Here is a 72,089-nt window from a genome sequence, read left to right as displayed (position 1 = left end):
GAAACTGCTAAATTGATTTTAGTTGCATTTTCTCCAAGGGTTAAAAAAACTAATCTGTATAAAACTGTGCCCCTCAAAGGTCAGTACTGTGCCCCTCTGAGGTCTGCACCCTAGGCGGCTGCCTAGTTGGCCTAATGATAGCACCGGCCCTGCCCCTGCCTCCCACTATGTCTCTACTCAAGATTGTGCTTACTGGAGCGTCCCTGCACACTTTTAATTTAATTTTTTATTTGCAAATTTAAGAAAAGGGGGAAATAGGAGGAAGTAAAAGAGAAGGAATAAAAATAAAAATCAAGAAATAAAAAATATGTATAATCTGGAGATCTTATATTAATTTATATGTTTAATTTAAGATGGATGTACTAATGGTTATTGTATCCTTAATGTGAGTCTAGAGTGTTTTATATTTATTATATATTGTTGCACATTCTTGAGTGTAGAGTTTGCCCCTCTGTTACTCTTTGAGTGCTGGGGAGAAATGAGGGGGCTATTTCTCTCAAGTTTTCTGTTTATTTCTGACACATGACTTGGATTGTGACTCTCTCTTACCACAATATGATGTGTTGTCTTGTAGGGCAGACATGTGGCCTTCCAGAAGTTTGCTGGTTTTAATATTTTTTTCATTTCTGGACCACTCTCCATCTCCCTAGATCTCTGTACAAAATGATCACATAAAATACAATATACAATTAAAAGCCTAAAACCATCACTAAAACACTATGGCCTTATCCCAGTCTGCATCTGTCTTGGAACTGCTTTTGTTTTGTTTTTAAAATGTTTTTAAGATGTTCTTGGTGCTTTATCATTTGTTTGCCACTCTGGGCTCCCTTTGGGAGAAAAGGTAGGATATAAATTTAATAAAGAATAAGAATACTTTATGTAATTCAGAAATAACTCTAATATTCATACATGGCCTTTCACTCTCATGATTTCCTTGAATGATAAATACATCGTAAGCTGGTGTTCAAAGATCGCCACTGAGGAGAGCAATCTGAATTCCAATGGAAAGAAGTTCCACAATTGGGGTGCCACCACAGAGAAGGCCCTGCCGAGTATCACCAAACAGTGATCAACACACTTGCCAAGACCACTAGCAAGGCCTCCCCAGGCAATATCAAGGGCTCCTTTGGAACAAAGGGTGGGGTATACATTTAATATATAAAGTTTCAAGAAGTATGTGGGCACATATTGGGAGAAGCACTCCTTGAAACATTTGGATCAACACCTTATATCAGGCTGGGTAGCATATAGGCAGCTAATGTACTTTTGGGGAATCAGTGTTTCCCCATGGGCACCATACATCACTCTTGCTCCTGTATTCTGCTATAGCTACAGCAGGGGTTGCCAACCTTTTTGGACCTAAGGGGACATTTCAAATTTTATGAGCACTGGGGCCGCCTACCATGGGTGCATGGCATAACACAATATTAGAGAACAGTCATGGTGAAGCTTTGCCCATAACTATATTTCCATACTACAAAAAGGCTTGCCCTGGTGAATTTCTGCCTGCTGTAAAGCTATAAAAGAACAAGAATTCTGGTTTTCCCCAATGCCAACCCTAAATCAACATTTAGCCTGCCATCCTGTACCCACTCACCTGGAAGTAAGCCCTATTAAACACAAAAAGAATTTCATCTTAGTAGACATGTATACCATTGTACTGTAAATTAACTATACGGTTAATTTCCTGTCTTTAGTGATGAGTCCCTGGTCTTTAGCTCTTGCAAAGAAAGAGACATGCCTAAGTCTCTTTGCAGAGTTTTCACATTTGCCTTTGGGGTGGGATTCTTTAACATTCACCCACAGTTATTATATAGTAGTATTTGCAGAAAATAACTTCTAGGCAAACCTAGCACAGGAAAGTTTCATTCTGATTGCCAGGGGAAAAGGAAGAGGAAACTATGGAGATTCGAAGGACTAGAAGCATGAAAAATGCAGCTCTTTAGGACCCCAGGGATTCCTGCTGCCTGGTGTACAAACAACTCGCTTATGAAGCACAGCTCTGACTTCACTCATTGCTAATAATTCAGGCAGGCAGGAGCAGCCAGGTTGGCTCATATCACAGAAATTGCTCAGAAGGATACCTGTAAATTGTGTTCTATAACTTCCTTCCTAGGACGGTTAGAGCCTTGCTTTTTTTATTTTTTTTTAAAGAAAGCTCAGATTTTGGATTACCTGTTGGAGGTGCTACTGAATCCTTCAAGGTTGCCATGGCACCGGTGGGCAACAGCTTGGTGACCCCTGAGCTACAGCTTCTAGACTGTCTTTAAGGGTATCCCCATATTGATGACGATGGACTTTAACCCCCATTATGCCTAGACAGTATGACCAATGAAGATGATGAGAGTTGTAGTCCAGCAATTTCAGGAGCGCAACAGGTTCCTCATTCCTGCTGTACTCTGTGTGCATCTCTATGTATGTATGGAGACAGAAAGAGAGAGTTTTGGCTCGGAAGTCTTTTCAGTGTTATAAACTACAAACTGTTTTTTAAACTATTATTTTCCCCCTCCCTTTTAGCCAACACCACCTTTCTACAACATAAAACAGATGACTCTACCAACAGCTCTCTGGACTGGCAGTCAAGACTGGCTTGCAGACCCAAAGGACGTTGCCCTGTTGCTGCCTCAGGTCCCGAACTTAGTTTACCACAAGAATATTCCTGAATGGGCACATCTGGATTTCATCTGGGGCCTCGATGCCCCACAGCACATGTACATAGAAATAATTGAGCTCATGCAGAATTATCATTGAGTCTATGCCATTCTTGGAGCTGTGATCCTGACATTTCTTCAAGAAACCAGCACCATCAGTCTATAGCTTCTTTTTTTTTTAAAAAAAGTTATTCCTACCTTCTTAAATACATACAGTATTATTAACCTGTCTATGTGCAGCTTAGTTATAGCTCAGGAAATTAAATTCTTGCATTGCTCATAAGTATTTAAATCCATGGATCTTGGAGGTGTTGAGTAACAACTTAAGTGGTCTGCTCATCACATTAGTTCTAAGGAAAAGAAGACAAGCCTGGAGCCTCCGCACGGGGCGCTGATTGTGGGGTGGAGCCAGTGGTGTGCTGGTAAATGTTTAACAACCGGCTCTCTGGAAAAGAAAAAATCCAAGCTGGATTTAGAAATGGAAGTGGCACCAGGGATCATATTGCAAGCATACGCTGGATAATGGAATGGACCAAGGTATTTCAGAAGAAAATCACCCCATGTTTTATAGATTACAGCAAAGTCTTTGATTCTGTAGGTCACAAAACACTATGGAACGGTTTTAAAAGAAATGGGGGTACCACAGTATCTGATTGTCCTGATGCACAACCTATACTCTGGACAAGAGGCTACTGTAAGGACAGAATATGGAGAAACCGATTGGTTCCCAATTGGAAAGGGTGTGAGACAGGGGTGTATTTTATCACCCTATTTGTTTAATCTATATGCAGAACACATCATATGGAAAGCAGAATTGGCCCAAGATGAAGGAGGTGTGAAAATTGAGGGAGAAATATCAGTAATTTAAGATATGTAGATGATACCATACTGTTAGCAGAAACCAGTAATGATCTGAAACGAATGCTGATGAAAAAGAGGAAAGCACATAAGCAGGATTACAACTGAACATCAAAAAGACTAACGTAATAACAAGATTTATGTAACTTCAAAGTTGATAATGAGGACATTGAACTTGTCAAGGATTTTCAATACCTTGGCACAGTCATTAACCAAAATGGAGACAATTGTCAGGAAATCAGAAGAAGGCTAGGACTGGGGAGGGCAGTTATGAGAGAACTAGAAAAGGTCCTCAAATGTAAAGATATATCACTGAACACTAAAGTCAGGATCATTCAGACCATGGTATTCCCAATCTCTATGTGTGGATGTGAAAGTTGGACAGTGAAAAAAGAAGATAAGAGAAAAATCAGCTCATTTGAAATGTGATGTTGGAGGAGAGCTTTGTGCATACCATGGACTGTGAAAAAGACAAATAATTGGGTGTTAGAACAAATTAAACCAGAACTGTCACTAGAAGCTAAAATGATGAAACTGAGGTTGTCATACTTTGGACACATCATGAGAAGTCATGATTCACTAGAAAAGACTATAATGCTGGGAAAAACAGAAAAAGAGGAAGGCCAAACAAGAGATGGATTGATTCCATAAAGGAAGCCACAGGCCTGAATTTACAAGATACGAACAAGGTGGTTCACGACAGATGCTCTTGGAGGTTACTGATTCAGAGGGCGCCATAAGTCGTAATCTTTTCCAACAGTTTGGAAAAGATGGGCTTATTAGCGCCCATTATTCTCCGATGCTTCCTTTTCTGAACCAGGTAAGTTGCAGATAAATTCCAGCAATATAAAAATTAGCACAGAAACTTTTATATAGGATAAAAGATCTGTTTAAAGATGGATGTTCCCTCTCTGATGAACAAATTAGGGCACAGCTAGGTGAGAGATCTCCTGCTTGGTTTCAGTTGGCTCAAGTTCGGTACTTCAGTGCTCCTATTAATCGTCTACTTCACACAGAAGCCTGACTTTCTTTGAAAACTATTCTGTTAATTTGGACAAAAAATTTAAAGGTATAATTTCCTTCTTAAATAACATACTACTGGCAGATTCATTCTCAGCTCTGATGGGATTAAAGGCTAAATGGGAAGATGACTTAAACACACAAATTGAAGAGGTACAATGTCTGCTAATGTGGACTAAGCTTCCCCTGAAAACTGTTTCAGCTGCTGTTACAGAAACCATGCTGAAAGTCATAGATAGGTGGCATTGTATTCCTGTCAAACTAAAACAAATATATCATGGTTTATCAGATGTATGTTGGAGGCGCTGCAATATGTGTGGTAGTTACTTTTGTAATTCCCAGAATTCAAAGGATAGAATTCAAAGAGGAGAACTCTTTAAGAACTCTCAGGATCCTTGGAGTCCCCTTGCTGGTTCTGATCCATTCACATTCCGTCAAATTGAAATGAACCTCTCCTTTTGGAGCTCAAGAAGCAGCTGCTGCTGCCAACAGACACACAGAGGTGTTGTGCAAACACACAGCAGAGGGAGAGAGGCGGCTTGACAAGCGGGGCGAGGGGGGATGGGAGGGAGGCGAAAGAGCGGGGGTGGGGGGCAGTAGGGCGAGTACAAAGTTCACACCTGCAACCCGGAAAGGGTAGCACACACACACACACCATCGTCACTCACCTCCACAGCTCTTCACCTCCATTCTGCAGCTGCCTTCTCCTCCGGCTTTCTCTCTCCACTGTGGTAGCATTTTTCTCCTCTCTCTCTCTACTTCCTTCCTCGTGCCTCCTAACACAGAGCACGACACTGCCCAGAAGCCCATGCTTCTGGCACATGTCTTTCGTCCACCAATCAGAGGAGCAGACAGTGGCGTACCTAGCGTATTTGACACCTGGAGCAGATCATTTTTTAACACCCCCTATTCCCTCCTCTCCATGGGAAGCTCAGTGGTGCCCGTTCTGACTGAGCAGCTCGCTTTGGAGGCTGAACCCAGCACTTTGCCACTGAGCTACAGATGCTCTTCCCCACAAAACGCCTGCCTGCAAAACCTCTCCATGAGGAAGATGCCTTCTGCCAGGTTAGACCACTGGTCCCATCCAGCCCTGTAGTGCCTACTTTGACCGGCAGCAGCTGTCCCCGGGATTTCAGACAGGAGTGTAAGATGCCTAGAATTGACCCTCTGCAAGCGAAGCTTGCTCCTGACCACTCAGCTGGGATAGCAGCAGGAGCAGCAGCAACAATCATGAAACAAATTACAGGGCGCTGTGCAGAAGAACGGCATCATAACATGCCCCGAGAGACATACAGTCATGGGGGGGCGGCATAGAAAGTAACGGAAGGGAGGGAGGGAAGAGTAACAGGAAGGCTCATCCACACATAAACAGTTCAGCTTCCTCCTTGAGGAAGAGCCGTAGCTCAGCGGGCAGAGCATCTGCTCTGCAGGCAGAAGGTCCCAGATCCAAATCCCCAACGGCATCTCCAGGTGGGGCTGGGAATGTTCCCTGCCTGAAACCCTGGAGAGCCGCTACCAGTCAGTGTAGACAGTCAGGGCCGGTTCTAAAGGGCGGCCAGGTGGGGCACTGGCCCGAGGGCCCCAGAGCTACAGGAGCCCCTGAGCGGCCCTCTGCTCCCCTTCCGCGATCCGCAGCACCATCCATGGATTGCAGGGAAGGAGCTTCTGCCTGCCCGCCATTCCCTTGCCCCACCTACCTATCTGCTGCCTTTTAGCATAGCCCTTAATTAAGATGGCAGCCGCGGTTCCCTAAGGTACTGAAGCCGTGGCCGCCATCTTAGTTGATGGTGGAGATGTGCGCACGTAGCACGCACGTGTGCCATCAACAAACGTGGTGGCAGTGGCTGCATTCACTTAGGGAAACCGCGGTCGCCATCTTCATTAAGGGCAATGGTAAAAGACAGGAGACAGGTAGGTGGGGGTGGGGGGGCTGCACATGTGTGCATGCGCGCACACGCCGGGGCCCAGGGCAAGCTAATGTCCAAGGGCCCTGGCATGGCTGGAGCCGGGCCTGTGACAATACTGATGTAGACGGACATGGTCTGACTCAGTACAAGGTGGCTTCCTACATAGTTAGGGGGCAAGCAGGAAAAGGTGTACACCAAACAGGGGTGTCCTTCTGATTTCAAGCACAACTGACTGGGGAAGCATTTAATAAGGGGGCCACCACCAGGCAGCAGCCTCAGTATTGTCTACACTGATGGCCAATGCCTCTCGAGTCTTATCTGGAGATGCTGGGACTGAACCTGGGACCTTCTGCCCACAAAGCAGATGCTCTGCCACTGAGCTTTGGCTTCCTCCCATACAAGCTGCCTACCCACTGAATTCATTCATCATCAGAGGCTTTGCTATGCATTCCACCACACTGAGTAGTGGTTGGACTACTGTAATAGTTTGATGCATTTTAGTCATTTAGTAAGCAGCTTTGAACTTATTTATAAAGAAAAGTAAGTGGATAAAAAGCTTTAAATAAAAACATCACTTTTCCTTTAGTGTGTTTTTTGGAAACAAAAGGTGGCAGCTTTTTACATAGGCAATGACTTGTTTCTGGGGAATGTTCTTACCACAAATATTTTAGGAAGCACTTGTCTTTCTGTCCACCATCCAGGCTCAGTCTTCAATAGACGGCTGTGTCAGGGGATTGTAGTAGTGGCAGGCTGGGGAAAATGGAGCCAATATGTGAAAGGAGGCTGAGGCTGTGAAGACTAGTGCTAGATTGGCTTGGGTAACTAGTATTAGGGGTTTCTTCAGAACCCTTTCTCACAAGGGAGAGCCAAGGAAATAAATTAGTTGGGTCAGACTGTTGCTCATCTTCTTTTTTTCAATAATTTTATTCAAATTTTCATAAAACATACAAAACAAAATCATAAAACATTCAAAGACAAAAAACAAAATCAAAAATAGTTAAACAAAAAGAAAAAAAGAAAAAAAAAACAAAAATAAAAAATAAAGAGTAAAATATTGACTTCCCATTTGTCAAAGATCAAATCAGTTATAAGTCTATAATATATAGCAATCCTGTCTCTTAAGTCATATTATAAAATCACTTTCCTCCAGTAGTTATCTTACTTAATCATCAAATCTCATAAACATTACTTTATTCTTTCCACAAAAAGTCAAAGAGAGATTTCAATTCTTTAAGAAATATATCTATCAATTTTTTTTTTTTCAGATAAGCATATCGATTAATCCATCTCATTACTAATTATGATAATCTTATTGTCATAACCATAGTCAAAATAAACATTTCAATTAATCCATCACATCAGAATCTGTTAGGTTCAGTAATTTCAGTAGCCATTGTTCTATTATCTCTATTAGTTCCATTTTCCATCTTCCATCTTCAGTAGTCTTGTTAAGTCCAGTAATTTCAATATCCAATCTTCCATTATCAGTATTCCATAATAATCTTGCTGTCAAAGCCATAGTCATATAGTAAGAGTCTGATGGGAATTACCTCTATCCCAAATATTTTCTTGCCATCCATTCTGAATAGGTTGCTGAAATACTGCTGTAAAATCATATCTCTGTTCTTTTTTTCAAAACACACTGGGTCATCTCTTAAAAGTTTTTCCATTGTCACATGGCTGCAGTTAATTCCATAGATTTTCTCTATATTGGGCTCCATCACATCATTCCAGTCCAGAAGATAATCCATGCCATTGATAACTTTATCTCTAGAATCTTCATTAATTTCTTCAGAGATAACATTGAGTTCCAAACAATAGATTTTATTTCTAAAGTCCATAGACTCCAAATCTTGTTCCTGTTCCACGTTTGTTCCAATCTCCGGGATCTCCTCTCTCACAGGGACCCCTATTCCAGTCTCCAGGGTCTCCTCTCTCACAGGGACCCCTGTTCCAATCTCCGGGGTCTCCTCTCTCACAGGGACCCCTTCCAGGGTCACCTCTCTCACAGGGACCCTTATATCTTTAATCTCCTGCTTCATTTTACTCAATTCAATTTTCGTTATCTCAATCTCATCCATTATTTTCTGAAACATAGTTATTTCCAGATTCTCAGCCACTTTCTTAATTGCCATTTTAAAAGAAAAATATAGGAAAACCACTTCTTATTTCAGCAACAATTGGGTTAATACTCCAAACTTGGTGACATCACAGTATAAACAGAGCAGACAGCCTTATCTCTCCAATAGTTAAGTAAACAAAATGCAGTTCCCAGGATCGAAACAATTAATGGCAATCGTCAAGAAACAGATTCGTCAAAATAAAATAGACCAAAAAGAGAGTAGTCTCAAAACAGTATAATATTTTTCAAAATAAAAATCTGGAATAGAAATCCCTCTTCTGTGTGTATCTTTAGAATGCAAATCCAGGACAGCTTTTTGCAACAAAAACAGAGATAAGCTATTAATTAGTGCGTAGCAGAGAGAAGTTACGGCTCCCCAGTGAAATGTCAAAAACCGATCAATCTGGCAAATCTCTTTTAAACAGCAACAATTTAAGTCAAGTAAAAGAAAAATATAGAAAGAAGGGTGCTTGCCTGTTAATGCGTTCTCTCTTAGAAGATAAGATGAACGTTCGCTTTAACAGATAGAGCTTGCTGTTAAAAATCCGTCCCACCTTCGTCGGCTGGACCTCGTCCCATAAATTAATGAGATCTGGTCGTCCCAACAAAAATAGGCTTTGAGGTTAATCTCTTCGTTTCTCCCTACCCGGGAGAAGTTTAATCAGTCAAAAAAAAAGAAAAAACTGACTGATATATCTGAATAAGCTTCTTTTGAGGCAGGAGCCCGTCTCAAAAGCAGGCACAGGCTAAGTCACCCTTCCCGGAAGTCAGACTGTTGCTCATCTTCTGAACTACTCTGTGAGGTAGGTCATCTAATTCCCATGTTAAAGATGGTACACTGAGGCTTGGATAGCATTATTTCTAAAAAGATTCTAAAAAGAAACGGATTGAAAATAACACTGCCAAAACCATAATGCTGTTATGTAAATCTACTGTGTCTGGTCACCTCGTCTGCAAAAGGACATTGTAGAGCTGGAAAAGGTTCAGAAAAAGACAACCAAAATGATCAAGGGGATGGAGGAAATCCCCTATGAGGAAAGGTTACAATATTGGGGACTAGTACTTTTTTGTTGTTAAAAAATGAGGTGCTGGAACTCATATCTTGATAAAAGTGCTATAGGTGCCAGCACAAAATGGCAGCCAGCAACAGCAAAAAACAAGGTGACCGTACTCTATACTGGTGAATTCTGAAACATACAAAAAAGCTGTTTGGGATTTTCTAGTTTAGTAAAAAGGCAAATAAGAGGAGACATGACATGGTGTGGAGAAAATGGAAAGGAATTTGCTCCCGCAGGAAGTAGTAATGACCACCGACTTAGATGGCTTTAAAAGAAGATTAGACAATTAATGGAGCAGAAGGCAATCAATGGCTACTAGTCAGGAGTACTATGTTCTACCTCCACTGTTAGAGGTACTATACCACTGAATACCAGTTGCTGGGAATCACAGGTGGTGAGAGTTCTGTTGCACTCAGTTTCTGCTGGCAGACTTCCCACGGGCCTCTTGTTGGCCGCTGTGAGAAGAGGATATTGGACTAGATGGGCCTCATCTTTCTCTAAGCATGGCAAATCCTCTTGTTGTACAGAATGGATTCTGCAGTACCTAGAAATAGCCAATAGGTTCTGATAGTACTATAAAGTGGTACCTTTATCACTTTTGTGTAATCTTGATTCAGAGGAAGACCTTTCTGCATTTCTAAGTTGGGGGTGGTAAGGATGGTGTGTGTGTTTGGAAGGACTCTGGGTGCTGCTGTAGCTGTTGCCACTTACCTACCCTGCCTTCATTTTGTGTCTTCTGCTCCAGGTGTATGAAGGAGAAGAGCTGCCTGAGGCAGCACCTCGGCGCCAGGGCAAATGCAATGCTAAGTGCGCACTTAGCGTCACACTTGGCGTCATCTTGGGGTTGCTTTGGAGAAAGAAGGCAATGGAAGAAATGTTTATAGTGCTATATTGGTTATGGAAGATGGGGTTGGGGGGGAGAAGCACAATGGGACATTGGAGAATATGTTGTAGATATTGCTATAATTGCTATGTTTGTTTTGTTTTATTTCTTCTGTTATTATGTTATGTATATTGTTGAGATTTATTGTTTACTTATGTTTATTTAAAATGTGATGTATTGTTTTTCCTTTTAATTGTACCAATATGAATTGTATATTATATATTGTATATTGATTTTTATGTTGTAAACCACCCAGAGAGCTTTGGCTATGCGGCGGTATAGAAATTAAATCAATCAATTAATTAATTATTATTAATGATGATGATGATGATAATAATAAATTTGAATCTGTTCACATTTCAAGCTAAATCTATCAAATGTGCACTTTCCGAAACGATATGAGAGCCAAAACACAGCCATCCTTCAAAAGTTGCACTTACTTGAATTTTGCAATGCAGTATGCTAACCAAACAATGTTTACAATAATGAATCATTGTGCATAAATGAGTGGAAATAACATACAAAAATGTATTATGATGAGAAATTGCTTGCAAAATGTGCACATTAGTCAAAACTACCTGCAAAACTGTCTTTATTAGGAGAATTTGCACTAAAATGCTGGAGAATTTTCATGAGGATTTAAAAAAAAAAAATCAGAAATTGCTGCAGAAATGCAGAGAACCGAATTTCAGATTGGAAAAACCAGGAACTGAAACAACCACAATTGATAGATTTTCCCATCCCTCAGGGATGCTGTTTCTCAGTACCCTTGTCCACCATTGCTGCTTAGGACGGCGTGTACAGTGGATGAATGTCACTTCTCTGTATTGTGTTACATGGGTGGGGAGCCTCCAGATCAATGTCCCAAAAGTGGACCACAATGCCATTTTATCTGAACCTTCTTTAAGTCTTCTCCTAGGCCTTGCCTCCTCTAGCAGCCTCTCCAGTGATGCAACAGGAGAATGGCACCAAAAGACATAGGGTGGCAGCTAGGTGTGCTTGCAAAAGGGGGAAAATGTCTCATGAGCAGTTTTCATTGTAACTGGATATGAAAATCTGCCATTTAGAAAATCCTAGAGAAAGGAGTTCCTTTTGATTTTTGAATCTTACAGTGCTGCCACCTTCTGCTTTAAATTTGGATGCATTTCTGGAACAAGCTACCACTTAAAGCAATATCACTTTCTATCATAAGATGGTGCTGTGGCACTTCTAAGGGATGCTTTGTAACTGTTCTGTAACATTTTTAACTGGGAGACATTACTTTTGCTTTTGCAACATGTATCAAAAAGAACGGGGAAAATCCATCCCACCCCTTTTCTAATGTCTAATGTAAAGGAAGATTCCAAATATCTAGCTAGCCCCCCCCCATTTCTTCTTTTGGAGAAAACAAACCTATTAAGAGCTTGTGGGTTCATGTGTGAAGATGCAAAAACATGCAACAATCTCCACCAGTGCAACCATAGGAGACATCTTAAAAAGAAAGATACATGGCTGTATAGTACATCATTTAGGGTACACTTGATAGGTGGCACCTGAGTGTGTAAACTGAGTCCATTGAAAAACATTGAGGTGATATGTATTGCCCCCCACAGCTAGAACGTCTATGTGTGATTGTAATACAGGCATACCCTGCTTAAAGTCGCTTCACTTAAAGTCACCTCGCTATAAAGTGCATGCTCCATACTCCACCATACCCCACTTTAACGTATGCGCTTCTCAATAATGGACACTTAATGGCATGACACCGCTGCCATCTAGTGAGGATTGCTGTGCAGTACATGCATAGATAATTGCTTCACTTTAAGTACGTTTTCACTTTACATACACGCTCCTGTCCCATTGCGTATGTTAAAGCGGGGTATGCCTGTATAGGGTTGAAGATGGCAATGAGGGATGTTACCTTGCTCTGAGCTCTGCAGTTTGTTTTATAGTTGCTAGGTTTTATTGATATTTTAAATCGCTCCAAATTGTTTTAGAATGCTGCAGCTTGCTTGGCGGCAGTGCCTGTTGCAAACAGATATTGAGAATATCTGCCTTATCTCTTTCTCATGGATTTGAAAGGTCTTAACTTCATTCCTGCAAACTACTGGGGGTATAGGCTCACAGCTGTGCTGTGTAAAAAATGTAAATGTACTGCCTTCAAGTAGATTCCGACTTATGGTGACCCTATGAATAGGATTTTCATGGTAAGTGGTATTCAGAGGGAGTTCACCATTGTCATATATTTTTCTCCTCCTTCAACTAGGCTCACTACAAATTTGGATGGCTGTGAGGACCCAATTTGGAGGGATGGTTCAATTACTATCCCTACCGGAGACATAACAGCAATGGAAGACAATCTTGAGGTTCCCATGCAAGTGACATCAGATTTAAGCAAACCAGCCCATAAGGTCTTAGTCTCAGACCAGCAGGATTGGACTGATCCAGCAGAGGAGGATCTGATCATTGCTTTTCGTAAACTCCCTGATGAGAAACAATACAAGATTATGAATAAGCTAGAAATGTTACAGGACAAGTTAAGCCAAATACAGAGGGGCAATCAACAAAATACAGGAAGCAGAGCTGAAAACCAGTCTCCTCATTTTAAAGTGTTGTTACCTAGATTTGTAGGCAAAAGAAAAGATGGAACAGGAATAGTCAAATCTGCAGATGGAGAACGGCCCAATGAAGGTGTCCCCCCTCGAGCATAAGATACAAAGGACTTCCTGGAGACAAATGGTGAGACAGAGACTAGAGACCCTCCTGAGAGCCATAGAGTAGACTTCAGGTCAATATCCACAAGTGAGTGATTTATGTCCTATAGATACTTGGAATCACATGAACTGAGTAGTCCCACCCCAAACCAGCAACAAACACTGGATGGGGGTGGGCACAGGTATATAGCTCCAGTCCAGATACATAACAGTAGCACTTTTTTAGACATTGCAGGTCTCTTAACCAAGATTTATTATTATTTATTATTATTATTAATTAAACTTATATACCGCCCGACTAGCAATAGCTCTCTGGGCGGTGAACATCAAGATAGATTAATAGCAAAACATTCAGAACATTTATTATGTATTCTTTCATGGAACATGGCAAGCTGATTAAATAAGTTTATGGACTCTGAATGTATCTCTTATATGAAAACATTTGATTTGTTGTGCCTTCAAGAAACTTGGCTCATGGGTGTTACTGATATCCACCTCCAAGGTTTTAAAATAGTGGCTCTTCCAGCCCTAAAAACATCTAAGTATGGGCGTGTAAGTGGAGGTCTGGCTGTACTCCTTTCCACAGATGCACATTTGGATATATGGGACTTAAAATTAACAAATAATGGATATATTCAGACTATATTAGTAAATATTTCGAGAGTTAATCTGGTCATTTGCATGAACGTATATATGCCTCCCAAACCCATGAATCAACACGACAAAGAAGTCTGGCAGGAGTTAGAGCAAGTGTTACAACGTACTGAGGAAGTATTCTCTAGAGCAGATGTTATGCTGTGTGGGGATTTTAATGCCCAAATTGGTAGAAATAATGAACAAATTCATAAAATCCTTGCCTTAGAGGAGGATAAAGAGGATAATGTATCTCAGACAGACATCCACAGGATAGCTTCATTAATAGAAATGGACAAATACTTTATAATATTGTATACAAGCATCAGCTACAATGCTTAAATGGTGGGCCATTGGATAGGTTATTTGGCCATTATACTTACTTAACCCAGAAAGGAGGTAGTGTAGTTGATTATATCTTTACGTCATGGAACATCTGTTTAAAGATACAATCGTTTCATTTAGAGGAACAGGTGGAGAGTGATAATTTTTTCATTGGTTATAGAGATAGGTAATACTAAGAGCAGTAAACAACCCACCATTTTTCACCCTATTCAGGGTATTAGGGAAAGATGAATTAGATGGTCATTAACTGTGGCAGATGAAATAAGGCAAACTTTGGGGAATCAGACCATGATGAAGCTGAGAGGAGAACTCATAAATAAGGAAAGCAATGCTATTAGCATGTATCAGGCCTTGATGGAAAACCTAAGGCCCTTTTTGATAAAATCTGGGCACCATAAGTAGAAACTTTATACACTATCTTGGTTTGATACAGAATGCAGAAATAGCAAACAGATTTTTGTAAAAGCAGCCAGATCTCTAAGGACAAATAAATCTGATGAGCAAATTGGGAGGTTTTTAATACAGAGACGTGCTTACAAGAACCTCTTAAGAGGGAAAAAGAAGGATTATGTTATCAAATTTTGGAAAGATCTTGGGCAAGCTATTATTAGTAAGAATGAAAAATACTTCTGGGATCTCATAGCATATGGTCTCAGACAAATTAAACCAGCAGTGTAGGGTCAACTCCCAATGGCAAAATGGGTCTTGTATTTTGGAAATTATACAGCCACAGGAATGGCTGTATACTATAGCTAGTGTGGATTTTTCACATTCCGCAATGTTAAATTAAAAATACCCCATGTCATCCTGATGCTTCCCATAAAATTTCAAAACAAAACCTTACAAAACTTATAGTCCTGAACTCAGAAACACTTGCTTAACAACCCTGTAAATTTTCATGGCGATAAACAAAACAGTCAGAAAGAATCAAAAGCGCAGTCTAAAAAGAGAGGGAGAAAACCCAGAGCCCTTTTGGACTTTTTTCTGTCAGAGTTCTCTTAATCTGTTGAAATTCATTAAAAATCAGCCATGTTCACAGAGTACCTGTAATCCTGTTACTCACCTTGCCCCATACTCTGACCTTCATCTTCTGCAGTTAAAAAAATGCCTGGCTGATTTTTAATTAATTTATGAAATTTAGCATTAAAGTCTATTATAACATCAGGCATGCTCAGTAAGAACCAACTGTCAGTGTTCTAAAAGCCAGACTCACAGCTGCTGGGCTTGGCTAATCAGGGGGCCACATCCACACCAGACTTTGATTTCATGTGAGACAGTTATGGCTTCCCCAGATAATCCTGGGAATTGCAGTTTGTGGAGGGTGCTGAGAGAAGACTCCTATTCCCCTGAGAAAGCTCCAGTGGCCAGAGTGGTTTAACAGTCAACCACTCTGATTGCAGCTCTGTGAGGGGAACAGCGCATCTCCTAGCAACTCTCAGCACCCTTCACTAACTACACTTCGCAGGATTTTTTGAGAGAAGCCATGACTGTCCAAAGTGAAATAAAAGTCTGGTGTGGATGTGGCCAGGAACAGCTTTGGTTTAAATTTGGATGGGAGGCTACATGTGCCTGCTGTAGAATAAAAAGGTAGGGGAAACGCTGAAAAGCAAAGATACTGTTCACAATATTTTCCTTTTGGAAATGAAAGGGGCTTCCCCTCTGCCCAGTGCCCACCCACCCAATCACCTCACCTCCCCCTCCTCCTCACCTCCCTGTCCCTCCCCCTGGTCAGCGTTGGACTACAACCTGGGAGACGAGGGTTCAAATCCCCACACAACCATGAAGCTTACTGGGTGACCTTGGGCCAGTCACTGTCTCTCAGCCTCAGAGGAAGGCAATGGTAAAACCACCTCTGAATACCGTTTACCATGAAAACCCTCTTCATAGGGTCGCCATAAGTTGGGATCAACTTGAAGGCAGTCCATTTCCATTTTCAAACATGATTGCACAGAAATAAATCCCATTGAACTCAAAAAGTATGCAACTGATCAAATCCACCCTCCCTTCTCCTTCCTGTCTTCTCCCTATTGCCCCTCCCATCCCCCTCCAATGCCATCCTTCCCCCTCCCCTCCCCCTCCTCTTCCCCATGGTCAGTTTTACCTATCTTGAGCATGATTGCATGGGAATAAATACCATTGAACTCAATAAGCATGTAAATGATCAAACCTGCCCTCCCCTACTGCTTCCTTTGCCCCCTCCAATCTCCTCCTTCCCCTCCCCTCCTTCCTGCCCCCTCTCCCCTCCTTTTCTCCTTCCCTCTCCTCTCCCCTCCCCTACTCCACCCTCATGGTCAGTTTTACCTATCCTAACCATGATTACATAGGAGTAAATCCCATTGAAATCAATAAGCATGCAAATGATCAGACCTGGCTTCCTCCTCCTTCCCCTCTCCTCTCCTTTCCTCCTCCCTTCCCTTCTTCCGTCTTCCTCCTTCCCTGCCCACTCCAGCTGTCCCTCCCTCCCCCCCAGACAGTTTTGCTTATCCTAACCATGATTGCATGGCAGTAAATCCCAGTGAACTCAATGAACATGCAACATATCAAACCTGTCCTTCTCCACCCCTCCCCCTCCTTCCTGTACCCATCCCCCTCCACCCCTCCACCCTCCGTCCCCTCCCTCCTCCTCCTCCCCTCCCCACCCCTGTGGTCAGTTTCACCTATCCTAAGCATGATTGCAGTGGCATAAATCACACTGAACTCAATAAGCATGCAAATGATCAATCCTTTCTCAGCAAGCTTGCACAGAATCCCATTTCTTTCCTACTGGATTAAAAAGCAGAGAAATTTGCTAATAGGCAATAAACCTTGCGGTTTAAGAACATACCTATAGCCCACAGATATTTCTATCAAACTTTAAAAAGCAGGGAAATTGGGCAGCTCTAGTGAATGCACCAGGGGAGCAGGAGACCTGACCTCCTCTCTAAGATGTTGTACTGCCCTACAAATTTGTCAAAATGCAAACACAATTTGGGTTGGTCTTTCACAGTCCAATCCACTTATTTATTTATTTATTGCATTTGTATACCAATACCCCATAGCTGAAGCTATACTTCCTGTGTAGCTTGGAAGAATTTGGTAACATGTGCCTCTGAGCATATCGTGAGTGGTGACAACACCTGCAATCAGCCCAAATAATAGGAACAAGATATGTGCTGTGCTGATCTTGTTTTAGCAGGGAGGAAACTACATTATTAAGACAGTTGACATAGTTCAGATAGTTACTTTAAATATACCTGATTTACTTTGAAATTTTAGTGAAGTTTCCTATAGGAAATCATTTTCTTTTGCCTTTATTTCTGTGAATATGTGAGGTACAGCAACACTTTGCAAAATTTACACTAAAAAAGTCCAAAATTAATTGTGGAATAATGGCACTGACTATTCTGCAAAATAGTCTCCAGTGGACATCAGGAGTTTCTCAGTTTGCACAAAATAAAATAGCGGGTGGTGAAATATATTCTAGCAACATTCTAGGTGTGATCTATGTTTTTAATTGACTGTGCCCACCTTGTCCTAAATGAATAGATTTAAACATAGCAGGCTGAAAATATGCATCTTGGGCAGGCTAGGTTTGTTTTTTCCAACAGCTAGAGTCATTGCTTAAGTAGCAACATATTGTAATCAGTCTGATTTTACATCAAACTGCAGTTTCAGATTCAACTGTTAATGCACCCAAAATAGAAATAGAACATAACCTCCCATTTGAAACATAAAAGGCTGTCTTCACCATCATATGACATTGACGAATAAAAAGGCGTTGAAATTAATAAAAATAAATTTGACACAGGTTTCTAGGGTGAATAATGAGGGAAATAAAATTTTCTAGATTAGATTCTCTGTAGAAACATTAGTAACAAGAATGAACCAAAGTAAGAACACGAACAAACATACAAAAATGTAATTCTCCATCTTTGGAGATGGCAGGTGTTGCCACCACTCACCATTATCAGAGGCACTCGTTACCATATTCTTCCAAGCTACACAGCAAGTGGATTGGACTGTGAAAGACCAACCCAAATTGTGTTTGCATTTTGACAAATGTGTAGGGCAGTCCAATATCTCAGAGAGGAGGTCAGGTCTCCTGCTCCCCTGATGCATTCACTATAGCTGCCCAATCTCCCTGCTTTTTAAAGTTTGATAGAAATATCTGTGGGCTATAGGTACGTTCTTAAACTGCAAGGGATTTTTGTCTGTTAGTGAATACGTATAAACGTAATGTTGAAGGCAATCAAGCAGAGAGATACGAAATAATGGATAACTCATTCCTAGAGATGTCCCCTGCGTGGCACCCTGTTAGCATAGCAGAAATAAAAAGTCTTATTGCGAAGCTCCCTCTGGGCAAAGCCCCAGGTTGGGATATGTTACCAGCTGAAATTTTTCGTATAGATCCAGTGTGGTGGGTGCCAATCTTGGCAACATTATACACAACAATTAACACAACTGGAATATTGCTAGCGAGCTGAATGTCTAGCATTGTAATTCCAATTTACAAGAAAGGTGATTAGGGGGAACTCCAAAATTATCGCCCAGTAAGTTTACTGGATGTCCCTGCTAAAATATATGTATGACACTTTCTAGATAAACTAGAACTTTCGGTAGATGAACAACATATTTTATCCCCAATGCAGGCTGGTTTTCGCAAGTGTTTTAGCACAATTGATCAGTGCTTTGTTTTGAACTATCTTATTTTAAAAAATGTACATAGTTCATCAAAGAAACTATGTTGCATTTGTAGATTTATCATCTGCTTTTGACTCCATAGATAGACAGCATTTATGGGGGAAATTAGAGGCCAGTTCATAAGACAGACGCCTGTTCTTTCTTATGTAAAAAAATGTAAATGTTCTGCCTTCAAGTTGATTCCGACTTATGGAGACCTTATGACTGGGGTTTTCATGAGGCTGAGAGGCAGTGACTGGCCAAGGTCACCCAGTGAGCTTCATGGCTATGTGGGGATTCGAACCCTGGTCTCCCAGGTCGTAGTACAACACCTTAACCACTACTCCACACTGGCTCTTTCTTATACAACAGCCTTATTCTAACACCGATATTAAGATCTGAGTTGATAGGGCAGACCCAATCCCCACTTCAAGGGGAGTCAAACAAGGTTGTATTTTGGCTCCACTCCTATTCAATCTTTATATAAATGATATTACGCAGGAAATTCTTGACCCTTCTTTTTTCCCTCCTGCCTTTGGGAAATAGAAGATCCCACCTCTGCTTTATGCAGATGACATGGCCCTCATCTCTTTAACACGTGTGGGTCTGAGAAGATTGCTTACCAAATTTGAAACTTATTGTAAGCATGAAGGGCTATCTATCAGTTATAATAAGACCAAAGTTGTGGTTTTTGCTAAGAAACATGAACAGCATAAATGGACTCTGGATGGGCACAGTATAGAACAATGTCAGTCATTTAAATACCTGGGGCTCCATTTCTCTGAAAACACCTTGCGGTGTACTCACTTTAAGGCAATTACATCCTCAGCTGCTTGTTTATTGGGGCCTATAAAGAAACTTTATTGTACCGAGGGTTATCAATTAGTAGAACCAACATTACAAGTCTTTGTGGCCAAGGTTGTGACTCATCTTTTATATGGAGCAGCAATTTGGGGTGAGCATTGCAGACAGCAACTGGATATAATCCAAAACAAGTTCCTGTGCCTGCTTCTGGCCGTAGGACATAGTACACCTGGCACATTGTTAAGGAATGAAGTAGGTCTCCCTTCTTTAAAGGCATGCATACATAAATCCATTATATTGTATTGGAAAAAGTTACCAGCCATGCCAGAACACCATTTAGCAAAATCATGCTTCTTGGAACTACATAACCAAGATGGTTGGGTACAATCCTGCAGATGCCTGATGTGGAGTTATACGATCTCCTCAGCTATGACAATGCAGGATGCATCCAAACGTAAGATCCGGGACTTAGTTTTTGGCAAAGATGCTCGAAAAGATCTTGAATATATAAAGAATTGTAAGTCTGCCATTTGGTATGTTAAAATCAAATCAGACCACGAAAGGGCTACTTATTTGCAGGAGTTAACTTTTTTCCATGTAAGGTGTGCTTTCACTCAGCTCAGATTTCAGCTCATGCCCACTGAATATCTGGCTGGCAGATACACAAAACAACTATCCAAAGATTGCCTGTGTATATGTGGATCAGGGCAAATTGAAGGTATGGAGCACTATATCCTATACTGCCCTTTATATAACTCACCGAGGGCCAAGTTCATTCTTCCTTTTCAGACTTCTTTGGAAAGCCAACCAGATGAGCTTAAGATCAGATGGCTGCTGGCAGATACAGATAAATCTGTCACTTATAAGGTAGCCTTGTTTGCATTAGCCGCAGCAAAGATCAAAATGGCCTCCCTGAAACACACAAGCGTTAAAAGCTAAGGGGAGCTCAGCTGAGTGCACTCCTGATCTAAACAAATGTAGAAAATTCTTATTACTCTCTTTTGTAGTTTCAGGGTTTTATCCATGTTTAATGGATTGAAATTTAATGTTTTATAAATGTTTTACAAATACGTTCTTTTGTATTTTTTAATATTTGTAATGGCCATTGGCTAAAAACAATAACAATAACGTTGAGATATGTGATGGTTCATTTTTGGTGGGGCCTCAATAGGGACACATTTGCACCATTTGCTCCCAGTTCAGGAGCTGTTGTCTACATTTTGGTACATGATCAATACATTTCATATCTCACACCATTTTTTCCTATGGTGGATCTTGAGATGCGTACATAGTTCTCCCATCCTGGTGCTGACCAGGCTTAGACTGACTTAGCTTCAGCATGGTTGCAGCAACATGCACCTTCACACCATGCCCTGTGATGGCAGGCTGAGCAACATTATTTGCAAGAGGGGTCTCCTCTTCCCAGTATTTTTCATTCATATACTTGCATAAGGGTTCTACTGGATCAAATCAAAGGCCCATCTAGTCCTGTATTCTGTTTCCAGTGTGGGCAAGCCAGATACTTCTGGTGACCTTGCAATCAGGACATGAAGAAAACATGTGTCATCTAGGACTGGAGTGTAGAACCTGTGGTCTTCCAGATGGTGGATTTCTACTCTCATCAGCCCCAAGCTAATAAGGCCAATGAAAAAAGATGATGGGACTAAGGCTGTGTATACACTTAGCCATTTGTAACACACATAAGTAGTTGTTGTTTTTTCCAAAACAGGACCATGCATGCTTGTCTTCAACATGCTGCTTTCAGACTGATTCTGGATCCTGCCATTCACAAGGATGGGTGTGGTTACCTGATACACAATTGAAAACCGTCCTGTTGATGAGATTATCCATGCCTTTTCCTCCCTGCACATGCCCCAGGTGAATTAAGAAGGAAGTGATCATTGTGATCTTGGTATATGCCCTCCCACAACCTCATTAGGCATTGCTGGGACTGTCTCCATCCATTTTCAAATGGACTCCCGGTGTGTGTGTGTGTGCAGGTTCGGTCTGCATTGAGCTTCTGTTTTTTGAGGGGGGGTTGAATGAAACTAATATGTGAAAAAGCACTTTTTCCAAGGGTATTAAATATGCAATAGGTCCTGATTTAGTGTGGACTAGGTAGAAAAAACACTGAATGTAGAATACAATGTCCTATTTATGCAGCCTTGGAGTTCCACAACTTCTGGAAGCTCACAGGTTCCCCCTATCTAATCTAGGATTTAGGGATACAGGCTTTGAACGTGTACATTCCAAGTTAGCTAGCATGACTGGTAATTACATGAAATTGCTGAATCTTTTAAAAACATCTATAGAAGTAAGCTTCCTTGTGGTCCTGGAGCATCCTTCCTTCATCCATTCCTCCTGCTGTTGCTGATCCATTCCTTTCTGTAGCATCCATGTTATTTTATCATGTTTTATTGTACGCCGCCTAGAGTGGCCACTGGCTAGATAGGCGGCCTATAAATTAAAGTTTATTATTATTATTATTATTATTATTATTACTATTATTATTATCCAGGTACTTTCCTTTGCTCTCCCTAGATCCTGAGCAGCAACACCAGTGCCAGACTTTAGATATTTTCATGGCTGAGGTGAAATGACAGAATCACATCCACTCTAGAAAGGCGCTGTAATGGAACATTATAGAAATGAAATGCCGAAATGAAGGTCGGTTGGGCAAGAAAATGGTGCACACTTTGGAATTTTCTCTATGAGAATGGAAATAGACTGCCTTCAAGTCGATCCCAACTTATGGCGACTCTATGAATAGGGTTTTCATGGTAAGCGGTATTCAGAGGGGGTTTACCATTGCCTTCCTCTGACGCTGAGAGGCAGTGACTGGCCTAAGGTCACCCAGTGAGCTTCTCATGGCTGTGTGGGGATTTGAACCCTGGTCTCCCAGGCAGTGGCATCACTAGGGTTGGTGTCACCCGGTGCGGTAACTCATGGTGTCACCCCCATGGACCTCCTCCTGTACCAGACCATACAGAATCCTTAGTAATGTTTTTTGTACTAATGTTACTCATAAATCGTAATTCCCATATATCACTGAATGTAATGGCAATAGTAGTGACATAAACAACTAGCAAAATTAAAGTTACACCTTTACATTACAATATCATATGCAGAGCCTAAATGTATTGTCACACAAACAACCTAGAATATTTTTTCCCTTTCACAAGGACATGTACTGTTCTGCTGGTTCTAGTGCTTCTCCACCACTTTCTTCTGCAAATAAGAACATAAGAACATAAGAAGAGCCTGCTGGATCAGGCCAGTGGCCCATCTAGTCCAGCATCCTGTTCTCACAGTGGCCAACCAGGTGCCTGGGGGAAGCCCGCAAGTAGGATCTGAGTGCAAGAACACTCTCCCCTCCTGAAGCTTCCGGCAACTGCCCACACCCCCTTAGTGACACCACTGGATACACAATATAATTGTAATAAATAAATAAGTCAAAAGCCCAAACCATGTCCTTCTTACCACCTGGTCATTCACTCTACTTAAGTCTCATAGTTTCTCAGTTCTAGAAGACTGGCTATTGCAAACTTTGGAAAGATAAAATAACATTCTCTTTCTAAGCATAGAGGTAGTGATGCAGGTCAGATCAACCTGGATTGCTGGTCATAAAAACATTACTGGTGATAGCTACTGTAAATGCCTTTCTTGTTTCTTCAAAAAGATTCTTTTCTGCTTTCCTGTTTTTTTTCTATTTCTATTAATTTATGGTATCTCTTCTTTAAAAAAAGCTCTACTTCTTCCCTTAACAAATAACTTCCATTTCCTTAAAAAAAAAAAAGTAAGAAAAAAGCATGGTGATACTTAGGAAATTACAATCCTTACTTCTGCCTCCAAAATTCTCAAAGGCAGAATAGTTTTCAGGGGGGGAAAGGTGTTCATAAGGAACATATCCAGACTATAATACTTAGGCTGTTCCTATTATTATTTACAGTCAGAAATTATCCTCCGGTTACTCATTGCTATGAACACTAAAAAAATAAACATAATTTTGAATAAACTTTAAAAAGCTGTTATGATGGGTATCTATTTCGTCAGGCTACCATTAAAATCTGTTCTAATTATTGTCACAAATCAAATCACATATTACCAGTGACATTGCTCTGAATCACTGATTATTATCTATCAGGTCAAAGACCCATCAAGTCAAGCATTCTGTTTGCAACAATGGCTTAGCTGATATTTGTGGAATGCTTACAAACAGCAAGGCAAATTTGGATTGGGATATACTGTGAAATCATTTCCAGACAGGTACCATTCTAGTAAATTGCAACAACAAAAAAAGAGTCTTCTGGCACCTTAAAGACCTAACCCCATTTACTTAGGGGTAAGCCTTATTGATTCAACATGAATTATTATTTAGACTTGTTAGTTGCTTGTTACCCAAACATCTCCAAGCAATTACAACACATTTAAAAACATAAACATAGACAATTTTTTCCATTTTTTAAAAAAACATACAAAACAACTACCATTCATTAAAATAAAAGTGGGTAGACCTTGTTAGGATTGTACTGCAGGTTAGCCTTTAAGGTGTCACTTGACTTTAGTGAAATCAGCACTTTTTCATATTTTTATTCTTTTTTATGAAATTATTATTACCCCACAACCACTTTGTGAAATGATTTAACATTTCCATTTCTCTTAGGAAATGACTGGAGATCATAACATGATACTTGAAAAGTTTGGCCCCGCTCACTAAAATTTTAGAATTACAGAAAGGAAAAGCAGTTAGACTTTTCCTCTCCAATTCCTGCCCCCCCACACACCTGTTTTTTAAATCAACAGCAGTTCTAGACCTGGCTAGGAGATAAACAATATTGGTAGTGTTGCATGACTAATCTAAAATGTTCAGCGACAATCAGTTAGTTGTACCTCAACTTGAGTTTTAATCGGAACCAAACAGATGAAAGTGTAGCTGTTATAGTATTCAAGTAGCTGAGTAGGAGAGGGAAAGGGAAACGACCGGCCGGCTCAGAAACTCGCCTTTCCCTTCCACGTGGTGTGCAAAACAGTCACCCCTGGTGGTGGTGGTGGGTGGTGCAGCAGCTTCAGGCTCTAGCCTACCCTACCTGGTAACGGCTGTAACGCCGCTCGAGGCCCCACCGCATGGGAGATCCAGCTGGCGCGGCGGCGCCCTTCCCTGCTCTTCCCCCACGCCTCCATGTTAGCGTGGGCAGGGCAGTTCTCTGCCTGCCATGCTTCCTGGTGTCACCCCCTCTCATGGTGTCACCCAGGTGCAGCCCGCACCTGCCGCACCCCCGTAGTGACGCCACTGTTTCTAGTGAATCATGTCTTCTCAATTTGTGTCCAAAGTATGACAACCTCAGTTTCATCATTTTAGCTTCTACTGATAGTTCTGGTTTTATTTGTTTAACACCCAATTATTTGTCTTTTTTGCCATCCATGGTATGCACAAAGCTCTCCTCCAACACCGCATTTCAAATGAGTTGATTTTTCTCTTATCTGCTTTTTTCACTGTTCAACTTTCACATCCATAGATAGCTTTGCATTTAAGGACCTTTTCTAGTTCTATCAGATTTCCTCACAACAATCCTCCAAGGTAGGCTATGCTGAGAGTTGGTAGCTAGGTCAAGAACACCCTGTACAAGTTGCATCATCTGTGTGCACATCCCAAAATGGAGGCTCCAGTTTTCTCCATATATCTGGGTGGTGGTGAAGCCTGGCAGCTGTCCCCAAGCACTTCTGGGGTGCAGACCTGTTTGAAGACCAGGAAACCACACTCCCCCTCCCAATATAATTAGTGTCAAATTGCCCTGAGATTTGCTTACAAGTAGCTGTGGTCTAACATATGCTCCAACTGTACTGTTTTCAGGTACCCTTTCCTCTGCAAATCTATTCCTAGTTCCATTATAAGAATATAACTCTATTTTATAAAAAGGAAAATTGGAGCATGCACCTACGCACTGGCTTGCAGGTTTTTTTCCATAGCGAGTGGAATCTGCAATGGAAAGTTGCAACAGGGATCTTTGTGTGCCAGGCTGCCATGCCATCTTCCTAGATTCTCCATTCCATTTTAACTCCTCTCCCTCACTTTTTCACCCTTTCCCAACAAACGATTAGCATTCTGTGACCACTATCCATATTCTTTCCTCATTGGCTTGTATTTTTTGGTGGGGGAGGGGCTTGTCCACTTGGGTCTACTCCCCCCCAAAATTTTGTGTATTTTTGTAAGCCATAGCGTTGGGTTTCTCTAATCATTTCAGAAGAGGAACATGGCTTCATATTCTGGCTTGTTTTCAAAACATTAATTATAGTTTCTGGGTGTGCACAAAATGGAAAGCTATTTTTTAATTGCTGAATCCTGGCTTGCTACTTTCCAGAAAAGGAACAGGAAATAGCCTGAATGTGGATGCATGCTGAATCTGTGTGTCTTGGCATAGCATTATCTGTGATCATGAACAATTATAAAGAGATTGTTTGATTTGAAAATAAGGTGTGTTAAGATGACACAAGTGTCCCTATTTGCATCTGTGAAAGGTTGGAGGTAGGTACATTAGGGGACAGAATGGGTCCTACACATCTAGTGCTCCCATAAATAGGCCTGGAATGAGAGGTGTAACTCCTTCTTCTACAATATTAATCACAACTATGTTTTTTAAAACAATAATTACAATTACAATATTTATTGTGCGGTCAATGACCCGTTATACATAAAGTTACATAGAGGCGTTTAAAAGAACAGACAAATAAAATTTCAATAAAAGTTTACAAATAAAAGCTATCATTGCAGAGAGTTAGTGATTTTGCCACGTATGGATTGGGCCAAATGGAGAAATTTGGCAACCCCAAACGAAATGGGTTTGTTCTTACCACTTAGTAGGAAATATAATTGGTCTGTAGATGTGCAATGAGGTGGAAGATATTTAAATAAGGGATTTAGGAGCTTGTCTCGTGGAATGGTATAGAAGGGGCAGATAAAAAGGACATGTGTAAGGGATTCGATTTCGTTACAGGGACAGGAGCAAATACGTTGTTCTTGTGGGATGCCCCGATAGCGGCCTTCTAGAAGGGCTGATGTTAGACAGTTAATCCTGGCCCTAGTGAAAGCTATTCTATAGCAAGGGCGGTGTAGGAACTCTAAATATGGGGCAGGGAAAGGGGTAAAGAATCTCAAGCCAGAGTATAATGGGGAACAGGTTTTAGCAGCGTTAGCTATGTCCCGCTGGAGGTCTATGTCTCTTAATCTCCTGTGTATGGTGGCTTTAATTATGTTTGGGTCTAAGGTTGTTAGTGATTCCCATGACATACCGAGGGAGGGAAATTTATGTAGGATCGATTTGGCCCAGGAGGAATTAAAGAGATCTAGTTGAATAGCAAAGGAATGTCCCTGCGTATGGTTGGAGGAGGCCATTTTGGCCCAGAAACACAGTGTACGTGACCAAGCAAGGGATTCTAAGGAGGGCATTCCTGTTTCAAGTCTCAGTACAGTGTTGGGAACGCAGCGAGGTACACCTAGGATGGCACGAAGGAAATTAGTTTGAATCGCTTCTATTTTGGGACGTATATTAGGGATCCAGATTGGGCTACCATACAAAAGTTGGGAAGTAATCTTGGCGGCAAATACTTTAATAGTTGCAGGGACGTATTGAGCGCCTTTATGAAAGTGATAGCGTAGTAGCACTTTGGCTGTAGTCCTAGGCACGGTGACAGAGGCTCGAATATGAGGGGTCCATGATAGTGAGGAATTAAACGTGATCCCCAAGTATTTGTAATCTCGAACCTGAGTGATCCTCTGACCATTAATTCTCCATTCTGGCATTGCTAATCGTGGGGAAAAAATCATAATTTTTGTTTTAGAAAAATTAATAGACAGATGATTAGTAGTACAATAGGCCATGTATGCACGTAATAGCCTTCTGAGGCCAATTTTAGATAGAGATAATAAGGCCGTGTCATCAGCGTATAATAATAAGGGGCAGGCTTGATTGGCTATTTTGGGGGAATGGAAGTTGACTGATTGACAATGAGAACTGAGATCGTTTAAAAAAAGATTAAAAAGTGTGGGGGCCAGTATGCATCCTTGTCTGACTCCCCTGTTAGCCAAAATGGAATTAGTCATTGAGCCGTCGGTACTACATCGAACCCAGAAAGTGGAGGAAACTTTATATCTGTTGTAGGGCTCAGCCCCCACATCTATTCTTGGTGCTGGCGCTCAGTTCTGTTCTAAGTACAAAGTGACTGTTGTGTAGGGTTGCCAGGCTCAGGGCCTGAGACTGATCCTGTATCTTTAGGGGAAGAGAAAGTCAGTCAAGTGCAGGTGTTCTTGCAACACTGTAATGGCAAAAACCACAAGGTGGAATTCTCCCTCCCCCCTGCACAACTTTTAAAGATACAGAAGACCTCTTGGTTGCCAGGCCCAGTCTCCAAGATACAGGATCAGTCTCAGGCCCTGAACCTGGCAACCTTATTCTTCAACCTCCTGATAGAGTAAGCCAGTATAATCTCCGTATTGCTGAGGGAGAGACATATACTCTTAACAAGTGTTAGGGATGGAAAGATCTGTTCATTTCGGTTCTTTCAGTTTCTCATTTTTCCAATCTTAAATTCAGTTCTCCACATTTCTGCAGCAATTTGCTATTTTCTTTTTTAAAAAATCCTCATGAAAATTCTCCAGCATTTCAATGCAAATTTTTCCTAATACACACATTTATGTAGGCAGCTTTGACTAATGTACACATTTTTCAAGCAATTTCTCATATATTTTTGTATATTATTCTCACATATATTCATTTTTATGCGCACTTTCCTTTAACATAAGGATTTTATAAACATTGTTTGGTTAGCAAACTGCATTGCAAAATTTGAATAAGTGCAAATTTAGAAGAATGGCTGTGTTCAGGTTTCATATTGTTTCAGTCAGAATATTGATATTTTCAGCTTGAAATGCAAAATGAATCAGATTTCTTGCCAATCCTAATCAGTATATTTAACCATTTTTCACACTTTAGCTAATATTTTGTTAAACTGAGTCAGCAATCCTGTAACCACTTATCTGGAAGTATGCACCATTAAACTGAGTGGAAATGAGACCTGAATAGATGTGCGTAGGATTATACTGGGAGCTGAGCAAGTCCCAAACCAAACATATCAATTACAGAGGTGTTTTCGTTCCAGGAAAACACTGTCTGTTATTGAGAAACAGTGTTATTATAAGCTACTTGAACCACTTTATCTGCAGAACATAATACAGCTATAAGTACGTATTCTTCACAGTTGCCTTTAATCTAACTTTGTGGAGGAGCAGTCTTCGACATCAATGCCGAAAGATGAATCTGTTTGCATGCAAATCAAGGATGTGGCTCCTCACAATTGTGGCAAGTTTGGTCCAAGGCCTTGTAACTTCAGAAGCACATCTGAGAAGGAGAAGACACGTGGATCCAGAAACTACTATGAATATTGTAAACCATTCAACTTTTGGTCACATCTGCTTTAGTTTAAGGCATATTTGGTAATTGGTGCTGCTTAGTGGTGCAATCCTGCATAGTTTTGAAGCTGGGTTTTCACTGAATGTTGGGATTGCAGGGGGCACAAAAATCTTCTTTTTATTGTTGTTGTTGTTACTGCTAAATAATAATATATTTATCATTCTAACATACCCTTCCCTTCCCTCCCAATACATTTGCAGGGCAGCTTATAATTAAAATACAGAGCAGGAGCAACAGCAGAAAAAGATAAATTCTGAAATAAAGGTGTACTAGCTACAACAGAAGGATTCTTTCAAGCTTAATTTCGGCAGAGGGAGGCTAAAAATCCTTTAGGTGCCAGGAAAGGCCAATGAGCACCACCTTGGCAACCCCTGTTCTTAACTGGGGACACTGTCCTGTTTTGGTTCAAAGTAGGCAGGGGTGTAGTCGTCCAGGGTCATGGGGGGTTGTAGACCCCTTACTCTTAGGGGGGCAGGATCCCAGCAGGGTCCCTATGTACAAACCAATCAACATGGTATTGTGTGGAAAAGAAGTGTCTTAGGCATTTCACAGTCACTTGTGAACCTTCCCAACCAAACCCTGTCCTTTCTCTCCTTTTCCCCTCAGAGTGAAATTATTTCCTTCAGAGGATATCCCAGTGAGGAATATGAAGTGGTGACAGATGATGGGTATATTCTGAATATTAACCGAATCCCTCATGGGAAAAGAAATCAGTGGAATAAGGGTGAGTGTGTGCTTTGAGGTATATATTGTGTGTACACATCTATACACATGTTTAAAACTGTGGGGAAATATGTAGAAAAGTAATAATTTCTTGGTTTGGACAAGTTTGGCTTATATAAAGTTTGGCCAATAGAAAAACAGGCAATTTGTTTGGCAATGTTAGATTATTATAGCTCTTAATTAATCGATGAGGTCAAGTGCATGTTAGTCCTGTGCTATTCAAAGAAGTGGGGAAGTGTGGTGGCAGGGAGAAGGGGAAGCTAGAATAAGTAGTTCATAGTCCACGTTGACTCGAGCCATTAACAGTCCTGACGTAGCTGTCAGCTGCATGCCTTCGTGACTCAAGTCATTGGAAAATGCATGTGATCTTTTTTGTGAGGAGGGAGATCTCTTTTGTTGCAAAGAGTCTTTTTCATTCATCACGGATATATGTGTTGTAGCCATTCAGAGACAATTGCATGCATTAAATAGCTAGACTCACTGCCTGATTAAAAGAGGAGATACGAGAGCAGGGTGGAGGTGGAGAGACTGCCAGCTCAGTTGCCTTTGTGTGGTCCCTGTATGCAGCTTTTTCTTGAGTGAGGAGTTCATTCCAAGGAAAGGGGGTGGGATATCATGAGGCTGCTGGTTTTGTGAAGCCTGAATAGAGCATAATCTGATTCTGGGACCTGAGACAAAAGTGGTACCATGAAGGAAAGGCACATGGACTGAGCCTCATCCTTCCAGTGCTAAGCTATTTCTACAGTGGACCCTTTCCCCAGCTTACTCACATTACATGGTTTGAAGAGGGGAACCAATCTGACCAAGGAATTCTGTTAGCTTAATGGATACCCTAATCATGTTTAATAACCACTGTAACTTAAAAGGGGCTTATACAGTTGGACTGTTCAAATTAACAGGCAGTACATGACCTTAGGTTGAAGGGCCGCTAGTAATAATATGAATAAGAATGCATTCAGAAGTGACTCATTCCAAACCAAAAGGCATCACTTGTGAAAGCGCTCCCATTCTGTTCAATTGCTTGCCATGCCTGCTCTGTGCTCCAAGTTGGGTGTCATGGGCCCCAAGGAGAACCTTTGGCCAGATTGAGTTACAGATGTCACGGAGGGCACTGGGGAAATCTCTGGCAGCTGTAAATCTGATGAGTCAAATGGTGCCCATACCCCCTCTGTGTCTATGACAGAGAAACACCCAGCTGGCACCCAGCTCAGACCTAGCTGTTGAACAGATAAAACTTAATGAACAGCCTGCTGTCTTCCAGAGAGAGGAAAGTGAAAGTAGTGTGTTAGAATCAGAGATTATGCTTTTGCTGAGGACACGCAGATTAGAAAAGAGGCAGCTTCAGCAAAAGAAAGTGCCCTCTACTCATGGAAGTAGCTTTTGTCTTGCAGGAAATGCTGAGAAGTACTAGAGAATGCTCAGACAAGTAATGTGCCCTCCCTCCTCTCTTATATCTAGGTGGCTGGGCATGGTTAGGTGGTTGTGACAGTAGTCTGCTGTTGCCTCCACGTGCCTGGTTCTGTATCCTGAGATATGCGTAGCCTGTATGTTCCTGTTCTGTATTCTGAATCATGCTTAAAATGCCTGATGTTGTATTCCTGTGCCGACTTCTGGAATAAAGCTCATTGAGAAACCCAGCCTTTGAGTCAGGTCTCAGACTCAGGTCTCCTTCTATGGTTGGGAGTCAGGGCAGTAGGTATGGAATTATCAGAATGAGTAGTGTTACAAAGCGACACTGAATCCTTTCTTGTAACTATGCTTTAAAACATTTCACTTTCAGATCTCAAGCCAGCAGTGTTTCTGCAGCATGGCTTGCTTGGCGATAGCAGTAACTGGGTGTCAAATCTGGACTATAACAGCCTGGGCTTTATGTTGGCTGATGCTGGCTATGATGTTTGGCTAGGAAACAGCAGAGGTAACACTTGGTCCAGCAAACATATAAACTATACGGTGGAACAAGAAGAATTCTGGATATTTAGGTAGAGTGAGCTTGTCAAACTTAATTGCATGCTGTTGGTTCCTGGTTTTCCCTTTGCAGTGATTAATTGGCCGTGTACTTCCTACCAGTAATTTGTGTTTTTTTTTTAAAGAAACTTGCATGTATTGTTCACATGGGGAATTGTGTGCCATGGTGACTGGCTCAAGGTTACCCATTAGCTCAATGGGCAAGTGGTGACCTTTGAACCCAGATCTCCTTTTGCAAATCCAGTTACTGTCTCTGCAATATATTCATGTTCTTCCCCATACTCTGAAAGCCATTGGGATGCAAAATACAAAAACGTCATTGGAAGACAATACAAATAGGAATGGTACATTGTATAATGTTAAGAAGAGAAGCCCAAGTGCAGATGGAAAGGAGGAAAACTGTCAAGGGAAGCCACTGTCATTAGTCATTTTAAAAATGCCTTCTGGTTTTTACTGACTTTGTCCTTTTAAAAGAACCCAATCACTCTGCTTCACAAATGATTGGAGAATTGGTGACTTGAAGGGTTCGTGGAGGAGATGAACTCTGGTCTGCCAGATCCAAACCTGTTCTCGTATTGAAAATTGGGTGGAGAGCATGGCATTTTAGGCTTAGAAAATGGAGATTCCACTGCATATGTTAAGCACAGGCTCTTCTTCCTTCTCCATTGCAGTTATGATGAAATGGCTAAATATGACCTTCCAGCATCAATAAACTTCATCCTGAAGAAAACAAGACAAGAACAAATATTTTATGTTGGCCATTCCCAGGGCACCAGTGTGGGTAGGTTAACAGACTTTTAAATGTACCTTGGAAGTTCTAATAGCGACACATTTATTTGTACAGTTGCTCTTGCATATTAATTTCAGAAGAGAGTTTGTTCATAGTTGAGTAATTACACACAGAGCCACTGGACACGTAGGATGAATCATTTTAAGTAGCAATCTCTGTGTTGGATTCCTGCATTTTCTACTGGGAAATACTGACCGTATAAGAACTATTTAATGTTTCAAAGTGGTTCTGGGCTGAGGTTTAAAGTATCCTAGGCCACATTAATGTTCCAACATTAGTCAGAACTTGGGTTGCCATATTGCCCAGTTAGCTGGGTTTTACCATGATTATAGCCATGCTGCCTGGTGCCTGCTTAGTCCATTAGGTGGCCCAGATTCCCAGCGTTCATTTAAAAAAAAAGAAAAGCAAGTCTCTAGCCCTTGTGGATCCAGAGATACAAGGCAAAATGTGGAGGCAGTTTTCTGCCTGTTTTGTGAGAAACCAGCCTACTCCCGCCTTCCATTGTTTTTGGCAGCTGTCCCGGGAAAATCAAGAATTTTAGCCTGCTTGCTTGCTGCATATGTAGAATCTAGGTAGTTTAGAAAACTGCACATGCTCACTTGATCAACACATACAGCTTTGCCCCTTATCCCCGTACTTTCTGGTTGAGTCAGCAAGGAGAATCATCCTGCATCTTATTTCCCTCTGTGCCTCAGGGTTTGTGTCTTAAGTGGTGAATGCAATGGGAGTGTCTGCAGTGGGAGGATGGAATAAAGGGGTTTGAATCCACCAAACACTTCCTCCCCTGAACAAATACAAAATATAAAAGCAAACCTCCCTGTAGAAAAGGTTGAGGTATTAGTATTTGCATTTTTTGGCCCTGCCTCCACCCTGTTAAATGGTGCTTACTCCCATGTAAAGTTGCATTGGAATGCAGCCTCACTCACCCTGTTGCCCGACAGAGCCCATTCAGCAATTCAAAAAAGGCTAAAAGACCGATAGGAATAGAACAGCTGTCCTGTCTAATACTAGCACAGCTTGCCACCTCTCTAGAATTCACTGCATTGAGTGTCAGCACTCAAATCTCCATCAAGTTCCAGCCTTTATGATAGAAGGCTGTGTTTTCCCTTTCCCTGACCTGGTATGTGAGAATCAATGTACTAAAGACATTACTTACATGCTCAGACACTACTCTTTTTAGGCAAGATGATTGACTAAACTGATAATATTGAAATCTTGATTTCTATCTGCATTGCAAGTTGTAGTGGTTTTAATTGATGTTTTGCTAGCTTTTTGTTTTATGCTGGATTTTATACCGCTGCACTGGCTTGTTTTGTTTGTTCCTATTTTGTGTTTTTATGATGCTTTTATATTGATTGCATATTTTTATTGTTTTTGTTAAGTTTATAAGCTGCCCTGAGTTCTCTTTTTTTAACAGTGGAAAAGCAGGATACAAATCCTCTTAATAAATAAATAACTAAATATTCCATAGTGTTGGAAATTAGAGTCTAGGCATTTAAGGCTGAAAATGTAAGTTAAAAAAAAAGATTCTTTACATCCTCCCTCACTTTTGGTGGTAATTACTAGACACAAAAATTAAACAGCTGGACAATGCAACAATTAATTTTCCCAATTTGGATAATCAGCAAATAATTTGAATAATATGCAAATTAGCTGTCTGGATTTGTGGAACTGAAATATGGCAACCCTAGTCAAAATGTATTATAACCACTTACCAAAAGTGGTGTCTGGAGTACAATACTCCCTGCACAACTTGTTAAATATGCTTTATGTTGGTTCAGTTTGTCTGAACTGTGATACTGTTGTTCAGTTTATTTAGTAGTATTTATTTGTTAAATTTATATTTGGCCCTTCCTCCCAGTAGGAGCCCAGGATGGCAAACTAAAACACTCCGAAACATCATAACAACAGCCTTTAAAAGAAGTTTGATTAATAATCTGGCATGCCAACCAGGATCAAATGTGGTTTGCAGTCAGAGTTTGAACAAGAGTATCCCAGTTTCAGTGTAACTGGAAGATCTAGTTTAACAAACTGTCAAAGTACTGAATTAAGGCCCACAAGAGAAGGGAAGAAGGGAATGTGGGGGTCAAACACTCATTCTTGGTCTGACAAACCATAGTTCTATAACCAAGACAGTCACCTCTGACTGTCACTTCACGTGTCATTGATTCTTAGGACAGCCACAAAGTGAGTTTATCAAGTGAATGTACAACAATGACACTTTTGAGGAAATATACACAACCCCAAAAGGTTTTCAGTTGGTCAGAAGCAAGACAGGGCCTTTTCTTTTGTGATGCCCAGATTATAAAACTCCATCCCTAAAGTGGTGTGGTTAGGTCCCTCTCGTTTAAGCTTCAGGTGTGCTGCTTGCACCTTATATTCTGATGAGCTTCCACTGAAGCAATGCTTCTTTCTTCCCTGCTTTTAAACTTGGTTTTATCTAGGGTTTGGGAAGAAATTTGATGTAGTTCACAATTAAAGGCGAACCTACCTAATTTGCACTTTCTGAAACAATCTGAGAACCAAAACATAGCTGTCCTTGGAATTCACACTTCTCTAATTTTTTAAATGCAGTCCTTTAGCCAAGAGACATGCACAAAAATGCCTAGAGTAGGGTAAGGTGTGCATGTGTAATGTGCACAAAAATGCATATACTATGGTAAAAGTGTCCATTAACATACAATTCACACTAAAATGCTGATGTGTTTTCATGAGGACTTTAAAAAAAACCCTCACAAATGAAAATGAGGGAAACTGAACCTGACAGATTCACCCATCCCTAGTTTTAGCTACTCTTATGATAGTTTTTAATTTTAGTAATTTTGTAAGCCACTTTGAATTTATTTAGAAAGAAAAGTAGGGATCAGATTTCTTAATAAATAATGGTTCCTTTTGACTTGAAGATTGTGAAAGTAAACTGTTCCTCAAGGGTCGTAAAGTACAGTGTACTTGATTGCTTTTGCGTTACGAGAAAATGAGCTAAAATTCTGTTATTGAATTTTGTTCAAGACTGCATTGCTAGCTATATTCATTTCTCTGCTCTTGTCTTTTCTGTCCACCCTGCTGCCCAGCATTCATTGCATTTTCAACCATGCCACAGCTTGCTAAGAAGATAAAAATGTTTTTTGGATTGGCACCCATAGCCACAGCAAAGTTTTTAACCAACCCGGTGCTGACCAGGCTTGCAGAGGTTCCAGAACAGCAGCTCAAAGTACATATTTTGGACCAAATAATTGCATGAAATATTGCTGCATGTAGCTAAGTACTCCGGAATATGTTTTTTTCTCTTGCTGTTTTTTTACTTGCAGAAAAGACGTAACATGCTTTTTAACAAAGTCCCGAATGATCAGCTCATTTTAAAAGTAAACTATTCTCCTGTTCTCCTGGCAGGGTTTCAATGGCCAGAGTGGTTTAATAGTCAGCCTCCCTTCCCAGTGAATTCTGATGATTGTAGCTCTGTGAGGGGAATAGGGCTTCTCTCAACAACTCTCAGCACCCTTCAGAAACTACACTTCCCAGGACTCTCTGGGGAAAGTCATGACTATTTAAAGTGGAATAAATGTCTGGTGTGGATGTGGCCAGGGACACCTTTGGTTTAAATTTGGGTGATAGACTACATGTGCCTGCTGTGGAATAAAAAGGTAGGCGAACCCCCCCTCCCAATAATAATACTGTTAACAATGTTTTCCTTTTGGAAAGGAAAGGGGCTTTCCCTCTGCCCAGTGCCCACCCAAGCGTCTCACTTCTCCTGCCCCTCCCCTTCCCCCTCGTTCCTCTTCCCTGCTCCTTCTGCAGGTCGGTTTCACCTATCCTAAGCAAGATGGCACAGCAAGAACAATCAAGCAAGAAGCAAGAACACAAATATTGCCACATGTAGCTAAGGACTCAGGAATATGTTTTTTCTCTTGCTGTCTCTATACTTGCAGAAAAGACAGAGCACGCTTTGTAACAAGAGCCTGAATGATCAGCTCATTTTAAAAGTAAACTTGTGGTTTGACCTGAGGGTATTTCTAATGCTCTTAGATGTCTAAACTGCTCATGCTGGCCAGTGCTGCAGCTTTGTATCAGATTGTGGCTTTAGGTGTTTACACCATTTCCTTCACTGGGATTCACAGGCCTGAGGGTTTTTTCCCCCCAGGGTGGTACAGCTGTGAGAACAATTTTCCTACCTTTGTTCACATTTGGTACCCTTATTAAATAATTTGGTAGACACTTCCTACTAATGAGGAAGCTGGATATATAAATCCACCATGGGGTTTTTGACGGTATGATGGCAACTCACACCCATGGCTTACTCAGTTGCCTTTAAAGCAATAATGATGAACAGGGGTGTAGTCATCAAGGGTCTCAGGGGGTCTTAGACCCCTTACTTTTTTGGGAGCAGCATCTCAGCAGGGCCCACATGTGTCCAGCATCCTACGAGCCAATCAGCATGACAGGAGAGTGTATTAGCCACTCTGAAGAGTCTTCTAACTACTTCCTTGTTCTATCTTGCTAGTTAGAGTGAATCAGAGTGAAAGGAGGTGAGCCATTCACTGAGAAGACTCTTCTCAGTAGCTAACACTCTGCCTTTCATGCTTATCGGCTCCTAGTTGTGGGAGAAGGCATTCTCAACCCAGCAGGAAAAAAAGAAGATGGAAGGGGTCATGGCTATCATGAAGGGATCCTACACTTCTGAATTTGCCACTACATTACTGATGATGAAGTTATTTTAGGATAAATGTATTGCAGTAAATTATATAGCCATGAGTGGCTGTATACTATAGCCAGTGTGGATTTTTCACATTCTGCCACGTTAAACTGAAAATACTCCTCTGCTTCCCATAAGCTTATTTCAAAACAAACTCTCACAAAACTTACAGTCCTGAACTAAGAAATGCTTGCTTAACAACCCTCATTTTCATGGCAATACACAAAACATTCATAGAGAATCTAGAGCTCAAACTGTAAAACCAGAAAAAAAATCCAGACCCCTTTTGGCCTTTTTTTGGTCAGTGGTCTCATAGTTCCTTGAAATTAATTAAAAATCAGCCATGTCCCCAAAATACCTGTAATCCTGTTATCCACCTTGCCCCATACTCTGACCTACATCTGCTGCAGTTTAAAAGTAAAAAAAAATGCATGGCTGATTTTTTTATTTAAGAAATTTAACATTGGAGTCTATGATAGCACAGGCATGGTCAGTAAGAACCAACATTTAGTGTTCTAAAAGACAGCATTTTTGCCTTGGCTAATTAGGGGGCCACACTCACACCAGACATTTGTTCCACTTTAAACAGTCATGGCTTCCCCCAAAGAATCCTGGGAAGCATAGTTTGTGAAGGGTGCTGAGGGTTAGTAGGAGACTTCTATTCCCCTGGCAGGGTTTCAGTGGCCAGAGTAATTTAACAGTCAGCCTCCCTTTCCTGTGAATTCTGGTGATTGTAACTCTGTGAGAGGAATAGGGCTTTTTTAAACAACTCTCAGCACCCTTCAGGGACTACACTTCCCAGGATTCATTGGAGGAATGCATGACTGTTTAAAGTAGAATAAATGTCTGGTGTGGATGTGACCAGGGACAGCTTTGGTTTAAATTTGCTCCCATCCACCAGCTACCCATCCCCTTCCCTCTCCTCCCCCCTCTTTGCTCCTCCCGCAGGTCAGTTTCATCTATTCTAAGCATGATTGCACAGGAGTAAATCCTATTGAACTCAATAACAATGCAAATGATCAAACATCTCCTCCCCTCTTCCTGTCCCCTGCCCCTCCCCTCCCCCTTCCTTTGCCCCTTCCAATCCCCTTCCCATCCACTCCTTTCCCTCTCCCTTCCCTCCCTCTTCCTCTCCTCCCTCTCCCTCCTTCATGGTCAGTTTCACCTATCCTAAGCATGATTGCAGGGGAGTAAATCCCATTGAACTCAATAAGCATGCAAATGATCAATTTATTCTTAGCTAACTTGCAGAGGATCCCATTTCTTACCTCGTAGCTTAAAAAGCAGAGAAATTCACTAAGCAGAGAAAATCACATTACCAAATTCTTCCAAACTACGCAGGAAGTGGATTGGACTGTGAAAGAAATTGTGTTTGCATTTTGACAAATTTGTAGGGCAGTACAATATCTCAGAGAGGAGGTCAGGTCTCCTGCTCCTCTGGTGCATTCACTAGAGCTGCCAAATTTCCCTGCTTTTAAAAGTGTGATAGAAATATCTGTTGGCTACAGGTATGTTCTTAAACCACAAGGGTTTTTGGCCTGTTAGTGAATACCTGTTTAACGTGTTAAACAATGTATGGTTGTAAGAGAAGACAGCCAAGTCAAACTGCTGATCACATGGCTGGGGGCAGTTATAGGCACATGCAATCCTTTTCAGGGCTCAAAAAGACTTGCTGATCTTGTTGGAGGCTCTTTGTTTGGGGCTCAGCATGAGCTGAGATCACTGTATGTATGAATATAGCCAATACCCCCCCTTTTAACTCAGTAATCTGTATATCAACCTTGTCACGTGCTCAGTATTATCCAAGATTGCAGTTTGGTGGGTGAGAGGATTAAGAATGAGAGATGGGGTTGTCTAAAGCCCTCTAGTGACTTTGTGGCCAAGGTAGTATTTGATCACCTTGCAGACTTTGTGGTTCTGGCAACAATAGATTGAGTGTCAATAGGAGGAACAGCCACTGCTGGTGTTCTTGGCCCTGGGATAAAGTCAGGAGATTTACCAGTGAATTAATTCTTCCTTAGTTCACCATGCAAACAATACAGAACTAAAGCATTTCTGTTAAAGTTACTGTAGGAATAAACAGTTGCAAACCAGAACATTTGGCTACTGGTTATTTGCAGAATGGCCTGAGATCTAGAAAGCAGTGCCCATAATTTATAGGCTATGTTTGCATAATTACAAGTCTTTACTATGTTTCAACTCCTACTGAAATTATTTCACATTGTGGGAACTGCTGGAATCTGGCTCATGCCTGAGCCACTTTGGAAGGGTGTCAGTTGCACACTGCATACATGTCAAGTTGTACCTGACTTGTGTCATCTTAGATCGCTGTGATTACAGTGTTTGTGTCAAGAACAAAGTACAGGACGCTTATGCCTGAGGGTGCACATGGGATATGAATGGGTGTTCCATCCTAAATGTCTGAGTAGAGAATTCCCATAGTAGTAATCTGTTGCTACTTGATATTTGTAGTAGTTTGTTGCTGCTTGATATTTTTAAAAATAGCCCTAGGAAAATGGAGGCTTGGCTAACAAAATAACCTGTGTACATATGTCCTTGTTTTGGCAGGAAATTTTTGGAACAAAGCAGTTTCTTCCCCAGAGCAAAAGTCTGAAATGGTTAGCTACTGAAGTGTGTGGCCGTTTCTTACTTGATGATCTTTGTGGTAATATTTTCTTCCTAGTGTGTGGGTTTAATGAGAAAAATCTAAATATGGTAAGACTTCTTCTTTTTGGAAATGACATCAGACCAGGGTGTGGGGAGTTCATGTACTAGAGGGCACAGTATACAATCCTATGGTCCACTCTATCAACAGTTGTTAATTGTCATATCTGTATTGGCCCTAGGAAAGTTCATTTATTTACTTATCCATTCATTTATTCATTCAACAGTTTATTTACTTATTCAACACTTGTTGATTGTCATATCTGTATTGGCCCTGGGAGAATTTATTTATTTATTTCATTTATATCCTGCCTTCCTCCCAGTAGGAGCCAGGGAGGGAAACAAAAACACTAAAAACTAAAATATCATAAAACAGACTTTAAAATATACTAAAACGAAAGTAAACTATAACAAAACTTATTTAAAAACATATTAAAACAAGACATCTTTAAAAACAGCTAGCCTTCTTTGTTAGGTGGGACATTTGGGGGGAAGGAGCATAGCGCTAGCCAATCCCCCCCCCACTGGAGAGCATGTGAGGGCCAAAGGCAGAGACAAAATAAATACTTCAGGATATATTTGTTAACTCCTCCTTGAGGATCCCTTCTTCTAGTCTTGCTCCTGACCTTTCTCCCTATCGCACAATCAAAGGAAAACTGGTTCATTTATAGAGGACTAACTGAGTGATTGGAAACTAATTGTAGAAAGCAATTGGATATTTTTTTAAACTGGTTAAGCTGGGTTGATTTTTCTGCCCAGAAACCTGGAAAAGGCCTCACACTGAGCTGCACACATTGGGAAAATCAGAAATTAGGCCTTATAGCTTAGATGGCCAGCCAGCCAGCTAACGATAGTGTGCACAGCAGTGTTTCTATTGCGTTCTTTGCCATCAACAAAAAATAGCCACTATGATTGTGAGTATTGTGGGTGCTTTAAAACAGTAAAGGGTAACTTCGGGTTGATTTTGTTTGTCTCTTTATTTTACCATTTAGTAATAAGCACCCAACCATGCTGTAATCATAAAAACTGCAGAATTAACAAATTTACTTCTTATTGCAGTCAAACAAACATGGTTCTTTATTTCTGGTTGGGTAGAAAACACAACCGAAACTGAAAAGCACAGCAAAGAAAAGTCCAAGATGTGGGGTCTAACTCTAGCCCATAATACAAAGTTCTAATATATTACTCAAGGGTCATAATCACATGCAGGCTGCTTTTCAGGAACACTTTCGTAAATGTAGGGTGATTGAAGATATATTTTTTGTGATTACAGTCAGGGAAAGTCTTGAGAGAGCTGACTTTCGCAGGCTCTTCCAGGCGAGGCTTTTGTTGTGCACTGCCTTATTTATTGCTTTTTTCAGAGGCTCCTATTCTTAAAACTACCCCTGTTCTTAAAACAAACTGTCATTCTTTAAATGGAGACTGTCATTGTGTGTCATGTGACAAATTGAAAAGAAACTCCCTTTAATAAATCTGGGGTAGTGGACACAGATCTAGGGGGAGGGTGGTGCACCCATTTGCCCTACAGGGTTGAGTTGTACTATATCATGAAAAGCATTGTTAGGGCTCCCATTTACCTGGGAGCAAGCCTTGTTGAACACAATGGTATTTACTTAGTAAGTAGGCATAAGATTGCACTTAAAGTATTTTGATATTAAAAATTTATTAAAGTTGTGAGTCAGTTAAAACTGAAATGCCTTGCTCTAAGCTAACCTCAGTTTTGCTTGGTAACATAATATTGGGATTGGTATCTACTTTAGAGTGTCAAGTTGATCTCCATAAAGAGATGTTGGTAGTTAGTATTTTGCTGTAAATAAGCACAGATTTCTGCATGATACCCAGTGTTAAGCTCCGATGCAGTTGTTTTGTTCAAACAAACCAAATGGAAAAAAAGGAAGTGAAGTGGCTGTTGTACTTTGTAATAACTTCAGCTGATAATGTTGCTGTTTGTTACAGAGTCGAATAGAGGTATATGGAACACACTGTCCAGCTGGGACATCTGTCCAGAATATGCTTCACTGGAGTCAGGTAGACCCAAAATCCTCAATTCTGTTAAAAAAAACCTGCATTGATTTCAGCTGTTGAATGGTTGGCCCATTTCAAGGGAACAGGCTATTGAAAGTGAAATTAAGAATTTGTTAGTAAAACTGTAGTCACGTGTTTCACATTCATACATTCACAATCCTTGTGAATTAGGATCTTTTGACATCGGCAATAGTGCGTCTTGGCGATTTGCCCAGTCACTTGCACTCACACAGATCTTAAACATGGGGATATTTATTGAGCATTGACACACAGAATCAAAATATACACATTTAACACTTTAGTGGGGAATAGCTCAATAAGAGTACATACTTGCACAGGATCCCATTTCTTTCCTCATGGATTGAAAAGGAGAAATTCACTAATAGGCAAAAAACTTTGTGGTTTAAGAATGTAACTATAGCCCACAGATATTTCTATCAAACTTTAAAAAGCAGGGAAATTCAGCAGCTATAGTGAATGCACCAGGGGAGCGGGAGACCCAACCTCCCCTCTGAGATATTGTACTGCCCTACAAATCTGTCAAAATGCAAACACAATTTGGGTTGGTCTTTCACAGTCCAATCCACTTCCTGTGTAGCTTGGAAGAATTTGGTAACCTGTGCCTCTGAGCATATGAGTGGTGGCAACACATGCAAAGAGCCCAAATAATGGAAACAAGACATGTGCTGTGCTGATCTTGTTTTAGCAGGGAGGAAGCAACAATATCAAGATACAGTTGATATAGTTCAGATAGTCACTTTAAATATGTTTGATTTACTTTGCAATTTTAGTGAATGTTCCTATAGTAAATCATTTGCTTTTGCTTCTTTCGGTGAATATGTGAAGCACAGCAACACTTTGCAAAATATACACTAAAAAACTCCAAAAACAATTGTGGAATAATAGCACTCACAGCTCTGCAACATAGTCTCCAGTGGACATCCAGAGTGTCTCAGTTTACACAAGATACAACAGTGGGAGGTGAAATATATTCTAGCAAATTTCTTGATATGCTCTATGTTTTTAATTGACCATGCCCATCTTTCGTTAAATGAAGTGGTTTAAACCTAGCAGGCTGACAACATGCATCTTGGGTAGGCCAAGTTTGTTTTTTCCAACAACTAGAGTCATTGCTTAAGTAGCAACATACTGTAATCAGTCTGATTTTACATCAAACTGCAGTTTCAGATGCAACTGTTAATGCACCCAAAATAGAAATAGAACATAACCTCCAATTTGAAACACAAAAGGCTGTCTTCACCATCATATGGCATTGACCAATAAAAAGGCTTTGAAATTAATAAAAATAAATTTGATACAGTTTTCTAGGGTGAATAATGAGGGAAATAAAACTTTCTAGATTAGATTCTCTGTAGAAACAATAGTAACACAGGAAAGAAGCAAAGTGAGAAGAATACTATCAAACATACAACAATGTAATTCTCTGTCTTTGGAGATGGCAGGTGTTGCCACCACTCACCATATGCTCAGAGGCACATATTACAAATTCTTCCAAGCCACGCAGGAAGTGGATTGGACTGTGAAAGACCAACCCAAATTGTGTTTGTGTTTTGACAAATGTGTAGGGCAGTACAATATCTCAGAGAGGAGGTCAGGTCTGCTGCACCCTTGTGCATTCATTATAGCTGCTGAATTTCCCTGCTTTTAATGTTTGATAGAAATATCTGTGGACTATAGGTATTTCTTAAACCGCAAGGGTTTTTTTGCCTATTAGTGAATTATAGCACAGTTCACAATTTCTGTTTATGCAGGTGCCACGATATATTTGTATAGCATATACCTCTATTTTACCCCTTTTTCCATTTGGTTTTTCAAAATATGGCACACCTCTTTTTCAGGGTGTGAAGTCTGGGAAGTTCAAAGCCTTTGACTGGGGTAGTAAGAAAGAAAACATGGCTCATTACAACCAGGTAAGAATTTCTAACTAATTGCCATTCTCTCCCTCCCTCCCTCCCTCCATGAGAGCAGAAAATGGTAAAGCATGCCATAGCTATTGTTGGCAAAGGCTGCTGTTCATGTAATACATACTGCATAAAATGAAGTTCCGTCAACACTTCGTTATGAGTGAATGATGTGATAAAGGGGATAAAAAGACCAATTTTGCCTATAGCAGCTTTCCCCAACCTGGTGTCTTCCAGATGTTTTGACTATAGCTCCCATCAGCCCAGGAAACATGGCCAATGGTCAGGGATAATAGGAAATGTGGTCTGAAACATCTAGAGGGCACCAGGCTAGAAAGAGCTGACCTATAGTAATACAGTAAAATGCTTATTTGGGGGTTGTATGTATTATGTGTTGTTTGGCTCTCAGCAGTTCAGTACTCCTGGTCTGGCTAGAGCATTGGGGTTCCCAGAAAGGAAATTGTGGCTGTTGCACTCTTCCATCCTGCTGCTGCTGTGACATAAACCATGGTTTAGCTGGTGTTTTACTTAGTCCCAACAAACCAAGGGTTGTAATTCCAAGAACAAACTTTGGTTCCAGATCATGGTGTGTTTAGAGGAAGACAAACCATGATCCTGAATTCAGACTTAATGCTAAAGCAAACTATGGCTTATCTCACAGCGTAGCTGTGATCTGTCCAGCAGATTTCACATTAATGCTGAGTCATAATTTGGTTTGGAGTTACATGCAAACTAGCTCCTCTCACAATCAGTGGTACAAACACTCATTGCAAACTTGAGGGGTGTGTGAGTGTGCACTTGCGCAAGTGCGTGTGTTTGTGAGTGCATGTAAAAACAGCTAGGGGACATTTTCAAGTGGGAAATAGGTGTGAAAGAGGTTAAGTAAGTATCCCCTGCCTCCCACTACTTCTCTGCTCAAGATTGTGCTTATTGGGGCGTCGCTGTACACTTTTAATTTAATTTTTTATTTGCAAATTTAAGAAAAGGGGGAAAGGGGGGAAGAAAAAGAGAAGGATTAAAAAACAAAAATCAAGAAATGAATATATATATATATATATATATATATATAATCTGGAGATCTTATATTAATTTATATGTTTAATTTAATATGGATGTACTGATGGTTATTGTATCCTTAATGTGAGTCTAGAGTGTTTTTTAATTATTATATATTGTTGCACATTCTTGAGTGTAGAGTTTGCCCCTCTGTTACTCTTTGAGTGCTGGGGAGAAATGAGGGTGCTATTTCTCTCAAATTTTCTGTTTATTTCTGACACATGACTTGGATTGTGACTCTCTCTTACCACAATATGATGCGTTGTCTTGCTGTAGGGCAGACATGTGGCCTTCCAGAAGTTTGCTGGTTTTAATATTTTTTTCATTTCTGGACCACTCTCCATCTCCCTAGATCTCCATACAAAATGATCACATAAAATACAGTATACAAGTAAAAGCCTAAAACCATCACTAAAACACTATAGCCTCATCCCAGTCTGCATCTGTATTGGAATTGCTTTTGAAGATCCTTTTAAAGATGTTTTTGTTTTGCCCTTGTAGCATGTATAAGTTTTAAATTGTGTTTTAAATTGTTTTTTAAAGATGTGTTTTTAAATTTGTATATTTGTTTTTAATGTTTTTAGTTATTGTAAACTGCCCAGAGAGCTTCGGCTATGGGGCGGTATATAAATACAATAAATAAATAATAAATAAATAAATAAAATGTTTTTAAGATGTTTTTGGTGCTTTATCATTTGTTTGCCACCCTGGGCTCCCTTTGGGAGAAAGGGTAGGATATAAATTTAATAAAGAATAAGAATACTTTATGTAGTTCAGAAATAACTCTAATATTCATACATGGCCTTTCACTCTCATGATTTCCTTGAATGATAAATACAATGTAAGCTGTTCTTGAAAGATCACCACTGAGGAGAGCAATCTGAATTCCAATGGAAAGAAGTTCCACAATTGGGGTGCCACCACAGAGAAGGCCCTGCCTACTATTACCAAACAGTGATCATCACAATTGCCAAGACCACTAGCAAGACCTCCCCAGGCAATATCAAGGGCTCCTTTGGAACAAAGGGCGGGATATAAATTTAATAAATAAAGTTTCAAGACGTGAGCACATATGGGGAGAAGCACTCCTTGAAACATTTGGATCAACACATTATCTCAGGCTGGGTAGCATATAGGCAGCTAATGTACTGTTGGGGAATCAGTGTTCCCCCATGGGCAACAAACACCACTCTTGCTCCTGTATTCTGCTGTAGCTACAGCAGGGGTCGCCTACCTTTTTGGATCTGAGGGCACGTTTCAAATTTTGAGAGTACTGGGGGCTCCTACCATGGGTTCATGGCATAACTCAAAATTAGAGAATAGTCATGGTGAAGCTTTGCCCATAATTGTATTTCCATACTAAAAAAAGCTTGACCTGGAGAATTTCTGCCTGCTGTAAAGCTGTTAAAGGAACAAGAATTCTGTTTTTCCCCAATGCCAACCTAAAGCAACATTTAGCCTGCCATCCTGTACCCACTCACCTGGAAGTAAGCCCTATTAAACACAAAAAGAATTTCATCTGATTAGACATGTATACAAGTGTACTGTAAATTAACTATAAGGTTAATTCCCTGTCTTTACTGAATGAGTCCCTGGTCTTTAGCTCCTGCAAAGAAGGAGACATGCCTAAGCCTCTTTGCAGAGTTTTTGCATTTGCCTTTGTGGTGGGATTCTTTAACATTCACCCACAGTTATGATATAGTAGTATTTGCAGAAAATAACTTGTAGGTTCTACCTGATCTCAGGCAAACCTAGCACGGGGAAGTTTGATTCTTGTTGCCAGGAAAAAAGGAAGGGGAAACTATGGAGATTGCAAGAACTAGGAAAAAAAATACAGAAGCATGAAAAATGCAGCTCTTTAGGACCCCAGGGATTCCTGCTGCCTGGTGTACAAACAACTCACTTATCAATCACAGCTCTGACTTCACTCATTGCTAATAATTCAGGCAGGCAGGAGCAGCCAGGTTGGCTCAATTCACAGAAATTGCTCAGAAGGATACCTGTAAGTTGTACTCTATAACTTCCTTCCTAGGAGGATTAGAGCCTTGCTTTTTTTAAAAAAAATGAAAGCTCAGATTTTGGATTACCTGTTGGAGGTGCCACTGAAGCCTTCAAGGGTGCCGTGGCACCCATGAGCAACATCTTGGTGACCCCTGAGCTACAGCTTCTAGACTGTCTTTAAGGGTATCCCCATATTGATGATGATGGACTTTAACTCCCATCAAGCCTAGCCAGTATGACCAATGAGGATGATGAGAGTTGTAGTCCAGCAACTTCAGGAGCGCAACAGTTTCCCCAGTCCTGCTGTACTCTGTGTGCATCTCTATGTATGTATGGAGAAAGAGAGTGATTGAGTTTTGGCCAGGAAGTCTTCTCAGTGTTATAAACTACAAACTGTTATTTAAACTGTTATTTCCCTCCTCCCTTTTAGCCAACACCACCTTTCTACAATGTAAAACAGATGACTGTACCAACAGCTCTCTGGACTGGCAGTCAAGACTGGCTTGCAGACCCAAAGGACGTTGCCCTGTTGCTGCCTCAGGTCCCGAACTTAGTTTACCACAAGAATATTCCTGACTGGGAACATCTGGATTTCATCTGGGGCCTCGATGCCCCACAGCGCATGTACATAAAAATAATTGAGCTCATGCAGAATTATCATTGAGTGTATGCCGTTCTTGGAACTGTGATCCTGAAATTTCTTCAAGAAACCAGCACCATCAGTCTATAACCTATTTTTTTAAAAAGAGAAGTTATTCCTACCTTCTTAAATACATACAGTATTATTAACCTGTCTATGTGCAGCTTAGTTATAGCTCAGGAAATTAAATTTTTTTATTGCTCATAAGTATTTAAATCCATGCATCTTGGAGGTGTTGAGTCACAACTTAAGTGGTCTGCTCATCACAGTAGTCCTGTGGAAAGGAAATGCTTTGCCACCAAGCTTGCACAGTAATGTACATCTGAAAGTAAAACTGATCACCCCAAACTGTGTTATGGAGGGAAGGATAGAAACAAATCCAGTTAAAGCCTTTTCAGTGTCTGTGGAACCAGTAATATGAAACCTTTTTTAAACTCTTTTTAAAAAGCAAAATCTTGGCTCCACCCCACTCCCCATAACAGAGTTAGGAAGACCAGCTCTGCTTTCACAGTGAGAGCAACATGATGTGCAGGACTTATTTAAAGACTGACACCTTGAGACGAAACACAATTTACTTGGAATTGATTTTTATATGAAATGTGCATTGACATAAATCCCTGCTTGGTGGAAAACAAATTTTGGGCATGTATTAGAACGCTGTCCTTACTGCTCAGTGGCAGAGCATGTGCTTTGCATCCTGGAGGCTCCAAGTTCACCTTCTCGCATCTCTCAGTAAGGCTAGGAAAAACTCCTGTCTGAAATCCCAGAGAGCTGCTGTCTGGAGGGTCGCAATGACATCAGGTGACCCATTTTTGCCTGCATGGCTCATCAGCTGAATGTTGTAGCTTGCAAAGAATTGTGCACACTGTGCTGATGAGCAGTGCCTGCCAAACCCCTTTGGTCCAGCCCTGTCTTTACCTGCCCCACACTTCATATATGATGTCAGGTACAGGGCAGGTGAGTGTGGCTTTGCCTAATGGCCCCAAAGGCCCAATAGGGAGCCCTGGCAAGCCTAATTAATTCTGCAGGCTGGAGGTTCCGCATTCCTGATGTAGAGAGGAGCTAGATGGACTAACGTTCTGATTCAGTGTAAGTCTTACAACCCAATTCCTGGCATTCTCAGGAAGACTTCTCATATTACCACTTGAATATCTCAGACCCCATGCACATCTTAGGGCTTTTCCTATATTAGAGGAATTGAGATCAAAATTGAGATGATATGAATATTTTTCCTTTAATTATATTTCAGAACTAACCTGCGGGAAGCCACTTTTTGTAACTTCATAGTTCCAAACAAATTGGTTAAAAGAAAAGCTCCATATTTTTAGGAATGTTAGCTTTCAACTTTTATTCTGTTCTTTAATGGTACACCTATTTTTTCTGCACTGATGAACTGAGCTACAGTGCCTAGTCTGACTATCAAAGATTCTATATCGACTATGTTGTACCTATGCTCTGATACTCTAATTTTCCTAACGTCTGCACTGAAATAAAATTCACAGCTACAAATGGGGAGCTTCCAAGATAGCATGCTTCATAATGCTTGAATAAAATAGTATTTTAAAAAACCCTTTTTATGCTGGGATGTGTTTTTTTTTTAATTAGGGAATTGTAGTTTTACATGTAATAACAAGACTTTAATTCTAACCACAGCCTAAATATCAAACATTTTACTATTATTAGAATCTCTAAGTGATCTTAAAGTAGAGGTGAGCAGTGAAGTAGCCATGTTTGCTGATAATACTAAATTGTTCAGGGTGGTTAAAACAAAAAGGGATTGTGAAGAGCTCCAGATTGAGTGGAAAGGCAGTAAAATGGCAAATGCAATTCAATATAAACACATGGAAAATGACACATGTTGGGGCAAAAAACCTGGGATCTGAACTGGTGGTGACTAACCAGCAATGAGGCCTGGGATTGCAGTGGATAGCTTGATGAAGATGTCGAGCCAGTCTGTGGCAGCTGTGAAAAAGATAAATTCCATGGTATGGATAATTAGGAAACGGATTGAAAATAACACTGCCAAAACCATAATGCTGTTATATAAATCTACTGTGTCTGGTCACCTCATCTGCAAAAGGACATTGTAGAGCTGGAAAAGGTTCAGAAAAAGGCAACCAAAATGATCAAGGGGATGGAGCAAATCCCCTATGAGGAAAGGTTACAATATTGGGGACTAGTACTTTTTTGCTGTTAAAAAATGAGGTGCTGGAACTCATATCTTGATAAAAGTGCTATAGGTGCCAGCACAAAATGGCAGCCAGCAACAGCAAAAAACAAGGTGACCGTACTCTATACTGGTGAATTCTGAAACATACAAAAAAGCTGTTTGGGATTTTCTAGTTTAGTAAAAAGGCAAATAAGAGGAGACATGACATGGTGTGGAGAAAATGGAAAGGAATTTGCTCCCGCAGGAAGTAGTGATGACTGATTGGCTAAATTAGTATGGTCTGTTATTAGGGACTATTCCTTAAATATAGGGGGTGAAGCCTAAAGCCTTTGTTCTCCTTGGTTCCATCTAGACGAGTGGTTACCTGAGTGGGGTTCCACTGCCTTTGGCTCCCCAAACTATGCCTCTCTGGGGAGAGGTGAGACTTTCAACAACTACCTCTTCAAGTAAGAAGAGGTTGGTTAGTTTTGCTATTTTGGTTTGTGTCTGAACTCTGTTTATATTTTACCTAAGCCCCTTTTTTGGGTGTGGGTTTTAAGGAATGTTTTGCTGCTATTAATTGTGCACTCATATTTTATTCAAATAAAGCTATTTCTTATTTATCCATGTGTGTTCTTTGCAGGAGGGAAAATTTGGCTCTGAATCTTGTACTTGGCCACTGACTATTGTGTATTGGATTTGCCTGTGGCTCCAGGACGAGGAGTGCCTGTTTGGCTCTTGTCCCTGGCAAAACTATTTCTGGGCTCCGGGTGTCCCCTGATTCAGAGTGGTTACTCACATTAAGGGATGGGTCTACCTACTACCTCACAGGGTTGTTGTTGGTTTGCTCAACTTTGGCCAGGATCAATTGCCCGAGGTTAGGAATTGGGTCCCTGGAATGCACCTAGCACCTGTTGGGTGGCACTAGGGCATGACAGTAAGGATGGGGGATAAATTTGAATCTGTTTGCATTTCAAGCTAAATCTGTCAAATTTGCACTTTCCAAAACAATATGAGAACCAAAACACAGCCATCCTTCAAAATTTGCACTTACTTGTATTTTGCAATGCAGTATGCTAACCAAACAATGTTTACAAAAATGCACCTGAGGAATCATTGTGCATAAATATTAATATATGAGTAGAAATAACATACAAAAATGTATTATGATGAGAAATTGCTTTCAAAATATACACATTAGTCAAAACTACCTGCAAAACTGTGTTTATTAGGAGAATTTGCACTAAAATGCTGGAGAATTTTCATTAGGATTTTTTTTAAAAAAAATACATTAGAAATTGCTGCAGAAATGTGGAGAACTGAATTTCAGATTGGAAAAACCAGGAACTGAAACAACCACAACTGACAGATTTTTCCATCCGTCAGGGATGGTGTTTCTCAGTACCCTTGTTGTCCACCATTGCTGCTTAGGATGGCGTGTACAGTGGATGAATGTCACTTTTCTGTATTGTGTTACATGGGTGGGGAGCCTCCAGATCAATGTCCCAAATGTGGACCACAATGCCATTTTATCTGGACGTTCCCTAAGTCTTCTCCTAGCCCTTCCTCCTCTAGCTGGCTCACCACTGATGCAACAGGAGAATGGCACTGAAAGACATAGGGTGGCAGCTAGGTGTGATTGCAAAAGGGGGAAGTTTCCCATGAGCAGTTTTCATTGTAACTGGATATGAAAATCTGCCATTTAGAAAATCCTAGACAAAGAAATAATGGAGAATTTTATATATCCATACATATAATCATAGATATTAGAAGGTATGTTTTAAAATCACAAGGAATTCAGCATAGGCCTGCAGACCTGTTGAGACCCTAAGATCCAGTCTCACAGAGAACACTAAAAATCCATAGGCCTCTGAACCAGACCTGTGAGTAAGGGCCTATGGAAGCAGGCAAAGTAAACTCAGTTTGAACTCTTGTTTTCTTGCCAAAACTTGGCCAATGCGTAACTGATATATATTAATTCGCGTATAGTTTAAACCCAATCAGTATTTAACTGGTGTAAGCTATGATTGATATATTGTTTTGATCTTGGGAAATGGTTTCTTGTGAAGAGCAAGAACACCGACTAGGGGAAAAATCCTGCAACATGAATCAGAGTTTTAATGAGGGAGATGTTGAGATTTTTTCTAAAATAACCCAGTATGTTAAATTGTAATACAACTTTATAAGTGTGTTTTCATTGAGAAAAAGGTACTCTGAGGTGGCCTGCCTCTTCTATTTCTCTGACGCTGAGAGATACTAGTAAGCCAATCACGCAGTCTTTTTCCCTAGTCTGTGTGGTCTTCAAACGTAGCTCAGTGTGTTAAACATAATCCTCTCTCATAAGTTATGTATTTGTATAGTAAGGAAATGGGATTTCTGAGAAAATATAAGGAATAAGAAACCTATAGCAGCAAATACAGCTGTGGTGCACATAAACTTTCAGGCACCCTAAGCTGAGCCAAACCCAACCTGGCATCGTTAAGGAACATGTTAGCCTGGCTGATCAAGAACAATGGAACAATGAATGTACCAGGTTTGCTTGAAGGCACATTCACAATAGTAACTGGTTTCAACTGGCCTAAAAGAGTATTAGTCAAGGGGACAGAAGAACAATGGTGATGTTAGTAAGATGGACAGAATATTGGAATCAGTAGTAGAATTACCTAACCTAATGCTTTCTGATTGGTTTGGAAAGCTTGCAGAGAGGAGGAACTCTGATGTTATGTGGGAAGGAACTTATGGGATTGGTATACTAATGTCACATGCTGTATCTGTACTGCTTAAAAGAGCTTGCACACAGTGCCTCATTGCAATCTCTCCTGGATGTTTATGGAAGGCTGACCCTGCATATGCTTGTAAGCAGAGCTTGGAAAAGTTACTTTTTTGAACTACCACTCCCATCAGCCGCAGCCAGCATGGCCACTGGATTGGGCTGATGGGAGTTGTAGTTCAAAAAAGTAACTTTTCCAAGCTCTGCTTGTAAGGAATAAAGGCCTACCTTTTTGTTTCAAGCCTGTCTCTTCAAATTTCTTCAAGGACCCCCAGCAAAAGATCCCATAGGAGAAAATTCTCCATCAGGAGCTCCTTTTGGTTTTTGAATCTAACAGTGCTGCCACCTTCTGCTTTAAATTTGGATGCATTTCTGGAACAAGCTACCATTTAAAGCAATATCACTTTCTATCATAAGATGGTGCTGTGGCACTTCTAAGGGATGCTTTGTAACTGTTCTGTAACATTTTTAACTAGGAGACATTACTTTTGCTTTTGCAACATGTATCAAAAAGAATGGGGAAAATCCATCCCACCCCTTTTCTAATGTCTAATGTAAAGGAAGATTCCAAATATCTAGCTAGCCCCCCCCCATTTCTTCTTTTGGAGAAAACAAACCTATTAAGAGCTTGTGGGTTCCTGTGTGAAGATGCAAAAACATGCAACAATCTCCACCAGAGCAACCATTTTTCATAGGAGACATCTTAACAAGAAAGATACATGTCTGTATAGTGTTCATCATTTAGGATACACTTGATAGGTGGCACCTGAGTGTGTTAACTGAGTCCATTGAAAAACACTGAGGTGATATGTATTGCCCCCCACAGCTAGAACTTCAATATGTGATGGTTCATTTTTTGTGGGGCCTCAATAGGGACACATTTGCACCATTTGCTCCCAGTTCAGGAGCTGTTGTCTACATTTTGGTACATGCATTATTAATACATTTTATATCTCACATTTTTTCCCTGACCCTGGCTCCAACTCACTCCCACATCCCCTATCCTGCAGAGACTCAACAACTCCTGGATCTACCGCTCCTTCTGACAGTTGGGGACCCTGAAACTCATGCCTTCCCCCTTCCTGGCCCCCACGGAGGAGCTGAGGCCCAACACTAATACAGTAGGGCCCCACTCATATGGCAAGTAACATTCCAGACCCCCACTGAAAAGCGAAAACCGCTGAAAAGCAGAACCCATTGAATAGAATGGTGCACAACGCCCAAAAACCGCCATAAAAGTGGAACAAGCGCTGTATGAGTGGGGCTGTAGTCTAATTGCGTCTAATTGAGACCGCTGCATTAGGGAAGCACTGTAAAGCAAAGCGCTGTAAAGCGGGGCCCTACTGTACCACACACTTGTGTATGCCATTTTCACTAATATACCCATTTTTGTGTGTGCTTTCCCATAATAGGCACATTTTGTTTGGTTATTCGAGTGGGTAGGTGGATTTAAGATCTGCATCACAAAACTGAAGAGCAAAATTGGGAAGAGTAGCTGCATTGTGGTTTACAGAATGGTTTGGAAAGTGCCAATTAAATGTGAAGAGTAAGGGTATAGTGGTCTAGGTCCCAGGGGGTCTTAGACCCCTTACTTTTTTGGGAGCAGGGTCCCAGCAGGGTCCCTATGTCACTAAGAAGAATCTTCTTACATGGTTCCTTGTCCTTTCCTGCCTATTGGAGCCAATCAGAGTGGAAGACGTTGAGCCAGACACTGAGAAAACTCTTCTTGACAGCTAACACACTCTAACACACTCCTCTTGCATGATGATTGGCTCCTATGGACATCTGTTGTTCTGGGAGAAGGTGCACATGGAAAGGACAAAAGAACGTGGAGATGATGATGGACAGCAAGCGAGTGAGGAGGTGTGGCTATGAGGGGGTGTGGCATGACTATCATGAAGGGGCCCTGCACTTCTGAATTTGTAACTACGCTATTGGTGAAGAGAACAAATTTTTCCCCCACCTCCGCTTCTGTGTGCAGTGAACTGCTTTCTGTTGCCTTGTGGCAAGGTCAGCCTGACACTCTTGATTTCACAGCACTCTGCAAAGATCTGCTCTTGGTCAAGCCACAGCTCTCGTTGGTGAGGAATCTTTCCTGCTGTTTAAGCTTACAAATGTTTTTGCGTGAAGTGGAGTAGCTTGCTAAACCTGTTGCACATTCTGAATTTCTTTTACCCCTGAAGAAACCAACTATGAACAAGGGCACTTACGACAAAGCAGAAGTCCTTTCCTCTAGAGAATAATATTTATTTTACAGCAGTATTAATTTATACCCGTTAGCAGTGTAGTGTAGTGGTTAAGGTATTGGACTATGACCTGGGACACCAGGGTTCGAATCCCCACACAGCCATGAAGCTCACTGGGTGACCTTGGGCCAGTCACTCCCTCCCAGCCTCAGAGGAAGGCAATGATAAACCACCTCTGAAATACCGCTTACCATAAAAACCCTATTCATAGGGTTGCCATAAGTTGGGATCGACTTGAAGGCAGTCCATTTCCATTTTCAGCATTAGAACTGTGTGCAGTGGTCAAGAAGTGTCTTGTGTCTTGGAGCTCTAATGGTGCACAACAGATGGCGCTGATATTTAATTTTCCTATCTCTTTAAAATGTAAAGTTTTAAATGGTCTGTTTGATATAGTCTGCTCCCTCTGGTAGTGCCTTCTAAAAGTCATGTCACAGATGACATAATATGGCCTCAGATGTGGCTTTGCACCAATAAGCTCAACTCTAACCTTTATCTACAGTCTAATACACAACTGTAGAGGGTCAGGATGAAGAGATACTGGGCTCTTTACAATTTCCTTAATTTATGTTCTTGAACCATAAGAAGCAGGGAAAGTCCTGGAATAGGTGAACTCAGTGTAGAGGACTCAGACAGGTCAGAGGAGATTGGTCCTCAAAGGGGTGGCATGAACTTGGCTGTAAATGAATGCCTAGCACAGTGGTGCAGTTAGGTAATTTTAGATTCTGGACAATGATCTTTTTATTCACCCCATCATCATCATCATCATCATCCCATCTTCCCTCCAAGGAGTTCAAGGTTCTGTCGATGGCTCTTTTCCTACCCTTTTTATTATCAGAACCACCCTGTGAGGTAGGTCAGGCAGTGAGATAATGACTGGCATCATGGCTGAATGTGAACTTGATCCTTGGTCTCTCAGGCTCTAGCCCAACACTCTAACCACTACACTTCACTGGCTAACCTACCCTTTAAAATGTGATCAGCTAGTCCTGCTGTATAGCAGCAGTAAAAAAGAAATGCTTTTTTTATAACTATGAAGTAGTATTATGACTTTTAAAGCAATACATAGCCTTAGTAGAATATTCCTTGTCTGTTAACTGGTGTGGGAGAAGCTTTTACCAAGTTAGTGTTATGGCTTTGGGGGTTGTGATATATGATTTCTATGAGTCCCCTTCCAGCCACTGATATGGGACCCTACACCTGGAGGTGGGCTCTGCAGTGGAGAAACCTGCCCCACTGGTCAGATGAGCCTCTTTTGTTAATCTAATAGAGTGGCTAGGTGGGCTAATGGCTCTGTCAAGTGCACATTAACTGGCAGATGGGCCAGGGAGATCCTATAGTTATTGAAACTCTTCAGGACAGCCCGCCTCCTGGAGCCAAAAGAGAGGCTTGTGTTTTTTTAGTTCAGTCTGAGGAAAGGCTGGGACTGGAGGCAGGCAGAGAGACTGGCTCCCTGCACCATGGCTTTAGGATGCCTCCTGTAAGCCTGATGGAAAAGTAAGATCTATTGGACTGCCAATTCCTTGAACCCCTCCATCTTAAGCTCAGGCTGGAATATGTGTAAATAATAATAATAAAATAAAATAATAAAATTTTATTTATTAGTCGTCCATCTGTCCGAATTAACGGACACTCCGGGCGACGTACAACAATATAAAATACAATATAATACAAATACAGTCAACAATCATCTAAAACATCTTTCAATTAATACACTATAACCTTAATCTGCCCCGGTAATCCCATAGGCCTGCCTGAATAGCCAGGTCTTTAAGGCCCGGCGAAAGACCATCAGGGCGGGGCTTTAAATAAATAAACCATATTCCATAAAGACACCATAGACTCCACTGACCTTCTTTCCAAGGCAACCAAACCCTGGGCAAACTCAGGAACCCCTGGAGATCTCTCTCTGCTCAGAGATTGGGGTGGTGCATAACATTTTTCTGCTGCAAAGCAGATGATGATAAGATGAACGTTTAGAGATGCTCCAGGCCAGATGTTCCAAACTTACAGTACGCCAGTCCAGGAGAAATTGATGCCAAACCTCTGTTTACATTATCATGAGGAAGCAGCGTACACATGCATCTTGTGACACATGCAGATGTAAGAAACTGCAGCACTTGCTGCTTCCTAGCCACTAGTGAATAGACAAAATACATGTCTAACAGTGCAATCCTGTGCATGTCTACTCGTAAGTAATTCCTATTAGGTTCATTGGAACTTACTCCCAAGTAAGTATTTATTTATTTTTATTTTATTAAATTTATATACCGCCCCATAGCCGAAGCTCTCTGGGCAGTTCACAACAGTCATACATCAAATACAATAAACCACATATTTAGACAATTTAAAAACAACTTTAAAATTTTTAAATTCTTAAAAAAGTTAAAAAACAATTTTTAACACATACTAAAATGCCTGGGAGAAGAGGAAAGTTTTGACCTGGCGCTGAAAAGATAATAATGTTGGCGCCAGGCGTACCTCATCAGGAAGATTGTTCCATAATTTGGGGGCCACCACTGAAAAGGCCCTTTTTCTTGTTGACACCCTCCGAGCTTCCCTATGAGTAGGCACCTGGAGGAGGGTCTTCGATGTTGAGCGTATATGTATATGTCCCCTAAGTGTTATATATAATAATGGACATGGACTGTGCATTGGGATGGTGGAGAAATTCAATTCAGCTTACATTTAACAGCAAATCTGCTTAATGTGCTCTTTTGAAACAATATGTGAAGCAAAACAGAGCCATCCTTCAAAATTCACATTTCTCCAAAATTTTGCAATGCAGCTCTCCAACCACATAATGTGTACAAAAATGCGTAGGGTAAAGTGTAAAACAGATATATTTGTGAAAACATTAACATGCATTACATTGGGGGAAATTGCTTTGCAAAAATGTATATATTAGGGAAAACTGCACACAAAAATTAGGAGAAATTTACTCTAAAATGCTGATGAATTTTCATAGGAACCTTTAAAAAAATAATAATAATCACAAACTGATATGGAAACATCAAGAACTGAACTTTAGATGGGAAAAATGAGAAACTGAGGGAAACCAAAATTGAAAGTTCGCCCAACTGTAGCTGCATGTTGATTCCTATACAAAAATGCTGACCCAAGAAAGACATTTTTACGCTTCAAACTCAAGATCAAAATGGCATCCCTGCCCCTGTGCTCTTTACTGTACTCAAAGTTTTTAACAAGATGGATAAATAGAGGTTGGAGTTAGGGAAATGGAGCTCTGCCTCCAACCTCTAGAATCCATGTCAGAATTTTGAAGCATCCGAAGAGACTCATTGAAAGATGAAAATTAAAACTTCTAGCTGGTATCCATCTGTAGCGCTCAAATGACATCACTGCTTATAGCAGCCTTTCCCAACCAGTGTGCCTCCAGATGTTGTTGGACCACAACTCCCATCAGCCTCAGCCAGCATTGCTAATGGTCAGGAAAGATGGGAATTGTGGTCCAGCAACATCTGGAGGCACACTGGTTGGGAAAGGCTGGCTTATAGTCTTCATAGTTGAGTAAGATCTGCCTATAGATTTAATTTTGCTTTGCTTCCAGATTTACAACCCTTTGCTAGATAAAAAGCAAAGCTAGCTGCCGCTATTTTAATAGTCACTATTTTGTGGCTTTTTCTCTCTGTCCTTCAGCACTGCAGAGAGCCTTGCTCTAGTGGAGGGTGGGGAACCTTAGTCCAGATGTTACTGGACTACAGCTCCCACCATCCCTGACCACTTGCTCTGCTGGCTGGGGCTGATGGGAGTTGGAGTCCAGCAGCATCTGGTGGACATCACCTTGGCTACTCTTGCTCTAATACATGCCTCTAGTTCAGAAAACAGAAGTTAAATTTTCAGAGATTCAGGGAGATCCATACATTTCACAAGTCTAAGAATGCAGTTCATTTCTTTTCCCTCAGTTTCTGAAACAGATTAGAGAAAGATTTCACTGATTTCATCTGTCTAGATAAGCCTTTTTCAACCAGTGTGCCTCCAGATGTTGCTGGACCACAACTCCCATCAGCCTCAGCCAGCATTGCCAATTGTCAGGAAAGATGGGAGTTGGGGTCCAACAACATCTGGAGGCACACTGGTTGGGAAAGGCTAGTCTAGATGCTGTGGACACAGCCCTCTTTTATTTTCCTTTGTCACTGCAGTTCCGTTGTCTGTATCTGATTCCTGAAGAATGTTACATGTGTTACTAAACCTTGCGTCCAACTGTAAAATCCAGTCAATTGTACAATAAGGGGCAGGGCTAAGAGCAGCTCAACCAACGGCAAAAGGGAAATTCCTTTGACTTTTTTTTTTTTACTCTGAGAGGAAAGGAGACTGCACAGATGACTTACGGGAATTTTTTTAGTGATGTCATTTGAAGGAGTGGGTCTTGTTAAAAGGAATCTGGTTACAGTAGCAACAGCATCAGACAGACAAGGCAGCAGCTCAGAAGTCAGCATGAACTGCAGCTTGCGGAACAGAGACCTACTTATCTGTGATGAACTGAACGACAGGCAAAGTATGCTGGCATTACAGCCTCTCTGGGACTTTGTCAAAACACAGGAGCCCTTGATCAAGTCGCCGTTCTTTCCAGTGCTGTTCAACTTTACAATATACACAGCATTCTGCCTGCCCTTTATCGCTCTGGACTTCTTAAGCCCTCGAGTTCCAGCCTTGAGAAAATACAAAATCCAGCCTCAGAGTTCTCCCACCCTGGGTATGATGATGCTTTGCATGGCTCAAAACATCTACCATCACATCATCTGTATTTTCCCAGTGACTGTTGCTCATTGGTGGTGGAGACCGGTGAACTTGCCACTGACAGCTCCCAGGTTGTCAACCCTCTTGCTGGATATAACTGTCTGCCTGCTGCTCTTTGACTTTCTATACTTCCTGTGGCATTTGCTCCATCACAGGGTGCCGTGGCTCTACAAGACCTTTCACAAGGTCCACCACAAGCACACCTCTACTTTTGCTCTCACCACCCAGTACGCAAGCATGTGGGAATTGTTGTGGCTGGGTTTTTTTGCGGCAGTCTGCCCAATGCTGATGAATTGCCATCCTTTGACAGAGATGACATTCTTCGTTGCCAACATCTGGTTTGCAGTGGAGGATCATTCTGGCTATGACCTGCCGTGGTCAACTCACAGACTGGTGCCACTTGGCCTATATGGAGGAGCTCCACACCATGATCTCCACCACTTGAAGTTCAGGTTCAACTATGCACCGTATTTCACCCACTGTGACTGGCTGTTTGGAACACTTAGCCATGCTATCAGGGAAAAAGATGGGCCTGAGAAGCTAGCCAAAAACTAAGTCATCCCCCACAGATTTGGAAATTCAGGAGTGAAAATAAACTGAGGAAAAAAAGTGCTGCACATATTTATATTAATGTATTTATGGAATAGTTTTTTGTTAAATATGCATAACCTTATGGTTGTTTGGAATAAGCAATTGTAATGGCACAAGTCATCAGAAAGAGGCTACAAGTAAGGCCACTTTCTTTTGGCTACCCAAGCTTTTATAAAGCTATTGTGTATGCTCAGTATGTATGTAAGAGAGTTTTTGCTTGCTGAAATGAGATGATGTGTAGTGAGATAGTGCTTATTATGATTCCTATGGAATTTCTATTGTTTTCATATTGGGAAAACAACAATACAGAAAACAGAAAGAAGCACCTGACCTGATAACACAGACCTAACAGAAACTTGGTTTGCTATATTTTGTTCAGTCAAATTTGAATTATTTATGGTCTATTATTTTATACTGAAAAAATAAACAAGTGTTTATATTGTTCTGCTTTTTCTCTCTGTCACACTTATTTCCCATAGACCTTTTGAAAACTCTGGAAGGGATTCTTTTGTGTGGCCAGTTTGACACACCAGCCTTATACATGTTAACTCATAAGTAGCCTCTACTTATTTTCAAATAAGTATGCCCAGGATTGCAATCCTAGTCTACACATGCAACAGGATGAAGGTATAGAATCCTGAGATGTTAGAGTGGACAGTACCACTTCAGGCTGCAGGTGCTCCCTATGTGAAAAACTTTCTATAAATAATAATAATAATAATAAAAACGCAACCCTTTATATTGGAGAGAAATGTACCAGCCCACTCCTTGCTGTGCTAATTTTCTACCTGCAATTTTAAGAGGACATTTTTTTAAAAGATGTGGTATCTCTCCCCACCCCACCCCTGTAGTCTGAACTGGGAGAGCCCATCTACTCCTTCTGAACTTTATCATGTTATTCTGCTACATGTGTAGATCAGGCCTCACAATGTAATCCTATGCAGGTGTACTCAGAAGTAAGTCCCCTTGAGTTCAGTGGGGTGTTCTCTTGGGTAAGTAAGGAAAGAACTGCAGAATACATCAGTGACAGAATTCTGGCAATCTTCTCTTTCGGGATTGGGGGGCAGGGAAGCTATGTTCCAAGTCCTTGTTCCTAAACATTTGTTCTGACATTTTTGTATATGATGCTAAAGTAACATTGTTGTAGTGCTGCTAGTATAGCAGATTATAACTTGTTCTAAGCATTGCCGTGCAGCAAAATTGGTATCTGGATATAGGAATGGTTCCAGAAGGGTTTTTTGTTTTTGTTTTTAAAAAATATAATTCAATATAATAATAGAAAAATAAGAAAATAATCAGCAATAGCACAACAGAAGAGAGCATAGTGGAAAAATTAATAACAACGTAAAGTAGAACAGAGTTGCTCAAACAGTGGGACAGGACCCACCAGTGGGTTTGGGTCAGGCCTCATTACCACAGCCTACCCAATGCCTCCTCACTTGCCTGCCCCATCTCCTAGCTGTGTCATAGCTTGTTGGTTAGACCAATGCCAGGATTGCTAATTCCCTGCATGCTGAGTAAAGGGACTGGGAGCAGAGAAGTGTGTGGGTTGTGTTTTTTTTGAAAGTCTCCCTCTTCTGAAGATAAAGAGCCAGAGGAGGAAAATTCTAAAGAGATATAAAATGTTAATATTTATTTTATTATATTAATCCTTTTTTTAAAAAATGTGGGAATAGAAAGGAAGGGGATATAAGAGGAAGAAGTGAATGTAGAAGGACCAGGGAGGGAGGATGAAAGAAACTGACAGTTTGGGGATGGAGAGTACAAGTACAATAAGGTACAAGTTGAGTGTGAAAGAAGGGGAGTAGAAATTACTAGAGATGAATAAAAATACTTTAAGAGGCATGTGAGGGATGGGGAGGAAAAATATAAAAGAAAAAAGCCTTCTTCACTTCAAGCTTCTGAATCTGGAGTAGGAATGGAAGGATGTGTCAGTTTTGGTTCTCTCAGTTCCTCATTTTTCTAATCTTAAATTTTGTTCTCCACATTTCTGCAGCAATTTGCAAATTGTTTCTTTTTTTAATCCTGATGCAGATTCTTTAGCATTTTAGTGTGAATTTCTCCTAATAAACACATTTTTATATGCAGTTTTGACTTCTATACACAGTTTTGCAAGCAATTTATCCTCATGTAATGTATTTTTGTATGTTATTTTCACTAATATATTCATTTTGTGCACACTTTCCCCTAATATATGCACTTTTGTAAACATTGCTTGACTGAAGAACAGCATCACAAAATTCGGATAAGTGTGAAGTTCGAAGGATGGTTGTGTTTCAGTTCTCATATTGTTTCAGAAAGTGCAAATTTGATAAAGTTGTCTTTAAATGCAAACTGAATTGAATTTGTTGCCCATTTCTACTCTGGATTCACAAATTCTCCCTGAAATAGGGAGGCTGAGGCATAATGCCTTCAGGGCAAACTCTGTTCTTAGCTGGAGATAACAGAGATGGTGCCAATCTAATATTTAAGAGGAGGGAATTCCACAGGGTAGGTGCCACTACACTAAAGGTCCATTTCCTGTGTTGTGCAGAATGGACCTTCTGATAAGATGGTATCTGCAAGAGGCCCTCTCCTGCAACGCACAGTAATCGACTGGGTGTATAAGGCATAGGACAGTCTTTCAGGTATCCTGGTCCCAAGCTGTAAAGGGCTTTGTACATCAAAACCAGAACCTTGAACTTAGCTCGGTAGCTAATAGGTCGCCAGTGCAATTCTTTCAGCAGTGGGGTGACATGTTGGCAATACCCTGCCCCAGTGAGCAGTCTCGCCACCGTATTTTGCACCAGCTGCAGCTTCTGGACCAACCTCAAGGGCAGCCCCACATAGAGCGCATTACAGTAATCCACCCTAGAGGTTACTAGTGTGTGGACAACAGTGGTCAGGCTGTCCCGGTCCAGAAACGGCTAGTAAACTTGGGCCAGTATATCTACCTGGAGCAACACATTGTAGTTGGTGCGGCATTAACAGAGCAGCCAGTTCAATCAATCCTAAACACTCATTATATTCACCATTGTAATAACTTTTTTGAGTTGTAAAGCTTAAAGCAGGGGTAGCTCACAACATTTTTGGATGCTAACCCACATCAGCCCCAGTCAGCATGACAGATGGGAGCAGTAATCCAGCAATGTCTAGAAGGCATCATGTTGGCTACCTTGGTGTGATGGATATGGGGTTAAGGAAAGGTAACAGACAGTTTAACAACTGCCAAGGTATACTCCTATCCTCTAATGTCTCACACTGGACAGGTATATAAGAGTGCTTATCAATAGTTACTTCTCAAACTGGGGGGGGTTAACAAGTGGGTTACCACAGGGCTTGGGGCCCAGTGCTCTTCAACATTTTAATTAATGACTTGGATGAGGTGGTGCAGGGAACACTTTTCAGATTTGCAGATGATACAAATTGAGAGGGATAGCTAATACCCTGGAGGACAGACACAAAATCCAAAGTGATCTTGATAGGTTGGAGCATTGGACTGAAAATAACAGAGAAATTTAACAGGGATAAGTGCAAAGTTCAACACATAGGAAAAAGAAACCAAATGCACAGTTATAAACTTGGGGATACTTGGCTCAGCAATTCAACATGCAAGAAGGATCTCGGAATTGTTGTTGCTCACAAGCTGAATATGAGCCGGTAGTGAGATGTGGCTGCAAAAAAAAGCAAATACTATTTTAGGATGCATTAACAGAAGTATCATTTCCGAATCATGTGAAGTACTACTACTTCCCTTTTATTCAGCACTGGTTATGCTTCATCTTGAGCACTGCGTCCAGTTCTGGACACCACACTTTAAGAAGTATGCGGACAAACAGGAATGAGTTCAGAAGAACACAACGAGGATGATCAGACTGGAAACAAAGCCCTAAGAGGAGAGACTGATAGAACTGGGCATGTTTAGCCTGGAGAAGAGGCCAAGGAGAGATATGATAGCACTCCTCAAGTACTTGAAAGGTTGTCACACAGAGGAGGGCCAGGATCTCTTCTTGTCGTCCCAGAGTGCAGGACATAGAATAATGGGCTCAAGTTACAGGAACCCAGATTTCAATTGAACATCAGGAAAAACTTCCTAACTGTTAGCATGGTACAACAATGGAACCAATTACCTCGGGAAGTGGTGGGCTCTCCAACACTGGAAGCCTTTAAGGGGTAACTGGACAGCCACCTGTCAGGTATGCTTTAAGGTAGATGTCTGCATTGAGCAGCAGGTTGGACTCTATGGCCTTATAGGCCCCTCCCAACTCTATGATTCTATGAAGTTAAATACTATTTTCTAAAAAATCACATTTTATCCTGTTTCTTCTAAAAACATCATGGTTAGCCCATTTTATCCTCATAAGAAACCTGTCAGGTAGGTTTGGTTGACAAAGAATGACTCGCCTGAGAGTAATTCAGTGAAATGAGCCTGGAACTACTCAGGAAACATGTGGCTGGCTGACCACTGCAAAAATTAGCAGCCCCATGTTTCTTCCTCATCTTATAACACCTCCCTGCAAGTTACACTGCTGCTAATTTTAGACACAGAGAAATTTGCACTACAGTTCATATTATTAAATGTCACTAGGGAAGACATGGGGTTGCTGTTTTCGTTGTGGTTCATGGCTGGCTGTGTGGGGATTTGAATGCTGGGAGCACTGGTCTGAATCTAGGATGGAAACCGCAGTACTGCATTGGCTCATACAATGGTTTCTAATGCATTGGTTCTTCTTCAAAAACAAAACTGGGTAATTTGAACTTCTAAAATCTTGCAATATATTTATTTATTAAAGCATTTTTAATCCCACACTAGAGCTGAAAAACAGCTCCCAGAGCAGCTTCTAAGTATCAGTGATAGTCTCTGCCCTCAAGCTTACAATCTAGAAGACACAACAGAAATGGAAATGAGATTGGGAGGGAGGAGGGGAAAAAGCCAACTCAGGCATGAGGAACATAGCAAACTCCCCTATACTGAGTGAGACTATTGGCCAATGATAAGTACTGCTGATACTAACTGGCTGTGTCTCTAGAGGATTTTTCTCAGTCTTGACATGCTAGGGATTGAACCTGGGACCTTTTGCATGCAAAGAGTATGCTCTACCACTGAGCCATGACCTTCCTTCCAGGAAAAAAATCAGATGTGGATACTCTCAGAAGCATCCCTCACGCTTTACAACGGCAACTTTCAAGACCACTCTCACACTGCAGCTATTGTGTGGCTTTCCATTGTTTTAGTGCTGTGACTCTAAAACACGGGTGAGACAATTTTCTCCATGTCACTACAAATGTGTTCCTCCATTTGGGGTTAGTGTGACCTGCACAATAAACCAAAGCACAACTATATCCTTGACATGGACAGATCTAAAGTGCTCTCCACATGGTGGCTGTAACACATAAGTGGTCTATAGCACCCACTGTGTAAAGGCAGCATTTAAGTAAAATACATGGGTTCTCCTGATCCATTTGCAACATGGGTGCAGCACCCACGTGAAAGGTCTCCGTAAAACCCTGCTTTCCACTCCTGCCTGCGCAGGCAGCACAGCAGGGAGGCATGAGGAATGGGAACTCTGTGCACACACCTCAGGTCCCATCCAGTGCGCTCTCTCCAGTCCTTGCAACTTTCTTGTGCACAAGGCATGAAGAGGGAGGGAGGGATGCAAGGAATGGGATAGCCAGTTGAATTGTCTGTATTGGAGTCAAGAAAGAAAGCCAAGAGGATAAACAGAAGTAGAATTTATCATTATGCACAATCTTTGGTAGAAATGAAATATGCCCTCGTTTTATGGCTTAGAGAGGAGGATAAAAACACCCATCACTGTTTTGTTCAAATTGGTTTGGGAAGAGTTTATTTCAAAGACTGCTTTCTCCTGCAAGCCTGCCAATCCCTTGCAATCATCATCAGAGGCCTGATTAGCTGGGAGGAGAGGACCTTTGTTGTTATGATGCCCAGGCTATTTATTTAATACCATTTTTGAGTTGCTTCCCATGAGACATACTGAAGTCATTTACAATATAATAAAAGCATGTATAAAACAGTTTTTTGTGTGTGTGTTTAAAACAACAACAGCACATACATAAAATCAATTCAAATCCAATAGGGATGCCAGCTAGGATAAACATCTCCATTTAAAAGGCTAATTGAAAGAGGAACTTCCTTGTCACAGTCATTAACCAAAATGGAGACAATAGTCAAGAAATCAGAAGAAGGCTAGGACTGGGGAGGGCAGCTATGAGAGAACTAGAAAAGATCCTCAGACCATGGTATCCACAATCTCTATGTGGATGTGAAAGTTGGACAGTGAAAAAAAGTGGGTAAGAGGAAAATCAACTCATTTGAAATGTGGTGTTGGAGGAGAGCTTTGTGCATACCATGGACTGTGAAAAAGACAAATAATTGGGTGTTAGGACAAATTAAACCAGAACTATCATTAGAAACTAAAATGATGAAACTAAGGTTATCATACTTTGGACACATAAGAAGACAAGATTCACTAGAAAAGACAATAATGCTGGGGGGAAACAGAAGGAAGTAGAAAAAGAGGAAGACCAAACAAGACCATGAAGGAAGCAACAGACCTGAACTTACAAGATCTGAACAGGGTGGTTTATAACAGATGCTATTGGAGGTTGCTGATTCATAGGATCAACATAACTTGAAATCGACTTGAGGCACATAACAACAACAAAAATGGGACAGAGAAGGTGCCTGCCTGATATGGAACGGGAGGGAGTTCTAAAGCGTAGGTGCTGCCACCACACTGAAAACTCAGTTGTGACATTTTACAGAATAGATAACCTGATACAATGGTATCTGCAGGATCCCCTCTCCTGCAGAACACAGTGATCGGTTCAGTACATAGGTTGTAGAGCCCAATTAGCTCTCTTTTTATTAGTCTTCTAGTGTGTTTCCAAAATCATTTTGTTCCATTACACCTTTGCTTTGGCTTACATTCCTCTTGGCCCTTGCAATTTTTAATAGGCGGCTTCTGGTTTTCTAATCTCAGTTTATGTGGTGGTGATTGCCTTTTTTTCTTTTATGGATTGCATTAGTGTTGTAATTGATGGTGTCCACCATCTTAGAGGACACAGGAGAGTGTCCTAATGGTGAACTCCAGAAATTTATAACATTCTGCACATGCAGTGTTGTCTGGATAGCTGGATGTCTTATACAGGTGGAGCCAAACGGACTGCAAAAGTCATTGGGAGATCTACCCACTTACATTTACAGCTGTTCTGTTGGTGGCTTCGCAATCTATGGAAAAACAGGCTGTTTGTGCCCATTTGGCATGGTATTTCCTAGGTATCATCTTCCACTGCATCATAGGTTTGTGCTTTGCATACACACCACAGCCATGTGAGGCAATAGCTGCCACATGGATGTGGGTGAAAAGGGCTGAAGTCTCTCTCTCAAAGCAGTGTCCACTAGTTCAGCAAAGAGCAGGCTATGGAGGCACAACTGGGGTGGAAAGCTGAGCAGTAGGAGTTCCCTCTCACCCAGGTCTCAGATTAGGGGAAAGATGACTCCCTTGTTACAACAGCTCCACTGGCTGCCACTTTGTTGCTGGTCACAATTCAAAGTGCTGGTTTTGACCTATAAAGCCCTATACAGCCCAGGTCCAGGCTATGTGTCAGACCGTATCTCCCTATATGAGCCTGCCCGGGCCCTGAGATCTTCAGGAGAGGCCCTTCTCTCAGTCCCAACACCCTTGCAAGTGTGATTGGTGGGGACGTGAGATAGGGCCTTCTTGGTGGCTGCTCCTAGGTTCTGGAACTCCCTTCCTAGGGAGGCATGAATGGCCCCTTCCTTGCCATCCTTCCTTCGGCAAGTAAAGACTTTCTTTTCCCCAACAGGCTTTTGGGATAGAAAGTGTTTAGGATTGGGCTTTACAAGGCTTGTTTTATTGTTTTATATTATTATTTGTATTATTTTAAATTGTTTTTAGATTTTTAAGTGCCTTTCATGGTTTTAAGGTTGTGCATAGTTTAATTGTATTTTAGTTGTATGTTTTTCTATGTTTTTAACTACATGTAGTTCTATTTGTAAGCCACCCTGAGTTCCAGTTTGGAAAAAGGGTGGGGTAAAAATAAAGTTTCAATTCAATTCAATTCAGTGATTTGCACCATGAAAGTAGGGCAAACCAGGTAAGCATGGGACTTCCCATTTAACAGGTTTAAACAGGACATCAAAGATATAGAAATTGTTTATTCCATATCTCTGGGTACATAAGCTATCCATTCACTAAATGTCAACACTTTCCGCAAAACATATAGACATAAGCTGGTGGGTGTGCTGATGGTATTGGGTTTTGGTTACTAATGCTATTGTTGCCAGCAGAGCTTCACCACTTTTAATAGAGTGGTTAAAAATAAAGAGGAAAAACTGCTACTCCCACACAGTTTACATCCTCTGATGAATTTAAAGACAACATGTTCGTTCTTGCTTGGTTTTCTTCTTTTTGACAGTTTCAAGCCCTGAAGCATATTGTGGAGCAATGATTTGCCTGATAAAGGAAATCTGTTTTCCTTTAGTGATCACTACTTTTTTCTATGGCTTCAAGCAGGATCACATTTAGGGCTAGCGACTCAAGTGTCCTTGTGACCCTGAACTTATCCACTCAACACATGAAAAGTTGAATTGTTTAAAAAGTTCAACTTCACTTTTAGAGCTGACTCGGGTGACCAGCATTTCATTAACCATGGGGAAAGGCTGTAGTTCAGTGGTAGAACATGTGCTTTGCATGCAGAAGGTCCCAGGTTCAGTCCCCGGCATCTCCAAGTAGAGCTGGGAACATCCCCAGAGCTGCTGACAGTCAGCAAAGACAATACTGAGCTAGATGAACCAATCAATGATCAGAGCATTGATGCAGCCACTTGGGTAAGGTGAAATAGGTCCGTGTGTGCCTGGATGGGGACCACCTGGGAATCCTATCCCTACTGCTTTGAGTTCTATAATGGACAAAAGATGGGATATAAATATGCTTAATTTAATCAATAAGACACATGAATACATTTGGTGCAAAGGCAGGACACAAATGTAACTATTGGATACATTTAGTGATTGATTTTAAATTATATACCACCTAATCTTTATTGATTTCAGGGCAGTTTACAATCACATAAAAAAATACTGTCAAAAATTACTAACATCTATTAAAACTACAATACAACAACAGAATGTACAGTCCAGTTATATTGTAAATTGCTTCTGGATGCTTTATGGGATTCACAAATGAATGAATGAATGAATGAAGAATTAGAACCGGTAAACAAAAAAGACCCTTAAAGGCATGCCAAAGCAATAGCAGAGAAGTAACCCGTCAAGCTTTCTTGGGGAAGGCATTACACACAAGAGCCCAAAATGCCCTTCTGTCTGGTTACCATCCATCTCACCTCTAACAGTAGGGGCACCATGAGAAGGACATTGGTAGATGACCTCACAAACAGATGCTGTTGTTGGTTTTATCATCTTATATGACAGGGAGAAATTGTGCATGTAAATCGTCCATCTAAATCAGCCTTTCCCAGCCACCTGGTGCCCTCCAGTTGTTTGGCACGACACCTCCCATCATGTCAAGAGCCACCTTCTGGGAGGAAGGCCAGGATATAAATTTAATAAATAAATAAATAAATAGATGATGGGAGTAGTAGCCCAGTACAGTTGGCGGGTACCTGGTTAAGAAAAGTTAATCTAAGTCATGAAATGGGCTACAAATGAAATTAAAAAAATAAGGTAATAAAAATTTAACAAATGTGTTTGTGTGTGTGTGTGTGTGTGCATGTCACAGACCCTCTTTGTTTAGGGTGCCATTTGCTCTAGCCTCAGTCCCAGTTAATCTAGCACTTTTGCTGGACAATCTCAATGGGTCTCAATGGGGCTTGTGTCAGACCAGTACCCATTCATCATGAATATGAGAGCTGACGACAAGATAGCAGTGCTTGGTAAATTCTGAACCAGTTCTCTAAAACGGATGTTTAAGGATAGAAATCCTTTCAAAGATAAATAGGAGTTCGTGGTGCATCAGTGTAGTACTACCTAGAACTGTTTTCTCTCTTCTTTCTGGTGGTGGTGATGTTAAACTCTGTTGCTAACCTGTGATGCCTCCAGACGTTGTTGGACTTCAGCTCCCATTAGCCCGAGCCAGCATAGCCAAGGGTCAGGGATGACGGGAGTTGCAGTTCAATAATATGTGGAGGGGCATGGATTAGCCACTCCTGCCTTGGGCTACATCCAGTGATAGGTTTTCATGATGTTAACTCAGCACTTGTGCACTAAATTAGTCATGTAGGAAGACAACAATGTGGGCACATACAAAATCCATACATAAACCTAACTCAGGAGATAATTTTGCCCTAATATCAGCCACCAAAAAGAGTACCAAGCAGCCAAGCCTGCTGCAGAATCTAATTGGATGTACCACTGCTGATCCTGGTGTGTGTATGTTTGTGTATTCAATCAAGATATGCTGCTCAACAACATCTCGGCCACATCTGAGAGAGAGAGGAAGCTCAAAATAATCCTGTGGGGGGGAAGGAAAGGGGGGGCACAGTGACCAATGACATCAGACAAAGATGGTGAGTGACAACACTTCCTCCAGGTAACAATGGTGATTACATCTGACTTGAGAGAATTCCGCAGGAAAAGGGAAACGATTTGGACTGCTGCTTTTCTCTGCATGAATGTTTGGACTCTTTTAATAGTATGGACATCCATAAAGGAGGAAATTGAATAAGACAAAGAAGATGAGACGCTAGCTGTTGCATGTGTATCAATGACAAGTGTCTGGTTTGGCAGGTTTAGGTCCATCACAGAAGTAACCCAGAGAGACAAGTAGGTCTTCGCTCAGAGAATGTAGGGCTGTGCATACATGAATGGTTCATCGGGCTCAAGTGCAGTTCCATCTCTGTTTTTTCAGTCTGGGTACACATGCCAGGTAGTTAGCCAGGATCCACAGCCATCTCTGAGTTTCTTCTAATTAATTGGGTTTTGATGCGGTTTACCCAAGCTAGCTTCGCTTTGACTTGGAAATCAGTGTATGGCAAATCCCACGTGTGTACATTGGAAATGTTTGCTGGGAGTGGTCCTAAATCTCTGGGTGAAACTTCCAGAATAGCGGTAATGAGGTAAAAAAAAGGGGGGGAGGTGAATGCACACAGGTAAATAAACACCTTTGTGCATACACAAATGATGGGAGTATGGTGGTGATTTTCTGGGTGAAGACAGGGAGACAAAATAAGCCAGGTAATATGCATTGGGCTAATGTGCACCCCCACTCTGTGTTCATCCATTGGTGTGTACACAGGCCAGGAGATTTCAGTACATATCAAACCATGCTGAATTGAAATGCGGTGACTGAGCTAAAGAAAAAATGGCCCTGCTGTGTTTTAAGCCAGCAATGTATACATGCCCTAAATGTATTGTTATGAGCATGGGGGTTGGGATGGATGATTCCTGTGGATCCCCTTTCCAGCCTCTGATTTAGAATCCTGTGCCTTGGAATGAGGAACTCTCTGCTGGTCAAATGAGTCTTTTGTTAACCAAATAGATTGGCCAGGTAAGATAATGGGCCGATCAGTTGCCTAGCAATGGTGAATGGGCCAGGGAGACCCTTTTGTCATTGAAACTTTTCAGGAGAGCATTCCCCCCCCCTCCTGGAGCCGAGCAGAGGCTTGTAGTTTGAGTGTGTTCCAGAGAACAGCTGGGGCTGCAGGCGGGCAGAGAAGCAATCTCTCTGCACCATGGCATTTGAGGTGCCTCCTGTAACCCTGATGGAAAAACTGCTAGACTGCTGATACCTTGAACCCCTCCATCCTTGAGCTCAGGTTGGAATGTGTGTAAATAAACAAACCATATTTCATAAAGACACCGCAGTCTCCGCTGACCTTCTTCCCAAAGGAAACCAAACCCTGGAGGAGCGCAGGGACCCCTGAAATCTCACTGCTTGGAGATTGGGGAGGCGTGCAACAGTATCTGTCTAACCCTCATCCCTGGTTGCAGTTACCTCTAGGCTTAAGGAAAGGTTAGATAA

At 41.1% G+C, this 72,089-nt stretch overlaps 3 protein-coding genes across 3 annotated transcripts in view; all 3 read left to right on the top strand.

Moving 5' to 3' along the window:
- The window catches only part of LOC133389657 (putative lysosomal acid lipase/cholesteryl ester hydrolase), a 17,185-nt gene extending 14,434 nt beyond the window's left edge, over window positions 1–2,751 (top strand). Inside the window, exon 9 of the mRNA XM_061637689.1 lies at window positions 2,518–2,751. Coding sequence (XP_061493673.1) covers window positions 2,518–2,751 — 234 coding nt within the window. The remainder of the gene's footprint in view (window positions 1–2,517) is intronic.
- A 26,214-nt stretch (window positions 2,752–28,965) lies between these two features.
- On the top strand, window positions 28,966–47,747 carry LOC133388372 (putative lysosomal acid lipase/cholesteryl ester hydrolase). The gene is made up of 9 exons (XM_061634345.1): window positions 28,966–29,070; window positions 29,704–29,821; window positions 31,601–31,799; window positions 32,457–32,566; window positions 35,647–35,786; window positions 39,834–39,980; window positions 41,886–41,957; window positions 43,814–43,885; window positions 47,364–47,747. The coding sequence occupies exons 1-9, from the start codon at window positions 28,966–28,968 to the stop codon at window positions 47,595–47,597; spliced, it is 1,197 nt and encodes a 398-aa protein (XP_061490329.1). The 3' UTR covers window positions 47,598–47,747.
- An 11,421-nt stretch (window positions 47,748–59,168) lies between these two features.
- CH25H (cholesterol 25-hydroxylase) lies at window positions 59,169–60,515 on the top strand. Its single transcript, XM_061634344.1, has one exon. It carries the CDS (start codon window positions 59,191–59,193, stop codon window positions 60,046–60,048), a length of 858 nt encoding a protein of 285 aa, XP_061490328.1. The 5' UTR covers window positions 59,169–59,190; the 3' UTR covers window positions 60,049–60,515.
- The last annotated feature ends 11,574 nt before the right edge of the window (window positions 60,516–72,089 follow it).

The sequence above is a fragment of the Rhineura floridana genome, chromosome 7 (assembly GCF_030035675.1).
Source record: "Rhineura floridana isolate rRhiFlo1 chromosome 7, rRhiFlo1.hap2, whole genome shotgun sequence".
Classification (NCBI taxonomy): Eukaryota; Metazoa; Chordata; class Lepidosauria; order Squamata; family Rhineuridae; genus Rhineura; species Rhineura floridana.
This window is presented reverse-complemented; position numbering and strand designations above follow the sequence as displayed.

Excerpts from the sequence above, each read along its gene's own strand:
- CH25H (XM_061634344.1), top strand. The coding sequence starts at position 59,191 with ATGAACTGCAGCTTGCGGAACAGAGACCTACTTATCTGTGATGAACTG.
- LOC133388372 (XM_061634345.1), top strand. The coding sequence starts at position 28,966 with ATGTGGCTCCTCACAATTGTGGCAAGTTTGGTCCAAGGCCTTGTAACT. Across the intron at positions 29,071-29,703 it reads CAGAAACTACTATGAATATT|AGTGAAATTATTTCCTTCAG; the intron begins GTAAACCATTCA and ends TTTTCCCCTCAG. Across the intron at positions 39,981-41,885 it reads ATGAGAAAAATCTAAATATG|AGTCGAATAGAGGTATATGG; the intron begins GTAAGACTTCTT and ends TGTTTGTTACAG.